At 42.3% G+C, this 60,651-nt stretch overlaps 2 protein-coding genes across 2 annotated transcripts; one reads left to right on the top strand and one right to left on the bottom strand.

Moving 5' to 3' along the window:
• Positions 1–12,932: 12,932 nt before the first annotated feature.
• On the top strand, positions 12,933–29,095 carry cdc42ep1a (CDC42 effector protein (Rho GTPase binding) 1a). The gene is made up of 4 exons (XM_012863164.3): positions 12,933–13,492; positions 18,758–18,853; positions 22,287–23,195; positions 27,423–29,095. Exons 3-4 carry the CDS (start codon positions 22,730–22,732, stop codon positions 28,079–28,081), a joined length of 1,125 nt encoding a protein of 374 aa, XP_012718618.2. The 5' UTR covers positions 12,933–13,492; positions 18,758–18,853; positions 22,287–22,729; the 3' UTR covers positions 28,082–29,095.
• On the bottom strand, positions 29,071–55,741 carry sh3bp1 (SH3-domain binding protein 1). Its single transcript, XM_021316779.2, has 18 exons — positions 55,254–55,741; positions 41,666–41,708; positions 40,635–40,739; positions 40,472–40,548; positions 40,143–40,254; positions 38,549–38,625; positions 38,381–38,468; positions 38,225–38,293; positions 38,059–38,149; positions 37,840–37,976; positions 36,333–36,444; positions 36,040–36,121; positions 35,876–35,956; positions 34,235–34,348; positions 32,889–32,986; positions 31,309–31,471; positions 30,573–30,958; positions 29,071–29,647 (listed from the first exon to the last, which is right to left on the bottom strand). The coding sequence occupies exons 1-18, from the start codon at positions 55,301–55,303 to the stop codon at positions 29,343–29,345; spliced, it is 2,190 nt and encodes a 729-aa protein (XP_021172454.2). The 5' UTR covers positions 55,304–55,741; the 3' UTR covers positions 29,071–29,342.
• Positions 55,742–60,651: the final 4,910 nt, after the last annotated feature.

The following is a 60,651-nucleotide window of genomic DNA, read 5'->3' as shown; positions in this document are numbered from 1 at the left end:
CTTCAGCGTCTTTTTCTCCCGCTCTTAATCTGGCTGCATGTCTGAAGCAGCTTTATAAAGCAGGAGACCTGAGGCAGGTTTATCAGACAGAACAAAAAGAAAACGCATCACAATGACCTCAGTAGGCAGCTTTTATAACCTGATATACCTGCTAATTAACAGACCTACAGTGAAACATGGGTAAACAGAAACAATGGCTAAAATATCCAAAGGCAAAGTTTACTGTCCTCCTCCAGGACCATTAAAAGGTGCTCAGAGTCCTGCAGCCTGAACATCCTGCAGAGGAAGAAACGGAGGTAAGTTCACTGCACCACAAAAGCTACAATACACAATAAACATTAATCATTTACATGTTAAAGATTGCTGGTTAAAGTGTTGCTTGTTATCCTGTTATCCCTTTAATAGTTTCTGTTCCTAGGAGAGGCTTCCACCAGAGGCAGCTGAGAAAAAAGCGGTATAAGCTCAATAACAGTGAAATACTTCAACCTGTTTATCGTTTATTTTGTTTGATGTAACATTAAAAACAAATCAGTGTTTCAGATGTGCTTCCATATTGGTAATGATGACCATCGTGCTTGTCAAAATAAAAGCATTTCCTGTTGTGTTCATTCAGAAATGTGACATGGTCGCTGATGTGCCTCACCATGCTGAAACGGATAAAATACCGTAGAGCCTGTTTACAGTTTAGACTCAATAAAGCTTTTAAATATAGACTTAATTTGTAATATCCATCCTGCATTGAGGAGAAAAAACCCTCCAAACCCTTAATGGAGCAGGACACCATGAGAAAAGGGACAATAAGAACACGGTCAATCTGAGCGATTGACTAAACCGTTAAAAAGGAAAATGAATAAGAACAAGCACTCATTTATAAAGAATATTTCATTGCAACGTGCACATTTATTAAACTACATAAAGGCAATGTTTCAGACGGACTGTAAGGCCTGCGTCTGATGATGGGCTGTTTTTTATTAGTCAGTAGAGACTTGAAGAAAATGACGCTAACATCTCTGTAGATCCTTCCTCGTTTCCCACGTAGCATCACTGCCTCTTCTTTCTAGTTTAACTTCTCAGACACTGATGCAACAGAGAGTCTGGAAATATTTCTACCTAACTCACCTGGAGTCACAATAAAAGAGGAGCGAAAACACCAGGATCTGCATCCTTTATCCATCTGGTAACTTTCACATCAGGTCAACAAGTCAACGGGTCCAGGAGGGAAACCTGGACCTTCTCTCCACATTCTGGAGCAGACTGAGGTGTTACCAGGCCTGACGGAACATCTGGTCCCTCCGGAGAGTCCTGGGTTGTCCCCCTACAGGTAAACGTCCAGAGGGAGGAGTCCTGGAGGCACCTGGATCAGATACAACAGCTTCTTTTTGAGCTTGTTTCATCCGCTTTAATCTGGGGGGCTGGGGCCCTTCAGCGCCAAGAAAAAAGGCCCAACAAGAACAGAACCAGTACCAGGGACTTTGTGTTAAAATGTAGTTCCTGATATCAGTATTCTAGATCAGGGGTTCCCAAACCTTTAGTCTGTAACCTCCAGAATAACAGTGCCTGAGATTAGCAATACAATTTTGGCGAGCGCATTTACAGAGTTGTAAAATTAGGAGAATAAAGTAATATTTTTGTAAGAACTCCATCGCCCTGCGTTAAAATGAGTTATGTGGAGCATCTTGTAAAGTGATATTTTGATATCGGTTTCACAAAAGAGGAAATGTTCCATCTTTTTGTCAAATCAGCATCAAACCCCCAAAAGGTGTCCCGTGACCCCCCCGGGGGTTCCCAACCCCAAATTGGGAACCTGGACTCTGGATCAACACGTACTGGTTGTGAGTCTGTAGTTAAGGGAACAAGGCAAAGTTGACTGTTTTTTCTCCTGGACCATGTTTAATAGCAACCTGTGGTTTAAAGTACGTCTTCTGTAAATCTGAGACGGGGGACCAACGCGACAGATGCCCCCCTTTTATCCTAAAGGGTGGTGTGTTTTCCAGCGTGTCTTTCCTGCAGCGTCCCACTGCTCTTTTTCTTTATGCATTTATGTCTCTGCCTGTCTTAGTGTGCTTTCCTGTTTGAGCTTTGCAGCAACATAAAGTATTTTCTTACAATAGCCCATTGTCCCGTCTCCCCTCCACGCTTCCTGCTGGGTCAGAATTCACGGAAATACGGACACAGTGCAAACAAACAGCATCGGCCACGGCTCTCCACCCACTGTGGGACCCCCCCACCCGGGGGGAACCTGGCTCCTGCTCAGGGGTGGGTGGTGGCGTTCCTGTCAGGAAGCTAATCAGCGGCACGTCCCTGCTGGACGAGCAGCATCCACGGAGCGCATGTGAAAGTGGACCGATGGACGTCAGGAGGCTGGAGGAGGCTGGAGGAGGCTGGAGGAGGGTGGAGGAGGCTGGTGGAGGGTGGAGGAGGGTGGAGGAGGCTGGAGGAGGGTGGAGGAGGCTGGAGGAGGGTGGAGGAGGGTGGAGGAGGGTGGAGGAGGGTGGAGGAGGCTGGAGGAGGGTGGAGGAGGCTGGAGGAGGCTGGAGCATCGAAGGGTTTCAGGTTGTGAAGTCAAACCAGCAGTGGTGGGGATTTCCAGCTGAGGTCTTATGGCTTATATCAGAATGCCTGACTTCACTCCCAGCATGGTGGTTCTCTGCGTTTCTGGTGGACCTTGCACATTTCTCATGCTTACGTGGGTCGCGACATCATCTGGTTTATAAATTTGCAGTTAAAGACGTTCAGGCTCCAGGTTTAGCTTAGAAAAACAAAATAATAGCTGCATTACGTAGTTTTAATTCTCATTAAATATGGATACTGATTATATTTCTGATAATGTCCATGTCAATCTCTCGGCGGCCATTGGGGTGTTTCTAAAATGCTGATTTCCTGAGAAACGTGAGAAAAGAGTCATTGCTTGGGTTAAAATGCTGATTTATGAGTAACGCTGGCATGAATAAATATAGGAGCAGATTTGTTATGGGTTTTACTAATTGTAGCAGCTGATTTTATTAAAAACAGTATTTTTGATGTGGGTTTCCCGCCTCTGTCAGGGTGGCAGTTATGGGACAGAAAGAGCAGAGACTAAAAGCTAAAATGAGCTTCTAATGTAAAACAGGACAACAAATTAACAGACACATTTTTAGTAATCTCACCATCCATCCATCCATCCATCCAGCCATCCATCATCCATCCATCCATTTATCCATCCATCCATACATCATCCATCCATCCATCCTTCCACACATCCTTCCATTCACACATCATTCAATTCATCCATCCATCCATCCATCCATACTTCCACACATCATCCATCCATCCATTTATCCATCCATCCATCCATCCATCCATCCTTCCACACATCATCCATCCAGCCATCCATCATCCATCCATCCATTTATCCATCCATCCATACATCATCCATCCATCCATCCTTCCACACATCCTTCCATTCACACATCCATCCATCCATCCATCCATCCATCCACACTTCCACACATCATCCATCCATCGATATATCCATCCATCCATACTTCCACACGTCATCCATCCATCCATCCATCCATACATCCTTCCATCGATCCATCCATCCATCCATCCATTCACACATCATTCAATCCATCCATCCATACTTCCACACATCATCCATCCATCCATCCATCCATCCATTCATCCATCCATCCATCCTTCTACACATTCTTCCATTCACACATCATTCAATCCATCCACCATCCATCCATCCATCCATCCATCTGTCCATCTTTCTATCTATTTTTCCAGTGAAGTCTTCAGGTGGGGAACTCTAGAAACAGAGGCAGACATCAGACGGACGGACGGACGGACGGACGGACGTACGGACGTACAGAAGGGTGGATGGATTTATGGATGGATGGATGGATGATTGATGGATGAATGGATGAATGGATGGATGGATGGATGGATGATGTGTGGAAGTATGGATGGATGGATTGAATGATGTGTGAATGGATGGATGGAAGGATGTATGTATGGATGGATGGATGATGTGTGGAAGTATGGATGGATGGATGATGTGTGGATGGATGGATGGATGGATGGATGAATTAATTGATGGATGGATGTGAGGATGGATGGATGGATTGATGGATGGATGGATGGATGGATGGATTGATGGATGGATGAATGGATGGATGGATGGATGGATGGATGGATGGATGGATAAATGGATGGATGGATAAATGGATGGATGGATGGATGGATGGATGGATGGGCAAACGTATATAAATCTATAATGGCTGCTGAATGAGGGAACCGGGCGTTTTGTCTCCTGAGGCAAACGGACCAGCGTCACTGAAGCAAAGTCAGCATCTGGGTCTGTTTACCTGTGTGAGAAACACATCGTCTGTCTCTGATGTGGAAATATTGCCTTTCCACATGTTTATTTTTCTGCAGATGAACAAACAGCTGAGGGAACATTTTCCTACACATGGTATTTATATAGATGTTAAATGGAGTGGAAGACAGTGATTATCAGACATGAATACCATCTAAACCTGCAGCCACTTCAGCGCACATGGACGAACACGAGCTCATGATGCTCAGACACGGCAGCAGGTAAAGCCCTGACCAGGAAGCAGCGTTTCTAGATTTGTTCCCTCTGAAACCGTCAGTCTGGCCTCCAGGATTCACCTGTAAGTCGTCTGGTTATATTCCAGCTCACCACTAAACAAGGATATTACATTCAATTAAAAGCAATTACGTTTTTTCATTGAGTTTATTAGAAGAAAGAACCAAAATCTTACTAAAATGCTAAAAAGTCCCAGCAAAAGTTTTCAGACCTTTAGTACGTTTGACATTTTTCACGACAACAACAAATCTTACTACATTTTATTTGGATGTAGCAATACAAGGGCAACTATAAATCTGTTGCGCTGGTAAAAAAAAAACAATAAAGCTGTCAAAACATTTTTGAAAATCTGAAAAGTGCGGTGTGCATCTGTATTTACCCCTTTCAGATACCCCTAAAGAAAATCCAGTAACATAACTAACCCATCAGAAGTCTCCTAGATAGTCCCTTAATAATTAGTAACTGGAGTCCACCACACAGGTGAAAAACTGGAAATGTGTGGCTCGCGTTTGTTATTGGTTGTGCAACTATTTGCCCTCAGAAGTCTCCTAATTAATAAATGTAGTCCAGCTGTGTGATTTAATCTGAGTTTCACTGCAGCTGTTCTGAACATTAGAGAACAACCGGTTCTTATGTCTGTTACAATAAAGAAAAGCAAACGAGGCGGGGGACATCTTGGAGGAGGCGGGGGTCAGTCAAACAAAAACCTGCTGGAGGAAGCGTTACAGTCAGACAAGACAAAGATTGAGCACTTTGGATATTTAGAAGATTTAAGGTGAAGTTTTCAAAGCCAGAAGAGGATGGTGCCTGCTGTGAAGCATGGTGGCACCAGTCATCATAATGTGGGACTATTGTGGGACTAATGTGGAACGCTGAAGTTTAAAGTGGTGAAAACGACCCTAAACACACATGACAACTGGTTTTGAAATTGTTTAAATCAGGCTAACATTCAGGAGTGGCCTCAACCCCCAATAGTGGATCACTGCCAGGAAACCAAGATTTTAAATTAACTTTACCGATTCTGCAAAGAAGAGAGTTCAAACGTCCAGCCAGAATTATGTCAGAAGCTCGTGGATTGCAGCAAAGAACGATGCGGTTTGGCTGCAACGTGCTCAGGGATCTAATCTAAATGTTTCACCTGCATCAAGAATGACTAGAGAAAATCTGTAGTAAATTTAGGCTCATGCATGCCTGTACTTGTCTTTAAAAGTCAATGCTAGCTACTCTTATATCATCATTCCATCTGAATGATATACCTAAAAAAAATTCCCAATTGCATTTAATTATCTGTCCTTTAAAAGTACAATATCTTATTTAAACATATCACATAATAATTACCAGACTTGGTTATATACAGTCATGTTCAATAAATTAGAGTATGCATTTCTGAGAGGATTGTTTGTCAGATTAAAAGTACCTTTAAAAAACAACCAGGTATTAAACAGTTTTCCTCAAGCCCCCATGTCTGCATGAAAATGTTTTTTTTGTTGGTCAAATCTTTAATGCTTTATTTTTATCAGCTGAAGATGGAAAAACTAATTATTAACAGGAATAAAAGCTCACAAACATCATCAGTCAATGGCAATTTATATAGTGTGCTTCCCTTAGTAAACTGAGTTGCTGAAATAAATTAACTTCTTAATAATATTCTGATTTATTGAATATTATCAATATTGGTTGCAGAATTGTGCTGTTTATGTGGCCGCTACAAATTACTGGATGAATATCTTTTAATTCCTACTGGTGGCTCATAAAAATCTATTTTAGTGTTATTTCTCAGGTTTTTTCACTCTTGCAAAGGGAGACCTGTCATTGCAACAGATGAATTGGACTTTATCGTGTAAACAACTCTGGTCTCTTCCAGACACACTTCCCACGGGAATTCACCAAGAACAGAAGCCACAGAAACACTGAGAGGCCTCCGTCCTCACACCTTAGAGGTAGGAAGCAGGTTTGGGTGCTAGCAATGGTCAGAAATGTGATTTTGACTAAAATGAAATTATATTTATTAGATTTTTTTTATCCCAGATTTTTTTCAGACGCTCACGAGGGAAAATATTTGGCTTCAGAAAAAGTTAGGCGGGTCCAGGAAGGGAGAATCTGCTGTTCCTCTTCCCGTCTTGGCCCCCACCTGACCCCTGCTCCCCTTTGTTCCCTCTCAAGATAGATAAAATTAGTCTTTCACCATGGGCACGACAACAAAACCGCGGTAGCGTTCACACAGAGGAACCTCTGGGCGGGTTAGAGAGAAGATCTCAGTGTGTGAACACTTAAACTTAAACAGAGCTGTGTGTCGGCTGCCAGCCTGTATTATACAGACTAAAGTAAAACATGACATAGTACCAGTGAAGTATTTCTCGGTTTCAAAAAGGTTGGCGACTCCTGCTTCAGCCCACAGTGGCAATACTTAATCATGATAATAATTATAACAACAAAAGGAAGATCATACTGAGATACAGCATCCCTGCATATTTCTTTCAGAGTAGTTTCAAGAAGACTCTTGGAAATATCACGAAAGTGGATCATGTGAAGGTTGGTGAGATTTTAAAATTTGTTCTGAAGAAGCACTAAAAAATAGTTTTACTCTGGAAACATTTCACAGTATTTTGGTATCTTTGGAGCTTTTATGTAATTTACTAGTATGAAATGGTTAATTTATTTTAGTAAAGAGAAATCAGAACAAGATCCAACCGTTTTAGAGACAGTTTTACCTGACAGCAAAAACAAAACTAACCATTATTAATTATCATGGATGATGTGTGTGAGAAATGTGCTATTTTTATTTATTAGTTGTTTTTTATCAGTTATTTGTTATTTATTTCTTATATTGTGTGTAAATTGTGGGACAGAGATTTTTTAAAACTTATGCACGGATCGATGGCACTTTTTTTAAAATTTCGTTGTTCTTGTGACAATGACAACAAAGTTTCATTCATTCATAAACAAAGGATTTTAGGAGGATGCTACTGTATAACATGACCATGTCAGCAGAACATGACTGTAGCTTAGCTGCAGTTAATCATTTTTCAAACTAATTTATTCTTTCTTACCTGGTTGAAAACAAGCTACGTTGCTCAACAAGAGCTCCCAGCTCGTCCATCTCATTTGGTCAAGCTACTTTCAAAATGACAGTGTCATCGGCATATAAGTGTATTTTAGCGGCATTAAGCCCATTTATTCTTACCTGAAAAAACTAAATCACTGCATACTGCGGGTCCTACTCACCTGGTGAACCTGGTTTTGCACACGTGTCCATCTTTGCCAGTAAACACCTGCTGGAAATCATCTAATCTGCAGCTCAACTGGGTATAAATCCCAGAAACTTGGGCTATGCATTGACTGTCCTCCGTCCTGTTCCCTCCTTCTACAAGTAATCTTGAGATAAGATTAATTACCTGTCTGAGCCTCTTTAACGTCTATTCTCCTCTCATATACAGCATTCCCATGGCTGCTGTGTTTATGCTTTTGTTTTAAGACACAGACCGGTAAATATGTCACATGCGATACACCGTGTGTTGAACTCCTACCAACCTCCTGGATCCTCTATCCCAGATCACTCACACACAAGAATATCTTATTACATGCATTCCTGCTGTGAACAAAATAAACACTTTAGGTCATTACTCTAAGAAAGGCTTTCCCAAACAAGCCTGCGATAAGCAAATGCCAAACTGGGATTGTTTGGGCGTTTGTGGGAGTGCGTGCGTGTGAATCAGACGGACACGATCATCCAAATGTGTGTTCTCACAGTAGTTCATCAGCCTGAGCATTAATCACAGTGAAGCGATGAAGGTTTTTGACACCAAATCACAAATCAGCAAACAAGAAAGGAATCCAGAGCCTCCATATGGCCCAACTGACCAGAACACGGGGAACAAAAGGTCAGATCCAAAGGTGGCAAGGTGTCAAAACTCACAAATCAGTGTGTCGCCGAGCTCCGAGTGAGAAATGATCCAGTCGTGAGAGAGTTGGGGAGAAAAAAACAAAACAGACGTAGACCAAGAGAAATGAAAAACAGAGTGAGAGAGAATGTGAAAAGCCCTAAATTTGTAATCTTTCCTCCCTTCAGGGAGCTGAACGGCCTCCAAAAGCTTTCCTGAACAAATAGCTGACATGCTTCAGGACACAAGTTGTTTATATTGGGTTGCTGTTCAGGAATGGGGGTGGGGGGGGGGGGGGGGGGGGTCAAGGAGATGGACAAAAGCATTTTAGAAAAAATAAATAAATAAAAAAAAGAGTCTAAAGTTCGCACCCTGTAAACAAAAAGGAGACAGTCAGATGTTCTTCCAGAAAACATCCACAGCGTTTAGCAAGACTTGGCAACTGGGCCTGATGTGCTGCTGCTGCTGAGACCTTCTGGCCTACTTCATGTCGTCAGTGAGGTTCTGTTTGAGTCCTTTCCTGATCCTACAGGTCCTGCACTGACCACGTCTGGCTTTCAGAGAGGGAAGTTGAAATAATAACAGTTAAGACCATCTTTATATCACAGAAAGATAATCGTTATACAGACCAAAGGCATGTTCACTTTACTGCTGAGATAAACTTGGATCAAAATAGCAATGTCCTGAGTTGTACATTTATATAAGCATGATTCTTAATGGACATGGGTTGGTAAATTTTATTTAGTTTTGGTCCCACCTGAGCCAGAAGGTTAGGAAATGTAGTCGGCAGCGATTCAGAGATGGAGTTGCGTGACGGATCTGCTGAAAGTGACTCTGGACTGACTCAGCTGCCCGAACCGGAGCCGAGTTTGGAGTGAAAGCAGAGCAGCGCTGCCAACACCTCCGGCTCTGGAGGGGGAAGGGGGGGGGGGGCAAAGGTGGCAACAGCAGACAACAGAGAGCAAAGGCAGTTCTGGTGTCAAACACAGAACCCGGTTTGTTTTGGTCGCTCTGGCCAGATTCATAGATGCACATTGAAGGAGCGCTGAGGAAACGTCCAGAGAAGGAAATATTTGATCCTTTTGCTTTTTTAATTCATTGGTATAAAACTGAGGACATATTCAGTGCTTCATACTAAATCAGCCGTGATGCATGTTAACTCCAGGCGCGTTTCTATCAGGTACTGTCAGAATTTAAGCCTAACCTTAAACAGAATGAGCTAATTTAAGCTGTCTAAACCAGGGGTCTGCAATGTTTACAGTCTAAAGAGCCGTTTTGCCTACGGTCCACTTGAATTAAACTCGTTCAGAGCCGCAAATGTTGTGTGGGTTTTGAAAAAAAGACAAGTTATAATTTGTGATAAAGATCTACTGTAGGAAATATGTTGTCATTGTTAAAGAAACGCCATTTTATGTCTATTTTGAGGTTTGAAAAAATAGGATGGATGGGATGTTGATATTTGTGGATGATGATGTAAAAAAAAAAATAGTTTCCAACATAATGAAAAAATATTGATTTAAAATTAAATATTACTGGCACTTTTAGCATCATTCTGTTGTGAAAATTAAAAGCAACTAGTACAAGAAAAAGTTGCTAAAACCTGTATTTATTATCATTACTACATTTAAATACCATAATGAAAATATAATTTGTAGCCAAAGTTATTAAGAGCCACTGTGGAAGGTCCAAAGAGCCACTTGCGGCTCCAGAGCCACAGGTTGCAGACCCCTGGTCTAAACAGAAATAAACTCAGTGACGATGAGTGGTTCACATAGACCAAAAACATGCTTAGTTATCCTCCGATGGCCTTTAATACTGTATATACAGGTTAGAGATGTGGATAAATCAGTTAAGGTTGCTCAGCTATCTGCCGCCAAACAGCATTATTCAGCTCCAGAGTTACCAGCTCTAAGGTTCTTCAGACGTTTTTTAAAGGGACGGAAACGACAGCTGGGAACATATCACTACATAGTTTTCAGTTTTATGACAGAAAATAAACCAAATCTTGCTCTAATGACTCAACAAAGTACATTTTTAGGAGCCACAGCAATCTATCAGAGATGCAGCAGCTTAGAATAGGCTTTTAAAAATATATTCATATCTAAAAGTGCTGGACAAGAGCTGATTTCTATTAGAATACAACAAATAACTCTCATTGTCGGAGGAAAGCGGTTCTGTTTTCCACTTGTCATTCCCAGGAAGCTGGTAGCTGCTGCAGCTCTCTCCCAGGCGGACCTTTGAGGATCAGGATGGGGATTCTGTTCCTGTTGATAAGAGCTTTTCCTGCAGGACGCTTCGGTGTAAAACCAATTCATCCGCACTTCAGATTGTTCTCGTTGGAATAAGTGGAACGGCAGCCGTTCTGTGAGCTGACAATATGTGTCTGCAGACAATAAAGTAATTTAAAGTCTGATAACAGGAGCTGCTTTTCAAAATAAAACCTGTGTTTACAGCAATTATCTGAAAACCGATTTCATTATGAGAAAGTTCCTTCAGCCCACCTGCAACAAACGGGACCTTGGAGGTCAATCGTTGGATCCAGACCAACCGATGTGGTTCTGTAGATCGTTTTGGATCTGTGCATCAAGCCGTACCTGAATGGGGCGTCTTATAGTTGCAGGCTGAAAAATCTGAGTAATTTGCTAATTGTCCTGTTGCTAAGTACCAGTAGCACCACAAACAGATTACAGGGCATGTCTCTTCGTTTTCTGCGCTCAGACATGAAAACTCATAAACAGACGTTGCACAGCACCGTGTGTACATCCGGTTAAATGAGGCAAAAACTGGCAGAAGTCTTAATAAATAAACTTTATCGGCACATTTTCATATGTTTCAGCTGCGGCAGCCATGTTGGATTTGGTACCATAGGGTGCTTGAAGACTTTGGGGATATTCTTGGTTAATTTGGAAAATCAAGTCTACTTGGGGGTTGCACAGTTAGTTGGCAGCCCTGTTGCCTTGCAGCAAGAAGGTTCTAGGTTCAAATCCTCTTTCTGCCCAGTCTGCTGTCTACCCATAAACAGGAAACATATTCTCAGAAATGGACAACGCGGGCCAGTGTGTTGTTGGTGTAGAAATCAAACGCACCAGTAGCTACTTTTTCCTACCAATTAAAGTCTTTTAATTAGATGCCAGAAGAAGTGTTGAAGGGACTTTCTTCAGCTGTCCGTTCCACACCTGTTGCTGCAGACTGACAGTCAGCTGGCTGCAAGAAGAAAATGTTCTTCTTGAAAGTCAAATCTGGCAGTAGATGTCTCATGTTTAGGAAATGTGGACAGTCTTGGTGAGGAAACTGACGGACTACCACCTGTCACTATCATTAAGGTAACACTGTGAGCAGCAGGCGGGCCACTCGACTAGACGGGATGACTGATTTAGCTACCAGCTAATATCAAGTCGTTGTGAATAAAATCTTAATCATGATAATAATTATTAGCGGCGCTTCAGCCAGGAGCACCAAACCAGAAATCTGAGTTTTAAAGAGGAAACGCCTCCTTCCCACTGCTGAGTGATGATTCAATTTTATTTATACAGTGCCAATTAACATCACATCATCATCAAGTCTCTCTCCAAAGTCAGACTCCATCAGATCCTCCAGGTTGGTGATAAAGTTTCCTCTCTAAGGAAACCCAGCAGGTTGCATCAAGTCTCTCCAAGCAGCATTCACTCCTCCTGAAAGAGCGTAGAGCCACAGTGGACAGTCGTCTGCATTGTTGATGGCTTTGCAGCAATCCCTCATACTGAGCATGCATGAAGCGACAGTGGAGAGGAAAACTCCCCTTTAACAGGGAGGAGAACCTCCAGCAGAACCAGAACCAGGCTCAGTGTGAACGCTCATCTGCCTCCACCCACTGGGGCTTAGAGAAGACAGAGCAGAGACACAGAAAGCTCAGAAGCTCACATTGACCCAGGAGTACTTTCTATGTTAGAGAAGACAGAGCAGAGACACAGAAAGCTCAGAAGCTCACATTGACCCAGGAGTACTTTCTATGTTAGAGAAGACAGAGCAGGAACACAGAAAGCTCAGAAGCTCACATTGACCCAGGAGTACTTTCTATGGTAGAGAAGACAGAGCAGAGACACAGAAAGCACAGAAGCTCACATTGACCCAGGAGTACTTTCTATGTTAGAGAAGACAGAGCAGAGACACAGAAAGCACAGAAGCTCACATTGACCCAGGAGTACTTTCTATGGTAGAGAAGACAGAGCAGAGACACAGAAAGCTCAGAAGCTCACATTGACCCAGGAGTACTTTCTATGGTAGAGAAGACAGAGCAGAGACACAGAAAGCTCAGAAGCTCACATTGACCCAGGAGTACTTTCTATGGTAGAGAAGACAGAGCAGAGACACAGAAAGCACAGAAGCTCACATCAGCATGATGTTCTCCTCCCCTGAGGTGGCACACCTATCTGGCACATTAGCGGTCTTTAATGGGAATAAATGTGGGTGTGTAACTTATTCATCGTGTTTTTTAATCATTATTTCTCAGGGATTTTAAGTTTCGCAGTTTTTATTGTTCATTTATGTTACTTGTTGAATTTCTCCACAAAGGCTCCACAGGGTGTCCTAATTTTTCCACGTGGCTGGATCAGATTTCATGACGGAGTTTTTCTCCTGCCAAAGTCAGCAGACATGCATCTGATGAAGTCTGCTGATGAGCTCTTGACAAAGTGACAAAAAGCGGTTTTTCACATTGAAAAGGAGGAACCGGCGGGTTGAAGGCTTTCCACCGAGCACATTATCAGCCCGGGCTGAACGTAAAAATGCCTTCTGCTCTTCCTGGGACGGACGTGTGGTGAAGCGGTGCTCGGCTCCTGGAGCGGCTCTCCCAGGGTTCTCCTCAGCCCGCCCCCTTCCTCCGCGCCGCGCCGCGCCGCGCCGCGCCGCAGACCCGGGCTCTCCAGCGGGACAGACGCACAGCTCCGGCGCCTCGCTCCGACCACCCGGACCTTTCAGCGGGACACACATCCAGCCTGGACCCCCTTTTTATTTGATTCGGGTCTTTCTGATCCAGGTGAGTGATTTAATTCATTTTTAATCCAGGTAAACTCAGATGAACTTTGCTGGTCATGCAGAGGCTTTGTCTGCCGTCAGCGTGACTCTTCCAGAGAGTTTCTGGTGCTGGAATAGGATTTAGTGTTTTTCTCCCCCCTCCATGTACTTTCATCGTTGCTGCCTGAATATCATTTAAAGAAGAGATTTCTGACACAAAGTGCTGATTTCACCGCTGTGGTATGTTGGGATTAATTATTAGACGCTCTCACCAGATTAGGTTTATGTTCAGATAAAGCAGTATTGTGTTAAAATGCTGATGGTCAACCTGTCCTGCTCTGGAGCATATTTATACCCGACAGAAGCAGCAGCAGCAATATGTCATCTTTATTTCCACATGATGCATTCAGCAGGACTCTGGTTGGGATTACCCTGCCTTGTAATTACCCAAATTATGTAACACCACCAATCAATTTCCTTCCAGCATGTCAGGGACATTGCTCTGACTCAGTGGAACACACCGCTGTTCCCCTGAAGCAATTTTAAATGTGTTAAATATGGAAACGAACTTGTTCTAGTGAGTTGGACCTTTGGGCGGTTCTGGGACGGCGGTCCTCTGACCCTGCTGGGACCACCGTGTGAGAAGGCACCGCCTGGAGCCCGGCAGTGAACAAACATGCCCAGATCAATGAAAACCCCAGACGGCTGTAGTGATGACTGCATAAAGTCCAATAATAAATCACGCAGGGATGGATCCAATTATGCTTCCTGGGGATCCATGTCCTGCGTGACTTTTTCTTGTTCAGCCGGCTCTGTAATTCCCCCGGTAATCTCCCCGGGCGGGCGTCCGTCCACCGGGTCTCACTGGAACACGCTCTGATAGCAGCAATAAGTCTCCTGTATCTCAAAGCAGATGGTTAGCACATGTATGTAACATGTTTCCTGCACCACAACCACAGGATTTACTGTAATGATACATCAAAACAGTTGATGACACACACAAGTGTGGGCATTTCCTGCTATTTTCCCTCTCAGCCTGAGATCCTGACGCTCCTCTGCGGGGGGGGTGGGGGTCCCTGCTGACCTTTAGGTGTCACTGACGCCGCCAACGTCAAAACGGTCATTCCTGAACCTGGCTGCTGTGTTTGCTTTCACACGGCGGGGCTCTGCGGGCCTGTTTTTTCTCTTTTTGGCCACACAATGTGATGTTTGGAAACCTTTGACATCACTGGCTGATGTCAGCAGATGGTCACAGTTCAGTCGTCTGTCAACAGCCTCCAACACCCTTGTTAACGGCCACACCGGGTTTTTAAGAGCTTCAAGCACACACTTTGGTCCTGAAGGAGTTTGAGGCACCAAAGCTGTCAATTAAAGGGCAATCATCATATTAGAAGGGCATAAAACCTACAAAAATAGAAAGTATGAAACACAAATGAATCCTAATTGGAATCTCCCTTGTTTTCAAAGCAGATATTTAATTTAAACCCTTTAAAAATTGCTTGTTGGTGCGAATTTATTAAATGTATGGCTTCTTACTGGCTCCACAGAAAATGGAGGGAGGGAATATTTTCGCTATAGAGATCATTATCTACAGGAAAAGTAAGTCGGATTGATATGTTGAGCAGGCAACAACCAGACCAGCGAAGTTGTTTGTCGTAATAAAGTTAGTTTGGTAAGAAGCTGCTTTCTTTTATGCCGTTTTTCTCTGACAGATATCAGATAAACGGTCTGGTGATGAGAAGATCAGGTTGAATCAGTAACTGCTTCCTTCAAATGATCTTCCTGCTTGTATTAGCCACAATAATTAGCCTCATGTTTTTCTTCATGTCTGAGTTTGACTGCAACTGAACTCTGCATGTAGATCAACATTTTAACTTCCCGTCCTTCCACCACATGTGTAGCGCTAGCCTAAATTCAGCTTTTAGGGCTAAATGACAGATTGTGGTTGAAATAACTGCAGCTCTACGAGCGACAGTATTCTCAGAATGAGGGTTGAACAGCTACATCAATGTAGTGCAGTAAAACCTGTATGAGTATAACATGGACTCGTTATGTGGAAAAAAGTGAGACTTACATAATCTGCATATGATCTTCTAAAAATAAAGACCCTTTATGTCTGGTTAGACAGGTTAGTTGCATTCTAATTGTTTTTTTTTTAAATACTTCTTGCATTTCTGGGTTCAGCTGCATCCAGGAGATTTTCAGAAAAACAGATGTCAGGATATCTGTGCAGCTCAGTTGTTTTTAGTTAACACATGGATTAAAAGACCTCTGAGATTTACTGGAACATTTAGATTTTAGTCGCCTTTTCTGGTCTGACGCTTTTTGCTGCAGGTTCAGCGGATGTTCTTCAGTGTTGGACAGATTAAAATTGTTTTGACCACAGAGGTTTAAAATGGTTGTATCTACATTTTAGCAGTAACCAATTAAAAGTAAATGTGATAGAAAAACAGGGTTCAAGTATTATTTGCCAGTTTAGACACGTTTAAGAAAATAATTTTAACAGAAAGTTTTGTTTAGGTGATCCTCAGAACGCATACAGGTGTGTGAACAGATCTCATGTGACTGAAGATGTGCAATGTTTGATTGATATTTGAAGCATAAAGTTATTTAATCCTCATTGGATAGGTGTTAAGTTTTCCACATTTTGGGACATTACATGTTTAGTTTTTTTGGGGGGCTTTTAAGTTGCAGGCAAATGTGGGAGAGGATAAAACCTTAAAAAGAGACATAGACGAGACCAGACGCCGCAACTTCTCTCAGCGACCAGCAGGGGGATTCTTTTATTCCAGACTTACAGTTATTTTACAGACTTACAAAGTCGTGCATAATTATGACGTGGAAGAGAAACAGTTTACTAGATAAATCTGCATAGTGTGCTTCTGTATGCAGCCTCCTTGGTCAATACAGTGTAGAGTCGTCTTCTGCTATGACTACAGCTGTAAGGGGTCGGTCTCCTACATCTTTCCAGATCTACGGACTATTTCTTTTGCCCATTCTTCTTTGCAAAACAGCTGAAGCTCAGTCAGATTGGATGGAGAACATCTGGGAACATCAGTTTTCAAGTCCTACCATAGATTATCTGTTGGATCTAGGTCTGGACTTTGACTAGGCCATTCTAACCCATGAATCATCCCATAATATCTTAGGCTGCAGGTTCAGGCTGGTTCTCCTGCTGGAAGGAGAACCTCCACCTCAGTCTCAGGTTCTCCTGCAGGATGGTTCTGGTTCTGCTCCATCAGCTCTGACCTGCTCCCCCTCAGCATGATGCTGCCTCCACCGTGTCTCACAGTGGGGATGATGTGTTCAGGGTGAGGTGCAGTGGTGGTATTCCTAAAACAGTGTTTTTCATGTGGGCCACCTTTTGAAGGTTGCACTGGATTTTATCAGGGGTGTTTGAGTAAAAGGCGCTGATTTATCGTTGTTCCTGGTGCCTTGTGCAAGTGCTGAAGAAAATGTTATGATTAGCATAAATTAGCTACTTTTTGTAGCATTGGCGTTTAAACTTTATCTAGTTTTTAAATATTTTGTGGCCTTTATTTGCAGTGGACAGACAGAAGAGTGGCACAGAGAGAGAGAGACCTGTAACAAAGGTCCAGAGGTTGAGATTGGACCTGGGTCAGCTGCGTCTGTGTTTGGGCCACTAGCTCTACCAGTACACCACGCGTTGCCCTAAACCTTCTCTCATTTGGAAAACCTTACATCTGTACCAGCAAACAGGCTTAAATCAGAGGCAACTGGACCTTTGCTGAGTATTTTTTAAAATAAAAAACAATCTGTAACACCTATGAAAGACTGAGCAAGAAGACGAGGGCAGAACGGATTCAACAGAAGCATAAAAGCAAAGAAGGAACATCAGGACTGCCAGCGCCAGCAGACACAGGAAACAGAGCAGTGCAGCCAGTTTGGATATTTTTTGGAGGCATGTGAGTGTTTTCTTGGCTGAGGAGGAAGTGTAGCGCTGTTTTTCTTGGAGTCAGACTGAGTGCATACGGTAAAAAATAGGAATGTAATTGAAAGTCAAGCGGTGGCCCTGAAAAGAGTGGCCTTATCATGTATGTTTATTCACCTGGTTAGTGAGTAACAGACATGAGAGGAGGTGGAGGGAGGCGAAGACCTGCATTAAATTATTAAATCTAATGTGAATTTTACTGAAAGCAAAACAGGGAAATGGAAAGTGAATAAAAAACGAGATAAAAGAAAAAACTAAGAGGAACTGAGCAGAAAACTAAGGATGGCAGAGGGGGAAAGCGTTCAGGCCAGAGAAGAGAAGGATCCCAGACATGGTTTCAATCAGAGCCGACGTTTGATGGTCGTAACGCAGAGCCAGACTCCACCGAATGATGCTCTGCTCAGGAATGTTCATACAAACCCAGACTGTGTTTACGCTGCTTTACTTCCAGCAAAACCATCTGAAGAACAAACGGCACAGACGACATGGCAACTTTGGACCGGGTCTCTGAAGTATCAGAGTGTAAATAAGGGAGAAACATCGGATCACAGCCTCGGTTCCTGGATCTTCACATGGTTGCAGTTCTTGATAAATATCTGTTTTAGTTTGGCTTTTGAAACAAAAGACCCACTGAAACGAAAATTAACTTTAAATTAAATTTATTTTCTACAGCACTTTACTCCATTAAAACTGAAGAAGTTCTGAGTTTTCCTGCTTGTTTTGTGGACTTTATTATTATTGCATTGTTTCTTTTCCCGGGTCCAAACAGACGGACAACAGCTCTGACCGTGAAAATCCAGACTTTATACTCAGAGTTTGAAAAGGTTTACATTTTGTTACACAGACTTATAATTGCGTATGGTAGATTTAATTCAGTACACGGTGGCGTATTTCATGGGGTGAACTAAACTGAATCTGAAGAAGGATGCACATAAACGGTTTTCTGAAGGTCTTTCATATCTTTGCTCCATCTTATCCGTCTAATATGCTGGTTTCTCTGAAAGTAAAGCGCCCACAGTATCGTTTTGCCTGCGCTGTGCTTAACACTGTCTTTGTGGCTTTATTCTTTATTTTTATAAAGAGAAATCCTTAATTTTTACAACTAGGAGCCAAAAAAACGAAACAAAAACATGTATTTCCTTCACGATTGAGTTGATTGTGGAAGTAAATTTTAACCCATTTGTAGGTCAGAAAATCCATGAAAAAAATGTCTGCATTAAGAGTTTCTATCTTAGAATCAGTGAGGAAAAAAGGAAGAACTTAGTTTGTGTCCGAAAGCTTTCTCTAAACGTAATAATTCCAGTTAATTTGGTTTAATTGTGTTTCCTCTGACAGGAGCGTGAAGCCGTGACCTGCAGGACCACGGCGGACGCCAACAGGCTCCGTCCAGAGGGATGATGGGAGAGACGGAGGATTAGGGGTTAATCCAGGGTATGTCCAGGTCCCTGCTGTCAAACCGTCCCCTTCTTATATCTAAAGACAAAGACGGACAAGCCTCCTCTGCGATTAAAGCATTAATATCAACCTTGTTTTTGTAATATTTCAGGGCATTTTAAGTATAAACCTCCACTCTTCTGTTTAATTCAGAATAGGGAGAGGAAGAGTGGATGTTGTTAATTAAAAACACGTAAAGTAAAGGGAGTTACTCCCGCTGTGCCACGGCTGACGGTCATTTAATAGGATTAAACAGAAATGTCTGCCCGTGTTCCCCATCAGTACGTTCCTTATCGGAAAAGTTGCCTGTTTGGTCCAGTTTATGGGAACCAGGGCTCATGTTGCCTCAGAGACCCGTCTGGAGACTCGTCCCCCCCGTCCCCCGTCCCAGTCTCTGCTCATGGACGGTATGCAGCACGTTTCCTCCCTGACGGCCTCTGGAAACGGCAGCCAGGAGGAGCGGCGCTGCGGTCAGCAGCAAATTAGAGCGGCTGCCTTGGACCTGATGCAACCCGGCGTGTCCCGACCCACGGCGGGTCATTAATGCAGCCAGACAAGGCTCTGCATGCGTGGGAGGCCTGTGGACTCTAAAGAGAAACAGAGGAGCATTTTTGGAGCTCTTTAAGCTATTAAAATATTTAAAATAGGATATCAGTTACTCCTCTGGAAAATAAAACTTGTGACCAAAAGCCAATTTGCCTGGATTTGTGACAGACTTCCAGAGGTACGGGAATCCAGAGAATTAGAAATAAGGCACACGCTGCAGGTTTTAACAAAAGCTGAACCAAGCTAATGTTTTCATAAAAGGATAAAGAGTAAAAATGATAAACTGGTCTCAGCAGTGCAGCAGGGGTATAACAGAGGAGGCCTCAGTCCCGGGTTTGAGTCCGGGTCCGTTGACCTCTCTCTCAACCCTGTTTCCTGTCTGCTTGCTGTCAAATAAAGGCCCATAAAAATATACAAACCTTAATTATCTACAGAAAATGAATAGGATAGTGTCTTGTAAGCTAACTCTACGGCATGATGCCAAACATGCCTTAAAAACTAAGTTTTGAGTGCAGAAAAGATTAAGAATCAGTTTAATCACCAAGTTGCTTCATACAACGAAGAATGAAGACATTTTAATAATAATAATAATAATAATACATTTTATTATTATTATTATTATTATTATTATTATTATTATTATTATTATATTATTATTATTAAAATAATTTTAAGTGCAATTAACACTTTAATCCTTAAACGTTAGCTATGTAGCTTTTTGGTCTGTCTTTGTTTACGTGGAAAATGTCGAGCCTGAAGGATGTAGAAACTTTACTCAAATAGCTGCAAAATGGATTTTTATGAGAAGACATCCTAAAATAATATCTCTAGCTGTAGTAGAGAGAAATAAAAACAACACAGCAACGATTGAATCTTAGATAATTTTTCCTGTTTACATACAAGCACGCATTAGCACTGCAGTGCAGAAAAAAACCTGTGGATGTTAGAAAAGAAAAAAAATATATGAAAGGGTAAATGTTAAATGCGTTTTCTGTAAAAGAACAACAAAGGATGAAAGGATAATTTTCTGGAGTTTGTGATCGACATCGAGATGTCTGGGAGACATAAAGCAGAAAAAAGGGAAACAAACCAAAAGCGGAACTGAGATAATTATAGTTAATGTTTTCAATAATGAAAATTAAGCGTTACAAGAATTATAAACTTTAGTCATCTAAGGAAGCAAAATAGACACCATAGTGAAAACGTCTGCAATGAATTCCGTTAAATGCAGAAGTTAGTGGGTCTGCTTCACAGTGTTACACATTTTGCGCCTTTGTTGCTTTGTTTAGCAACTAATCAGAATTCTTTGGGGACTATTTTTAAAAAAAAAATCAACAAGTAAGAAATCTAGCAACTTTTTCTGGTGTTGTTGGAGAGAGAGGCAGTGGAAGCTCTAAATGATCTGCAGGTTCTCGAGTTCCTCGCGATCCCAAACACTCACAGACGACCCAGTCCTCACACAGAACCGTGTTCCTCCCAGCTGCAGGAGAGCAGGAAAAGAATCAGGCATACATGAAGCTGCTGCTGGATGAGCTCCTTCCAGAATGAAGCAGAATGTAAATCTAATATTATATTTGTCTGAAACGAAACACTAAATCTGTTGTCCTGTTTTGGTCCATTTATATTGCTGACATATTGCAAAAAAAAGAAGAAAAAGTTGCTCGTTTTGAGTATTTGTAACCATAACCTCTAATTACATGAGGAAATGGGATCAATCTTGTCGTCTTAGTGACTCTGAAGGATAATTAACGTCTCTGGAATACCAGCAGTCTTTGTACACACCTTAATTAGCTTCTTTTTATTTACAGTGCCGAGTTCACCAAACCAGCACATCATTATAAAAGTTCAAACGGATTCAATAAAATAAAAATAAAACATTTTTAAAGTAAAATAGTCTACATTAAAAGCATTCATTTTTCTTAAAAACAGCCTTTGGTTGGCATTCCTACCAGCGATAGCTTCAAAAGTTAGCTTATTGTCCAGAATGGCGTTCAGATGCTTGTACTGGCTGATAATCTCTACCAATGAACCAGAAACTAGTGTTGATGCAATCATTGGTTGATTTATCGAAAATCAATCATCTTTTTTTTTTGTCTTTGAAGTGTTTAGCTCCAAGTAGAGTCGTTGCATCATTGGATGAATCAGTTGCAAATTTAGTCATCTGTAAAGTTAATAATAAACCTCGACCCTCGTTAGTGTAGAGCATAAACAGCAGGGGTGCTAACACCCAGCCCTGAGGAGTGCCAGCTGAGTTGACCGAAACTGTTCAGATTTTTTACTACATTACAACCAATTTAGTACATTCATCTAAACCTTAATATTAAAAAAGATCTTTTGGGTTTTTTATTCCATCAACATTGTGCTGTTTGGGGGTTTATGCGTCGGTAATCTGAGGTTAGAGCCGTGCAGCAGCAGCAGTAATCATCTTATCAGGAAAGCTTCATCATTTCTTCCTATCTGCCTGTTTCTAAACCAATCTGCATGTGTTGACTGAGGCGTCGTCGGCCACTTTAAACGTCTAAAAGTCCGTCTGGTGAAATGTGACCTTTGTGCAGCCAACATGCCAGACACAACAGGAAAAACGCGGGCAGAAAGTCCTCCCATTTTGTGGATGAGAAGCAGATTCTGGTTTGCTCCACAGAGGAGGGACTGCGGTCTAAATTTAGCCGGTTCCACACCAGCGGACACTTGGAACGTGGAATCCTGGAAACCTCTGGGACAGATTTATGGAGAAAAACAGACGACTTTGCAACGACTCGCTGTAGGAAGGCGAGGAACGCTTACGCAGCGTAAACGGGTGAAAATGTTGCATGTTTGCATTGATGTAAGACCAAACCCGCCCTGAACCTTTAGGTTTAACACATTCCCTGTTTTCCCTCCATAGATGGCTCCATAGTGCGACCACAGCGCCCTTCATCTGGACACGGAGCCGTTTCTGAGCTGCTCTGGACAAAACCTAAAGCCTGGAGCGATCCGTGGAGCCTGGCCGTTCTCTATTAGGACCGACCGCACCGCGTTCTCCTCGCTTTCTGCCTCTTTCATTTGCTCAGCGATGCAAAACCTCAAGCCACAAAGTGTGGGACAGATTCTGGGTTGTACATAATAAACAGAGATCATAATCCAGCCAGCAGTTTGCTCCTGCAGACCTGGACCGGTCTTCTGATCTTGGAAAAAAAAAGAAAACAACCTTTGCAAGTTTTTCTTTCCAGGCCCAAAGTTTGGATCCCTGCAGAAGCCAAACTTGTTTTTCCCTTTTACCTTCAGTTGGGATTATAGACAAACCTCAGAGACGTTTGGTGAATAAAAGTCAGTCCCGGCCTTGTGATCATGAATCTTCAGGAGAAGCTGACCGGCCTCAAAGGTCTGGTCTCCCACTCCCACAGCAGGCGCCGTCACAAAGGGGACCTCACGGTGGACATGATCAGCCCCCCTCTGGGAGACTTCCGCCACACCATGCACGTTGGACGCGGCGGCGACGTCTTCGGGGACACCTCCTTCCTGAGCAACCACGGCGGGACGGCCAACGGGAACAACGGCGAGACGGACTCCGTCTCCTCGCCCGACAACAAGATCGGCGCCTTCTTCTCCAGGACGCTGCGGCACATCAGGCGGGGCTCCGACAACCGGCCCCGAGAGGGAGCGAAGGACCTGTCCCCGCCGCCTCCGGCCGTCTCTCCCATCATCAAGAACGCCGTCTCCCTCCCCCGGCTGGACGTGGACATGTCCAACGGGAGTCCCACCACCAAGGTGCTCTTCCCCAGTTCCACGCCAGACGAGCGGCAGAGCTCTTACGGTGAGTAGGAACCATTTCTTCCTCACGCTGCCTGGGACGCTCTCACTAACAGCTGATCCAACCGTCCTGTGTAAAGTATCCCCCCCCCCCCCCCCTGCAAACTCCTGCTTCATGCCTAAACGTTTCAGATCATAAAACCTTTGGAACGTGAGAAAGTCCGGATAGAAACCGTGCAGCTGCAGACGTTTGCTGCTCCTCTCTCAGACATGCTGGTGAAATCATGACGATCTTTGCAGGACAAAGAGAGGAACGATAAAAACAAACGACTCTGTCTCTGTTATCGGTGCAAACGCTGCTCATTCACAGGGACATCTGGGACACATCTGTCTCCGGATGACTGAGCAGACCCCACGGCTGACGCTCGCGTCCAGCCAGCGCCGGTTAACTCACCCGACCTTTGCCCTTTGGCTTAGTTTGGTGCTGCAGTTTAATTTGAAGGGAAAACATCTAAAGTGGAGCCATGGGACAATTTTAGGATTTAGTGCCGCTCCTTCTCTAATCCCAAAATAGCCGAGCAGAAACAGATGATGTCATGAGGACTTTCCAGTCGGCATCGACGAGGCGTTCAGGAATCATTGAAGCGTTTGCAGAGTCATAAATCTGTTCAAATAAAACGTTAAGCAGATTTCAAAACGAGGTGCGAACATAATGTGCTCAGTCTAAAGATCGTAAAACTAATATTAACATAAAAAGAACCAAAAGGAAATGCAGGATGTAGTTTTCAAATTATGATTTTATTCATTAAAAGAATGAATCTCTCAGAACCAACCTGGCCCGATGTGGAAAAGTAATCACCCCCTAAACCTTCGTATGTTTGTGAAGGTTGAGGCGGGTTAGACTCGTTAGCATCACTCGTTAGCATGACTAACGAGTGATGCTAACGAGTGATGCTAACGAGTCTTTAGCATCACTGTGCAGGAACTCTACTTTACTAAATTGATTTATTTGAGACAGTTTTTTGTCTTTTTTTTAGGTATGATGTTCTGGTTCTGACATGCTGTACGTTTTACTCTGGATGTAACAACCTGCACACCTTCCACAAAAGTCAATTTCTGCCTCTTCAGTCAGAATATTTCCCCATAAGTCTCAGGAATCATCAAGATGTTTTTTTTTTTTTTTGGTAAATGTGAGGCGGGTCTTTGTGTTCTTGTGGGTCAGCAGTGGTTCTGGTGTTGGATTTCTCCCATGGAGGCCATCTTTGCCCCAGTCTCTTTTTCTTATCGCTGAATCCTGACCTCAGCTGAGACAGTGAGACCTGCAGAGCTGTAGATGCTCTGGGTTCTTCTGGGACCTCCTGGAGTGATTCTGGTGGGTCGGCCTCTCCTGGGAAGGTTCTCCATGTTCCATGTTCTCTCCATGTGTGGATCCTGGTTCTCTCTGAGGTTCTCTGGAGTCCTACAGCTTTAGAAATGGACCTGCAGCCCTTTCCACACTGTAAAAAGGGAACTAAAAGTAAGTCAAATCTTCTTGAAATGAATGTATTTTCCCTTGATTTAAGCAGGTAAATAAGACTATTTGCCAATGGAATGAGATATTTGCACTTAAAATAGGATCATTTCATCTTATTTCAAATGCAGGATGTCTAATTGTCTTATTTTAGGGGTAAAAATACTCACTCCATTGGCAAATAGTCTTATTTACCTGCTTAAATCAAGGAAAAATACATTAATTTCAAGAAAATATGACTTACTTTTAGTTCTCTTTTTGCAGTGCAGACCGGTGGATGTCACTGAGTCTGTTTCTCATCTGTTCTTGAGTTAAACCGGGCCGTGCCGTCTTGACTTTTCAGGTCTGGTAGTAATAAGTGGGCGGCTTGTGAAACTGAAACAGGAAATATGATTCAATTCAATTCAATTCAATTTTATTTATATAGCGCCAAATCATGAAACATGTCATCTCAAGGCACTTTACAAAGTCAAGTTCAATCATATTATACAGATTGGGTCAGATTATACAGATTGGTCAAAAATTTCCTATATAAGGAAACCAGTTGATTGCATCAAAGTCCCGACAAGCAGCATTCACTCCTGGGGAACTGTAGAGCCACAGGAAGAGTCATCTGCATTGTACATGGCTTTGCTGCAATCCCTCATACTGAGCAAGCATGACAGTGGGAAGAAAAACCACCCATTAACGGGAAAAAAAAACCTCCGGCAGAACCGGGCTCAGTATGAACGGTCATCTGCCTCGACCGACTGGGGTTACAGAAGACAGAACAGAGACACAACAAGAGAAACAAAAAAGCACAGAAGCACACATTGATCTAGTAATCTGTTCTACATTAGATGGTATCAATCACAGTTAATTCATGATTTAATTTGGGAGCTTTTATATTTTCCCACAAGGTTGGTTTGAAAGGTTTCATTCCCTTAATAAATAAAATCATAATTTAATGCTTTGGGATTTACTCTGGTTATCATTTTCTGATACCAGATTTAGTTTTATGATCTGAAACAAAAAAGTTAAACCAAAAATAACTCCAAGAGAGCAAATAAATTTTCTAAAACATTTTCATTGCCTTGTAAAAGTCTCCCCTCTCCCTTTAGCTGTTTCATGTTTTTTATACCACCTCTAGCTTACTTTCTGTGGATCTCCTACATTAAAGTTTCTGGTTTCAAACAGGCAACGTGTGAAACAGTTCAATGGGGTGTGAATACTTATGTGAAGCAAAATAACTTCATTTTAGAGGACTTGGAAAGCAGATCTTGTCAGCCCTGGAAAGACTCAAGCTGGTGGTTTCCTCCTGCTTTGGGCTTTTTGCTAAGCGAAGCAGATCCTGCCTCATGATGCCACACATCTGCAGCCTGAAACGTTTCAGCCAGAAGTCCGAAGGCCGCTGCAGATCCTCCCTTTGTGCTGAGCTCCACCAGCTCCTTATCTTCACAGAATTAATTTAATCACAAACAGCGGCTCCACATGCGGCCGCTATCTGGAAGCCATTAGGGGGTCAGCGTTGGTCCGGGGGCCCACAAGCTTCCCCCGCATGTTTACCTGGCCTTTAGTTGTTGTTGGTGTCAGCTGAAGCAGATTTACAGAGCAGCAACTCCTCCATCAAACCCAGTTTTCAACACTTATTACTTCTGCAGTTTCTGCTCACAATGTGTGAATCTGTGAAATCTGTGTTTGTTGGAAAGAGCCAGAAACCTCATGGCGTTGGGCCCCGTAAGGGCCGGCATTCAGCAGCGTGTTGGTGTGTGAGGAACCTGGACCGGTTCTGGTTCTGGCAGACAGCGAGGCGCAGCATGGCGGGTCGGTTGCAGGGTTTTGCTGCCCCCTGCTGGACGTGCGCGTTGATGTCATGCTGTGACGCCATGAGGATGAACGTTTAAACCAGGGGTGTCAAACTCATTTTGGTTTAGGGGCCGCATTCAGCTTAATCTGATCTCAGGAGGGCCACACGAGTAAACTCATTGCAAGATTAAATAGAACTAATAAAAGTGGACTTGTTGTTGATTTTTATGTTAAATTAATTTTACTTTTACACAATATATTATGAATAACCTCAGTGTTTTTAAGAAAAGTATGTGCAATATCAACAATACTTTTACTCAGTTAAACATTTACTTGTGCATTATGCATAAGAACTGATCACAGTGATTATACAATGTTGAAAAACATTTATTCACATTTTTTGGAACTTAAAAACACTGTCCTGCATGACAAAATACATCAAACAGTTAAAAATTAAGAAATGATTTAAATTTTTCCACACCTGAAGCTTAATCTGCTGATTAAAACACAGCGCCCCTCGTGGACAATATAGGAACTGCAGATTTTCAATTAAACGAAGTACATGTTTTTTTTCAATGATTGTTTTATCATTCTCTTCCTTTTATCTCCTCTTTCTTTCACTTTTTCTTTTCTTCTTCTTGTTCTTCCTTTCCTCTCCTACTTTTCCATTGTAGTGTCCATATCATTTGAGATATTCCTTGCATGAATCATAATAAAACTATTCACATTCATAAATCAAGCGGAGCACTATGGCAAAAGCAGAACTGCTCCACTTGTGAAAGTCAAATCTGATGAGCTCTTTTTGGCATTAAGACAACAATTCTTATTGCCACATTGCCAGACAGGACACTGGGGGATAATTTTTTATTTTTAAATTTTTTAATGATAATGCATTTAGCCACTGGGCCGGACTAAACTGGCCCGTATGTTTGACAGCCCTGGTTTAGAGGCTGATTTATGTTCTGCTGGATCTGATGGTCTTTGTCTGTCCTTCAGGTCTGGAGTCTGGGTTTGTGACGCTGCCCCGTCTGTCTCGGTCAGAGCGCCAGCAGCCGTCCGTCTCCTCCCCCCCCTCCTCCACCTCCTGCTCCCACGGCGTCCACCGCGGCTCCCTGACCGACCCGTCCGATGCCATCCTGTCCTCCTGCTCCGCCTCTGTCGGGACCTGCGGACCCAAACGGACCGGCCCCACGGCGTACTCCGACTCCCTCACCTCTCTGGACACCTTCACCTTTGACCTGGGCCCATCCCTCCTGAGCGAGGTGTTCAGCCTGATCGACGGGCGCCCAGAGGAGCACGCCCCCACGTGGGGAGGAGAGGAGGTGGAGTCGGCATGCAGGCCTGCCAGCGACGGGTCAGAAATGGGTTCTGCTACCATCTCCTACGTGGACTCCCTGCTGAGGGAGGACTGCGGGGCCGAAGCCGAGTGCGAGGAGGAGCGTGCGAGGAGGGGATTCTCGGGGAAAGCACCGGACGTGTTGCTGGGTTCTCCTGAGCGGGTCCGCATACGGATGGAGAGCGAGCGGTTCCAGAGTGCTACCGATGTTCTGGCACGCCACTACGGCCTCGCAAAGGGACAGAACAAGATGGAGGCTGGAGGTCCGGAGAAGAAGATCTACAGCTTCATGGACGACGAGGATGAAATCAAAGTCTGACAGGGAGGAAATCCGACGGTTAAATGTCTTTAATTTTGTGAATCATTCCTTTGTAATCCAAATCAAGCTTCTTAACGGCTGGCAGGGTCAAACAGAGACACAGATCCAGGGTTCCCAATCATCAGTTCTCCATTTCTATAAACCCCCCCGCTCCAAGAACGGCGGAGTATATCCGCCGAAGAGAAACGGACAGAAACCAGGAGGAGGCGTGGAAATCAGAGGCGTGGCGCAGAAAGCAGCTGCCGTCACCTTCAGGGGTAAAATAATACTTTATGTGGAAGTTAGAGAGCCTGCCGTCCGCTCGGTTCCCCTCACGCTTCCTCTTCTGCAACAGGGACACGCTGCGAGCTGCAGAGCCCAAGAGAGGAAGTCTGAGCAAGATGTGAACCGAACCGCTGCAGACTTTTCACTCAGGACCAAAGTGGAACCGGAGTTATTAACAAACTCCATCAGGAATCTGAACCTGATCTGATTTACGCTGCAGGGACGGAGGCCCCTGCAGTCACAATGCAAACAGACTTTAACCCGTTTTATGGAGATTTTATGCAGAACGGACTTCTGAGGGGAAATTGGTCACCCTTGATTTTATTTAGGGCTGGCAGAGGAAACGAGGGCTGAAAATAAATGCATGCCGCACTTTTCAGTTTCCTCTATTAATGCTTGAAGGCCATTCGTGGGTTTCCTTCCCCTTCATAACTAACCTGTGTTGGTTAGTTAACAGGAACTTTAATAAAAGACAGTTTGAGGCCATGAAGCGCACCATGAAGCTGCAGACGTCTTACAGAAACACCGTGTGCACCTTCCTTTATTTCATTATGAAGTCCCGTAATGCCTTCTGCTGAAGAATATATGTTTGTATACATACCTGTACGTGAAGATATGGCCTGATATGTATTGATATGTACTTTACAGTATGAGCACCTGCAGTGCATAGTGCAATTCACGCCCGTATGCAGAATCAGTTATAAAAACAAAATATTATATGAATGGACAATAAAGACATTTTTAATTAGATTTGCATTCATTTACATTATTTTTCTTTTAAGTTGGCGAACACAGAAAGACGAAGGCGGACGGTTGCATCGGCACTACGAGGGTTCACATGTGGTCTATAGTGACTCTGACCATCAGGACGGGAAAAAATAAAGAACATTTCAATAAATAAACTAGTGAGGGATATAACCCTGTAAAAAAAAAAATGTAATTAGCTCAGAACTGGGCGACGTGAGGACCGGGCAGCAGGGAGAGCAGGAGGGACGGCTCACTGCGCCAACGAGGGAAGCTGTTTGGGCTGCGAGGGCGGAGGAAGAGGAGGAGGGCAGCTGGGGGCTCTGACGCCGGCCTTCTTCGGCGGAGGCTTCCTGACGTTGGCCGGTGGAGCTCGAGGCGCAGGCCTGGGTACGGCGGCGGTGTTGGCGGCGGTGTTGGCGGCGGTGTTGGCGGCGGCGGCGGTAACGGGGGCGGTGACTGGAAGGGACGGGGCGTGGGGTCTGGGGGGTTTGGAGAACTGGACCGCCATCGGCTCCTTGGGTTGGTTGGTTTTGTTTATGTTGAAGGTTCTCTTTGCTGTGCAGGAACAAAACAAGGAAGCAAAAGGTTTGGACCTTTTAGTTAAAGCCAAACATGAGGAAACCAGAGGTCATAACTAAACGAGGTCAAACTACAGCCAGGAAACATTCAGAATCCAATCCACTTTATTTATATAGCACGGTTTAAACAAAGTGCTGCACAGAGAGATAAAATAAATAAAAATAAGTAAAAGCGCTGCCCCCTCGGAATAAAAATATGCATGTATATACATAAAATCAACGCTCTACATGGTGTCAAAAGCCAAAGAAAAGAGGTGTGTTTTAAGAAGGTGATCAGATTTCAGCGTAACGTCATTATAAAGCCAAGAATTTAATATTTTAACAGTTAACAGCACCTGAGGAAGAGGATGCTGTGCCTGGATGTGTTTTAGTCTGTAATTGTGTTTAATTAAAGAACCGATGGTTGATGGAAGGATAATCAGAAATAACGAGACATGCTTGCTCGTTATCCCCAGTTTAAATTTCAAGGGTCAAATCTTAGTTCCAGGTAGATGCTACCTGTGTGAGTTGGCTCACCCAGAACAGCTGATTTATGTTTTTATTGTTAGAAACCTCTTTTTTCTTTTTAATCACAGATTCTGATCAGTTGTAAGAGACGTTTCTAAAAAGGTTTCTCTTTCTACTCGGTGGCCCTGATCTGCTGACATTTTGGTCACTGGTGTTATGAGACTTCCTGTTTCCTGTCTACATCCTGGTTGTTAAAACTAGAAGTCCCCCCCCCCCCCCCCCCCCCGCCCACACCTTCTCACGCTGCCTTAACGAACCACTACCCCAGCTAGACTCGTTAGTAACCATTCAGGAGTGAAATGGATCCGAAGTGGAGAACCTACGACATCTTTAGGTTTTTATTTATCTGTATCTCAGCTGCAGAATAAAACTGTAACATTTTTAGCCTCTCTTACGTTTATAAGGTGACCCGATCGTCAGCACAGCCTTGGGAGAATCCGGCGGCGCCTCCAAAATGGGCTCCAGCTGGGCCTGCTCCAGGCTCTGCCTCTGGGCCGGGTTCCTCATCTGGACAGCCGGGTTTGGTGCCGGCGCCGTGGTTCTGGGAGGAGGAGGTTGGATCTGGTTCGGTGCGGAGCCGGATCCGGATCCAGAGCCGGATCCGGATCCGGAGGACGGACTGGGAGCCGGAACCGTGCCGGACTCGGACGTGGACGTGCCGGAGGCTGCGCTGTGATGGGCCGGCGCCTCAGGAGCAGGACCGCCCCATGTGGTGGCGCTGCGGCTGCCCACAGAACCGGACTTGACCCGGAAGAGTCCAACGCTGTCCTGAGAGGCTGTGCTGATGGAAGAAAAACACTCTCAGGGTGGAACCAACATCCACGTCACGCTGAGGAACGTCTTATTCAGTCTGGACTGCTGAACTAAAGCAGGATGTGATGCAAAGTTTAGTCAAACTCCCTGAACAGATCAATCAAGCCCGTTTGTGGGTCCGATTGGGTCAGATGGTTGAAACCTGAACACTGTGGAGCATTTCAGCCGGACATTGACCCCCAACATGATTCAGAACTGGTTTAAACTAGAGCGACGTGGAGCTTGGTGGCCCTGCCTGCATCCGTTAAGGTCGCACAGAATGTTAATGGGGTGTATGTATATATCTGAGCCTGCTGTGAGGACTTAGAGGACCGGTACCTGTTAGTTTTGGAGACAGGGAGGTGATGAGAGGAGCAGGAGGACGTGGATGAAGAGGAGGACACGGTTCTGCTGAGTCGGTCCTTCTCTGAGAAGAACGACGGGGCAGCAGCAGCTGGAACATCTGGGACCTCAGGAAGCTCAGGGATCTCAAAGCCTACGGCTGAAAACAAAAGGATTCATGAGTTTTATGTGTTCTCTGGGTCACGGAAGCAGCAAACGGGCTTTAAATACGAGGCAAGCGGACCGTCGCTCAGTTAGACTGGACACGTTTCCACATGTGGCTTTTCTAATTACATTTTAATGTTTTTTAGTTTTTATTTCATGTGATGGATCTGCACAAAATAGTCTTAGTTAGCAAAGTGAAATGAGAAAAAAAAAAGAGCATTTTATAGCACATGTGTTCACCCTCATTGCTATGAGGCAGCCAAACGTTGCAGTGCAGCAAAAGTCCCGTAATCAGAGAGATTAAGTTCACCTGAGTGCGACCCAGGAGTCACATGACCTGCCAGGTTAAACACACCTGTGCTGAAGACGCCATGAAGACCACGGAGCTCCAGACCAATCAGAGACAAAGTTGATCCAAAGACACCAGCAGCTGCTAAAGGCTCTATAAATAATGACGTTTCTTAAACTCATCTCTTCTCCTCGGCCTTTGACACCACCTGAGATGCTGACTTTTAAATTGTTTAATTTGTTTTATTACTAATTTTACATCATATTTCTTTCCATTCCACTTAGTTTGATTATTTTAGTATACTTCTGGTTTTTAATCTTGCTTTAATGGCATCGTATGGCTGCTGTTCAGTTGACTTTGGTTGTGTGGGTGTTTAAAGCGTTCTATAAATAAAGATGCTATTGTATGGACATTATGGGGGTTTTGCACGCCGACGTTTTCAGTTATTTTTGTCCTGTTTGTTGTTTGCTTCACAAACATTGTCGACATGTTCTGTAGATGAAATGCTGCAAACTCTCCAACATTGAATTTTAACTCTGAGGCTCCTACAGATTAAAAAACGCCACTGGAGATGTGTTACAACACCATGAAACTCCTCTGGGTTTTTCTGAAAGAAAAGAAAAGCTCTGAGCCCTACATGCACGCTGAGGGAAGGCTGCATGCCAGCTCACGCTGTGGTTAACCTTTGTCCTGCTGTATTAGCTGTGGTTTGAGTTTGTAGGGCAAGCTTTGCACCGGCGTTCTGAGAGGATGCAGCAGCAGCAGCAGGAGCGGCACGCACAGTTTTACATTTCTCTCCTTTAAATCGCATCTAAATGCAACAGAAAATAAACCGATTCTCTTAACACACTTTTAAATAAATGTGCAGTAGATGAAATCGCAGGAAGTTATGAGAAAATATTTAAATCACCACGATGTCCGGAGCTCAGCTGCATTCGTTTCTGGCTGGAATACATTTGAAAAGAAGCGCAGGACGGTAACGAGGAAATAACGTTTGCTGCGCTGCAAACCAAGTCGCTGGAATATTTGTTCAGATTTCCATCATTTTACGCATTAAAACTAAAAATCACGTGTTGATCTGGTCCTTAAGTATAAAAAAAACAGTGATCATAGGTGGCGTTACCTTCTGGAAATAGGCTGGAGCTGTACTGTATCAGAGGCTCAATGACTGTCACCACTTGGACGGAAGATGCTGAAGCCATGTCGAAGAGCGCCGCTTCCCTGAACGACACGAGGAGATAAACTTCAGCCGCAGAATAAAGTCAGAAAGTCATAAAGTCATAAAGTAATCTAAAGCTGACAATGTGGTGTAAATGCAGAGCACACAGAAATCTGGAAAGGATGAAACAGAAATTAATCACATTGGTTTTCAAAGCAGACACGTTCAGCATTTGTTCAATATTTTGTCGCTCGTTTCAGGAAGTGAAACATTTATATATTATAGAGATTCTTCGCACAGAGGGAAACATTTCAAGCGTTTATTTCCTGGGATTCTGACGATTCTGGTTCAGAAAATTTTAAACAGAAATGTCAGAGTTCTGAAAAGTTCTGTTCATTTCTGAGCGATCAGTACCGGGCCTGGGCTCCGTCTGCATGAGTTCCTGCATCACTGCATCATGGAGGAGACCAGCCTGTGGTTCTGCTCAGATGTTCTGGAGACCCGGGTTACTCTCATAGCTGCCTTCAGGTCACCTGTTGGTTCTGGTGTCTCTCATCTACCTCTGGAAAATACTCCATAGATTCTCTACGGGGTTCTGGTCCGGCCCGTTTGCTGGCCAATCAAGCTCAGTACCACACGGGTCAGTGGACCAGCTTTTGGTACCTTTGGCAGTGTGGGCCGGTACCGAGTCCAGCTGGGAAATAAAATCCACGTCTCCATAAAGCAGAAGGAAGCCGTAAAGGGTCCTGACAGACGGCTGCTGACTGAAACCCGGTGGACCAGAACCAGCAGATGACACGGCGTCACAAATCATCGCAGAATGTAGAACCTTCACTCTGGCCCGGTTCTGTTCCTCCTCAGCCCGGGTGAGCTGCCATGAACTGGACTGATTTAGAGTTTGAGTTGAGTGTCAGGCAGCGCCGGAGGAAAAATGTGTAAAACTGGTCGGAACCGTTTGAATTAGTTTTGTGACTCAGTCGTTTGCCTCTGCGGCTGATTCCAGGTACATCTGATCTGGCCACAGCGCGCTCTTAAATCCCGGCGCAGGGTGCCGGTTCACTAGGTCCTCAGGCTGCAGACACATTATTGGTCTGATATTTGGGCTGCAGACACGGCGAGCAGCCAATTTTTGCTTTCTTGCCTTTTTAGACACCTGGAAATGAGCGTGACTATGATGAGCAGCACGCCTGAACACAGCTGGAAAACAACGATGTGAGCAATGAGGTGAACGAATGTGAGGCCGGCGTCCTTCAGACGGTGAAGCGCTGTTTTCCTGCAGCAGCGAACATGAGCATGGGTTCATTACGCACCCTTCAGCTCGCGGCCACAGCAGGTTGGGCCCCAGCACGATGGCGATGTTACTGGGCGTCATCTTGTTTATGGCCTGCTGCTCAGACAGCAGCGACAGGAACTGGACCAGGTACCTGGACGAGCAGAGAGAGGGACGGTGAACAGACGGGGATAAAGAGACGCTGTGCATGGGAAGAAATCATGGAGACGGTTCATTTTCAGGCTTTAAACCTCAGAGCTTTAGCCCAGCGCTAACATGCTAATGCTTAAAAAGGTAAATGTATAAATCTTCGACTATTTTGGAACATATCCCTCTCGACTTTCTAACGTGCCTCGTCCACTCTAAGACGGACATTTTTGGACGCATATGGAAGTCCTTCTTGGACTATACTGAAGGACACGTGTCCATCATCCTGTCTCGAGCATTTATAAATGCTGAGATGTGAACTATATAATGATGAAGTATGTATGCCCCCCATCTTATCCTTTCTTTTGTCTCCTTTGGACTCACCTGCTGAGCTTTTGTTCTGTGTTATGTTGTTGTTATTAAACAAAAAATGAATAAAGATATCTATAAAAAAAAAAAGGAAAATGTTTATGACATTTCGTTCCAACTAAACATTTGGTCACCGTGTTGCATTTTTGTTGCCTGTATGTCTCCTAGATACTATAATTCTGCTGAGGCTGGGTTTCAGCTTCCTTCTTGAAATATTCCCCACTTCTCTTCTCTTTACAGTAGTTTGCAGTGAGACTTACTGATATAATATGCGTGAAACTCCCATCTTTTTTTAACTAAATACGTAGAAATAGACAGTTTGCACCATTTTTCTCTTAGTAACACCACTGGACTCTCTCTGGACAGTCGCTGTGGTAGTTTTGGGTTGCAGTGGAAACAAAACACAAAATTCAGACAAAGATGTTTTTTATGCTGAATTCCTCCTGAAAATCACTTTTCAGCTGATCTGCTGAGGAGTTACAACCAGTAAATATCTTACCCACATTTCTACAATGACGAAACACAAATTAAATTTACAGGTAAAAGCTGCTCAAAGCCGGGCTAACAGAAAAGCAAAGTTACACGAATAGCATCTAAGGAAACCCAGCAGGCTGCAGCTTCACTCCTCCTGGATGAACCTGGAGCCACAGTAGCTGGCATTAAGTCGATGGCTTTGCAGCAATCCCTCATACTGAGCATGCATGTAGTGACAGTGGAGAGGAAAACTCCCCTTAAACAGGAAGAATCCTCCAGCAGAACCAGAACCAGGCAATATGCATGCATGTGAGCATGTCTGTTGGTAATAAAACATTAGCTGGATGCTGCTTGATTAGTTTCTGGCAATTCAGGGAGGATGTACCTGAGATGTTCCCTCCATTAACCAACACCCTTCACTGTCAATATTATACAAAATAATGCAATAAAATGCCACCTTGCTGTGGTGTAAAGGCTTATTAAATAGCATTTGCATTTTATAGATTTTGTAGCATCCTTGTCCAACCCTGACCGGCGCTATTAGCTGGAAAACTAATTACTTCTTCATCAAACTTCCTCTCGGCTGCCATTTAAACATGAAACGGTAAAAACAGGCGTTGCCAAAGTTAGCCACGCGCCTTCATATGGCCAGTGGAAAAAGATTGCAGCGATGGAGCCAGTGAGCACGCACCTGAGGTTGTTGTAGTTTTCAGGCGGCAGTTTCTGCAGCAATTCCCTGAACTTCTCCAGCTTGACTGTCAGGTCTTTTTCTCTGTGAAGGTCAGGAAGCAAACTCAAAAAAACTGAACACCACATCAAATGTAGGAGCCGATGCGGCTGTCATACGATACCCACCCTGCAGCTTCAAACCAATCACTGTACAGTTCAAAGGTCATTAAGGGCTCAGGCAGTTCCCGAAGGTAACACTTCAACGCTCCTGTCAACAAAACCAGAGAAAGTTTCTTTATTTTCTAGTAGCTTGAACATGGATTATTATTTTTCTCTCTATCGGCTAAAATAGCACGTTATAAATTAGAGGGAACTGCAACAACAGGGTAGTTGGAGTAAATGCAGGAGGAAGTGAGTGTGAGCTGTGAAGGTGGCGATGGTGGGACGGACTAGGAAGAGAGGAGAAGACGCTGCCATACCTGCGACGGCGTGAGGATCCATGCTGAACTCGCTGTGGTCCACCGTCCCATGGTTCAGGCACGTCTTCAGCCTCTTCACCACCGAGGCGGCGGCTGCAAGACGAAACAGACCCTGGGCAGAGACGGGCGAAGCGACGGCGTAAACGAGAGGTTAGCTGTTGACTTAGAGAGAATTAAACCTGTTCACATTTCACCACGTCTAAATCACACACTGATGTTTTTCTCTGGAGGTGAACTGGAGCTGATCCACTGATAATAAACTGAACTCTGAGAAGTGTGGCATGCATTTCTCCTCAGGCGTTACGTCTCTCTGACGTTCCAGCTGCCGGTCTTCAGGACGCGTCTCCATCCGCCAGCTCAGGCTCAGTCAGACTGGATGGAAAAAGGTTTAGCAAGCCACAGATTCTCAACTGGATTTGGGCTTTAACTAGGCCATTCTAACGCACGAATACGCTCTGATCTTGATAAGCAGTCTCAGCCCAGTCCTACACGTTTAAATCAAAGCGCTCTTTAGGTGGTTCTTTGCTGTCACTTGATTCAGGTCTGTTGAAGCAGAGACGCGTCTAAAAGTTGTGGGACCCCAACTCTCCAAAAGCAGTTTGAGACCTTTGATCTGATCCATCCCATAATGTCTCAGGCTGCATCTTCAGGCTGGTTCTCCTGCTGGAAGGAGAACCTCCACCTCAGTCTCAGGTTCTCCTGCAGGATGGTCCTGATTTATCTCCATCAGCTCTGACCTGCTTCCCTGTGCCTGATGAAGAAACTCATCCCCACAGCATGTAGTGTGTGTTCAGACTGAAGGTGATGGGAGTTTTTCTGCAACACTTTTACATTTTTTTTTTAAGTTTAAACCAAAAGGTTCAGTTCTGGTCTTCACTGACCAAAAGACTTTCTCTCACACTGCAAAAACGGAACTTAAAATAAATAAAATGTTCTTAAAATGAATGCATTTGTCCTTGATCTGAGCAGGTAAATAAGGTAATTTGCCAATGGAATAAGATTTTTGCACTTAAAATAGGAACAACTCATCTCCATCATCTTATTGCAAGTGTATTATATCTAATTATCTTATATTAGGGGTCAAAATACTCATTCCATTGGCAGATAATCTTATTTACCTGCTCAAATCAAGGACAAATACATTCATTTTAAGAACATTTTACTTATTTTTAGATCTGTTTTTGCAGTGCATGCCACATGTTTGCTGTTTCTTCCACAAGACCAGTTCTCAATCTCCTGCCTCCCAACTGAGCGGTGGATCTCTGCAGCTCCTCCAGAGCCACCATGGCACTTCTTCTCTAATTAGCTCCCCTGCGTTTTACGAAGGGGTTTCAGAGTAAACTGGGTTGGGTCGTATTGTAGAAATCAAACACCATTTTACTCCCGTTTCACTTTGACTTTTTCATTCTCATAAAATCTCATGAAATCCTTTCAGGTCTTTCGTTGCCGTTTGACAAAATGTTTGAAAGAGTTCAGAACCCGTTGTGTACGCAGTGCTGCCACCCACCTCCTCCCTCATGCCGGTTCTCAGCAGCATGTGAATGCACTCCTGGACGGGTGCAGCGATCTCTCTGCCGCTCTGGCTCAGGTGTGACAGAAGGGCTTCCCCGTAGACCTTGGTGCTGGAGAGGCTCAGCGCTGAATCTGCAGAGTCCAGTCAGGGAGTCAGAACACGCGCCATGATTTCACCTCTGCAGCGGACAGACGAGACCTGCAGGAAGTTCACCTTTCTGGCTGTGATTCTCCTTCAGCTCGTTGATGTTTTTGTCCAGGAACTCGTATGAATTCTTGTGATAATCCGCTTGCAGTTCAAGGAGCTGCGGTTAATTAAAGGAGAAATGAGTCGGTGGCCAAACGAGTCTGCGTGAAGTCATGATTACTGAGCTACTCACACGGATGAAGTAGTTCGCATAGTCGTCTTCTTTGGTTGCAAAATGGTACAGGTCCGCAGAGTACTGGTCCTACAGGCAGAAGACAGGCAGGATCATATTAATTTCACAAGGCGATCGTTAAATCTGGCGCTTTGGTGCAAAAGTTAACGCCGCTACCTTCACACTCTCCAACTTCCTCCACGCTTCTTCCACTTCCTCCCTGAGTCCGTCCTGTTTAGCCTGGGGCCCGGTGCTGGTCTGACTCCTGAGGAGACACCAGCAGACCTGCAGACACCGCAGGTACTACCACACCTGCACGTTTTTAGACGAGGCGGCGGGACTCACCTGGTCCGTGCAATGTTCCAGTCTGTAGTGAGCTTCGCAAACTGCTTCTTGTTCTTCAGGATTTCAGGCAAGTCTTCCTGGAGGGAAAGATAATTCAGCTTAAAATCCAACTCCGCTGCAGAATTATTGTACGTAGGTAAGAGTTGTGTATGATCGTGTCTTTGTTTTTTTTAAATTGAAGTAGTGAAGTTTGTAAATTCTGTTTTGTATCGAAGTCCAACCAGGAACAGGAGTTGAAAATTAGCATCATCTACAAACTTTTTCTCACCATGTTTGCATTGTCCCTGTTAAATAAAGATGAAAGTAAGAAAGTTCCTACCTCCTCAATTTATCCATGTTTTCATTTTTACGTTACAACCACAAACCTCATTTCATTGGTATTTAAAGTTTATGTGATGGACCAGCCAAGACGTGCAGTTAAAATCTAAAAAGCGTGCCATTATGTTTGCATTCAGATCCCTTAACTTAATGCTTTATAGAACCACTGCAGGTCTTTCAGTGTTTGCCTCCACCATGTTTGAGAGTCTTCACACTGAGATGTTCACACATTCTTTCTTCTTTAGAAAACAGCTCAAACTTAGTCAGATTGGATGGAGAAGGTCTGTGAACATCAATATTCAAGTCTCGCCACATATTGTCTATTGGATTTAGATCTAGACTTTGACTAGGCCATTCTAACCCATGAATCTGTGCTGATCTAAAACCATCAAATACTATCTATGCGTATTCAGGCTGGTTCTCCTGCTGGAAGGAGAACCTCCACCTCAGTCTCAGGTTCTCCTGCAGGTTCTAACAGGTTCTCCTGCTGGATGGTCCTGATGTATCTCCATCAGCTCTGACCTGCCTCCCTCAGCATGATGCTGCCTCCACCGTGCTTCACTGCAGGCATTGTGTGTTTGGGGAGATTTTCTGTGCTTTGTTGCTTGGTCTTCATTGTGCTGTCTGGTCTCTAATGATCTCTAACAAACCTCTGAGACCTTCAAAAAACTCCTGAATTCAGATTAAATTACATGTGAACCTTTTTGCCAATTAAGGGACTTCTGAAGGGGACTGATTGCAGCAGATTTTATTTATGAGTATCAGAGTAAAAGGGATTGAAAATGGACGCAGCAACTGTAAAAATGTTTAATTTGAAAATCATAACCATGTATTATTTTCCTTCCACTTCCACTATAGTAAAAGTTGTGGTTATGTGATAAAATGCATACTTTTCTAAATTCATGGGGATTGAGTGAATGAGGACAGATAACATAAAACAAAGCCACGGTAGGAAAGAAGAACAGATAAAGTTGTGCAAACTACTGGAAAATGCAATGAAACCACAAAAATATGTCAATATTTTTATGTTTTTGACGAGGTACAAAACTAACAGACACTTATTGAATTAACAAAATAAAGAGGAACCCAACAACTGATTGAACCTACTGATTACACTGAGGGACATTTCATATTTTCATGGTCTTTTATCTCTAAGGGGACTATCGCTGAAAAAGAAAAGCACTGATGATGAACTCCAGATACTGATCAGAAAGTCTCATCTAACAGCTGTGAGCTGAATTTCTGGTTAACGGCACGCAACAGGAGCTTTTTTCACCTCGCTAAGCTTATTGAGCGGCTCCAGTACTTCCTTCTCCACGGTCATCTCAAAGTCTGCCAGCATGCTGGCCAGCATCTTCTCCATGAAGCAGCACATCTCCAGAACTCTCCTGAAACACGCAAGCAGACCTTCTCACTTCAGAAAGACAGCGGCTGGTTAAACGGCTGAAGGTTTGCTGAGACATTGTGTTAAACGACAACCTGTAATTTAATTTACTACGACATTAACCCAAAAATAAAGCCCACACCCTCATACTTTTTCAGCCAGTGCCTAAACCCACAGAACACACATCTGACTTTCTGCAGTCCAACGATCAAACCCGTCACCTGATAGAGGACTGCGCATCAAAGTCCTTCAGGCTTTCTGCCATGCTGATAGACAGCAGCATCAGTGGGAGTTTTTTCTGCAGGGGCAGAAGCACACATTACTTTAGTTTTAAAAAAAAAAAAAAAAAACATGAAACCTTTTTGCATGAAAAATAGTGACCACCATTCTTTTTTCTGCCTCCAGTCCCAGAGGACTCGTCATGCAGGCCTGCAGCTTCTTATGGAGGACCTGCGCCGCCTTCTTGGCTGGCTCCACCCGCTGCTCCACCTGCAGCCAACCAGAGACACCGTGCATAAGAGCAGGAAGACTAAAGAGACTAAAGTTTACAGAGAAATGGTTAAAACAAGACAATTACCCATTTTAGACCCATAAAACTTACAAATATTGATACCTGAATAAGTAAATTTCTGCTTTCCCTCATTTTTCTAAGCAGATTTGAAGTCAACCTTCTGGCAACAAAAAGGCCTTTTTTTGGCCACGCCTCCGATAAAAAAAAAAGAGGAAGTGAGAACCATATATGGACGAAGACATCTGGCTCTGCAGTGTCTGATGATAAATATAAAATGTTGTACACAGAAGAGTGCGGTTAAATTATTTAACTGTGAAGCATTTACTCAGCCAACAACAGGATTCATGCACTGAATTTTCCAACACAGATTAGAATAGAATTCAACTTTATTGTCATTGCACTGTCACAAGTACAAAGCAACAAAATGTGTTCTCTGCATCTTAACCCATCCCCTTGGGGAGCAGTGGGCTGCCATGTGCGACGCCTGGGGAGCAATCTGGGGTTAAGGTCTTGCTCAGGGACCCAGAGTGCAGGCAGTGGGGATCGAACCGGGTACTTGCCTCCTTCTCTGAGTGCAAGCGGCAAGTGGTGCATTAAAGATAAGCAATTATAATAAAATAAAACAACTGCATGAGTGAATCAAAGGTGCATACTTCCCTAAAGGATATTAACACTTAAATTATTAAGAATTAAGAAAACTAAAGTTTATTATGTTGTAATTAATCATATGTTGCTCTTAATTAGAAATAACCTTGTGCCTTCAAACAATGTTGCTGCTTTTAGTCTCGTGACGACCTTTATTATTATTATTATTATTATTATTACAACCAGTAATCCAGAAGGTACGAAACCTTGAGCTGTTTTACGGTAAAAATCAAAGAAAGTCCAAACGTTTTTCTCTCACCTGAACCAGGTCCTCGTGTAGAAGGTCGGTGGCATCTTGTGACCTACAAGGAATTAAAGGTTACAGAATATATTAGAAAAAATATACAAAACTAGTATCAGTATGTTTGATTTATTATTAGCGTTGGAGAACTACAGAAAAGACCCAAAGAGATCACAGAAGCCAATAATAATAATAATAATAATAATAATAATAATAATAATAATAAGAACCACCAATGGATAAAACCATCATTTCATGAAATAATTTGCTTGAAATAAACTGATAGGATCAGAGGAAATCTTTTCATAATATAAAATGAGCTTGAAATGCAGTTTTCTGTCAGAGGTCTTTGGATTACAATGATTTGGTGTTAGTGAAGAAAATCAGCCAATTAGAAATTATTGTCTGCAGTTACCAGGCAGAGTTTGATTTGAACAGTAGCATGAACCCTGATTGGTGGATCAATCAGGGGGTGTTTTATTCACCGTTTTTTGCTGGCTTGATGACGATTATTGTAGGAAATGAAGCTGTTGCTTCCTGGAGACTGTAAATCAGGAGGATAAGGATGCAGAGCGCTCTTATTTTTCCTCTTTACTAAACGATTTAGACATAATGTGTCAGCTTCCAGTCACGGTGCTGAGGTGAACAGATTTATCAAACAAGCGCTAACTCCCCGCATCAGAGCTGTTCTAACCTGTTAGAGCCCTTAAACGTAAGAAGAAAAGGGAGGAAACACCAAAAAGTAACTGAAAACCAAACCAGAAAAACAAAACGAGTGAGAAATATTTGAGAAAGACGCAAACGACGAACACATGGCTATGAAGGGACTTCAAGCTAGCATGGGAGCGGTCCATAAAGAGATTCATACAGAACCAAAGAACTGGTGCTACGCTCCGCGTGGGAGAAATAAGAGCTACGTAACGAGCGATCATAGTGAGCTGAACCAGGACTAAGAACCAGAACTATTCACACAGACTACATAGCCCTGTGTCCTCATTGAGGGTAATAGGACGGTGGGTTTCGTTTGCTACAAATACACTGCCTGACTAAAAAAAAAGGGTCACACACCAACATTTTGGACCGCCTTTAGCTTTGATTCTGGCACGCATTCGTTGAGCTGTTGTTTGGATAAGCTTCTGCAATGTCAGAAAATGTATTTCCACCCAGTGTTGTGTTAATTTTTCACCAAGATCTTGTTGCATAGATGATGGTGGAGTCTGCAAAGCCTCCTCCAGCAGATCCCACAGATTCTCAATTGGGTGAAGGTCTGGACTCTGGGTGAAAATTACGTCTCTTCTTTGAGCGCATACTGTTGCTGAGCCCGTACCTGACCAGCTGCAGCAACCCCAGACCATAGCGCTGCCCCCACAAGCTGGTACAGACGGCGCTAGGCATGATGGGTGCATCCCTTCACCTGCTTCTCTTCTCACCCTGATGCACCCATCACTCTGGAACAGAGTAAATCTGGACTCATCAGACCTGATGACCCCCTTCCTTTGCTCCAGAGTCCAGTCTTTATGCTCCCTAGCAAGTTGGAACCTTTTTTCCCAGTTAGTAACACTGATGAGTGGTTTTCTTAAGGCTACACAGCTGTTCAGTCCCTTGAGTTTACTTCACATTGTGCATGTAGAAATGCTCTTACTTTCGCTAATTCACTAATAATCACTAAATTTAAACAACAAATCAAGCAGGAAGATTCGAGCTTCGACCCTCCTTCACCCCCCGTCTCCTCCTTCACGCTCTCAAGGGTCGCCTGACTCCTCCCCCCCACGGCGTCCTCCACCAGTGTCTGGATCCTGGGGGAAGACTTCACTAATCCTAATCCTAAAATGAACATCCAAGCTCAGACAGTTGCAGTTTTCACATCTTCTGCTGGGGTACGAGCACCAAAATAACTTTTCTAATTTATATCAATAAATCTCTCTAATTGCCTCTTTTTTTAAGTGCTAGTCTCTCCGGATGGATTTAAACATAGCCTGGAGTTCTACCGTTGTTTTTCTTTGATTTTAACAAACGTTTCAGCGATCACCAATCACAATCACTCAGGGTTTTTTTTTCCAGCCACATTTTTTCCTCGTTGACAATGGGTCTCCACTATCCTTCCAGTTTTTAATAATATGTTGGACAGTTCTTAACCCATTTTTGGTTGTTTCTGCATTCTATTATATGTTTTCTCTGCCTGATGCAGGCCAATGATGTGACCCTTCTGAAACAGACTGACATCTTTTCCGTGACCACGGATTGGTCGTTCCACATGTAACATGATCGCCCACGCAGGAATTATCCAATGGGAGGCTCGTACCTATTTGCTCAGTTAAATCCAGGTGGCGATTTTCTTTTTTTGGCCAGGCAGTGTAGACCGTTGGTCTGGGAGCGTTAAACGCTTTGGCTGTGTACTGAGCTGATGACTGAGCCTGTAGTCAGTTTGCACTGGAGAGACCCTCCATTCACTGGGGACCTCCAATCAGGACCACCTGGTGGGACATCTTTGGAAGCTGTTCTTTCATTACCCTTATTTACATGTTTACTAGCTACAAACTCTTTGTTTTTAATTTTTATCCATGTTCAAATGTTCAGATCATAACTGCACCCCAGTCTGGATTCCTAAAATCCAACAAAAAATTACCTGCGAGCTGCTATATGTTAAGAAAATGATTAAAAGGATTGGTTTAATTGACGTATGGAGGGACTGGCACCCATCAGCTGAGGAGTTTTTCTCTCACCCCCATGTTTTCTACTCTCGAATTGACTACAGACAGACGCAGACTCGTCAGTGGCAGGATAGGTGTTAAGGAGGTGTCAGACCACTTTGGAGGATATTTGAAATAACATTTAGATGTTAGACTCAGTACTGCCCTGCTAAACAATAATACATTGGGGGAAATTATTAAAGAAAAGAGGCAATATGTGGAATTTAATAGTAGCACGGTGTTGTCTAAATATTCTATGGGATGCTGCAAAATCAATACTGCAAGGAAAAATTTAAATATGGGCATCACAGAAGAAAAAGGAAAAAACAGAAACAACTGAATGAGCTGATAAGTCGGCTACACACTGAGACAGATATCAGCCATTAAAGCAGAAGTAAATACGAAACTCAACAAAAAGGTGGAACTTAAACTCAAATATGCCAAAAAAGTTATTATTAACATAGAGCAAAATAAATATTGGCTTTGTGACGTAAGAGAAACAACAGCTGTACAAATCGATCCATGAAATTAAGCATCCGGTCACCAACCAGATGTGCTTTTCACCACAATACATTTGAAACTAATTTTATATATATATATATATATATATATATATATATATATATATATATATATATATATATATATATATATATATATATATATATATATATATAATGTCACACCTTAGTGACATTATGAGCAGAAGTAACATGAAATATTTACCATTTAATTTTCATGCTTAAACACCCTTTTGATTCATTATGGCGGGAGTTCTGATACCTGCTCTTTTGGCTTTAATACGATTATAAGGTGTCTGAAATCCATATACAACTCACCAGCACCCTGGATTACAATAAACGGAAATTAAAGACAATCTCTCATGGATGTCCATGATGACCAGAAAATTAAGTTATTGTTTAAGGTAATATACGAGAATATAAGAGATGTCACAGACATCCTGGTGCCACCGGTCTACCTAACCTCCTGTCTTCCTCCACCAATATGGCTGCTAATCAGGACATGGACTAAACGTAGAGCAACGTCAGACACTCCTTTAATAACTCACCTCCACGGGACACGTGTAAATCCTTCAACTTTAAATGGAAGACAAAAATCAGGATGTTGATGTTAATATTACCAAAACTTTAAACAAGATATATAGAGCAAATTACGGTACTATCAAAAACTAAATAAAAAATAATAATTTGGACAGATGGGCCCCGTTGACACTTAATTTATGCAACCGCATAGATATTAAAAAGAGCCTCAACACTATATATGCAAGTCATTTAAGAGACCTTATAGAAGTCCTGCTGGACATCTGGTTCAAAGAGATCCATAATCCTCATTTAGAGCAGAAAGCATGTTTATTAAGGTGGATCGTCTAAGATGGGGACTTGGGACCAACACAGCTCGACTTTAGATTTGAGGAACTGACCAGAAATCAGATAATTCGGTGCTGCACATTAATCCAGCCCTTCTAGTCAGAGGTAGTCAAGGAAATAAGGTAAATTCTAGGTTATAAAATTGAATATAACTTTCAAACTGCATTTTTGTGTAATCTACCAACAGATGTCAGTACCTTCAGCAAGTACAGATCCTGAGAGCTATCACGAATCCTTATTGTCACTATGTGTTACCACAGGGAATTTTCCTTTGAGACAAACACCAGAGAAGGATATACACGAATACGTGACACACAGACAAAGGGGGTTCTTTGGTTTCATTTTTTAAACATTAAAGCGTGTGCCTTTCAGTCCAAAAAGTTTGATAACGTGAACGACAGCAATTATGGCGACGCTACATAAACCAATCCCTCGCCGCTCCTTCAATGATGTGTTCATGCCTGCAGATATTTTTGTGCAGTACTCTTAAGGCTTCATTCACACAAATGTTCAATTCGATATTCCCTGATAAATACGAGTCTGACAACTGGGAAAAAGTAATAAAATGAAAATGGTTTTGCTTCTTTCGACTCTCAGCAATGTTCAAAGTCTATGGCAAGGGCAGCAGAGCTACAATGAACGGCTAACGGCTAACCGCTGACCTAGCTGCTAAGCTAACCGCTAAGCTAACCGAATAGATAAACACTAGAAGTGCGCAGCCAGCAAGCAGAAACTAACACCGCCTGCTCTCTGTGAATACATAATGCATTGATTACTTTCAGGATGGAAGAACCATTTTACCCAGAATAACAAAAGGTGTTTCTGAAAGTGAAATAGAAATATTAACTTCTCCTTCAGACTTTATGGTAAAAAGGCCCAAAAGTACTAGTTAAAATGGTTATTATATGGACGTGAGACTGTGGAGTGAAACAATGCAGTTTCCATTCTTCATTTCTTCTCTGTCCTGTGGCTTTGGTTAAATGTTAAATTAGGTGGACGATCTAACAGAAAGTCACACTGGAAACCACCTTTAAATTACTTCCTGACCCCAAATTAACCATGCTTTTATGAAGCCCTCCGCAAGACACCTTCTCCATTCCCAATGTAGACTGGACAGACTCACTTTGAAGGGTTTCATACCTGGGGCAGGGGGATTTAACCCAGCAACCCATCACCCAATCTCTCCTTGTCTTTCACCATGGAAGCTTGTAACTAGCTGCTATCTAGAACCATAATATTATCTGCTTCCTGTCTGTTTTTTCTGCGATACTTCCCTTCCCTCCTCCCTCAGTGTTCCATCTGTTCTATATAGTTACACTTACAAGTTATGTTTGCCCTTGTAATATCATAAAACACTAAACTTAAAAATAAAATTAGAAAAGAAGACTTTGATAGTACATGCTGACTTTTTTATAGCTCTGGACTTGGGCATTTTGGTTAGCAGGGAATTGTCCTACAGACTTAGGTACGTTCCGGTCCAGTAGGTTCTGGTAATAAAATAAAAATGTGGACTGGAAAGGATCAGAGGCTCTTAGCTGTTTGTTTAAAGCTTTAATAAAAACACACAAGGTGGTGTTAAACCAATGATCACAATGACCATTTAGTCACAAAATGGACGGATTCCTGACAGATTCACCCAATTAAACGCAGTGGGTTCAGTTTCAGCACCTGTGTCAAGAAAATAAATCATATTGGTACTTTTTTTTTTAGCTGCAGTCATTTTATGAGGATGTGTCTCGTTTAGTTCCTATTTGAAAGTCTCGTCTGTCACATTGACTCTCCTGTTGACCGCTCATCTCTGGGCGGTGGCAGTGATGATCTGATAGGAGGCTTGTGCAACGTTTGTTGAAACTGAAGAAAGTCTGGGTAGCAAGATGCAGTCAGTCTGAGCAGCTGAGCTGTCAGTTCACCACAGACCTGCTGCAAACCAACCATGGTACTAAGTTAAGACTGTTGTTTTAATAGTTGTATGAGTGGGTGGAGGTGTGTGTAGTCTATGACAGGCTTGGCTGGTCGCTGCTGATTAGCTCTACAGGTGGTCCCACTTCCCAGTACTGAAACCAACGACGGGTCATTTAGCAGGTAAACGTCATCCACCTCTCTGTGTCCCTTTTCCTTTCAACACATGGTTCTCAAGCTTGTGGTTGGCAGGCTGCCTTTAGTGTCTGAAACTTTAGTATCAGTTATTTGTAAGGTTACTAAGAACAGATTATTTTTGTCATAGAGCTAGCGAGCAGCAAAGGCCAAAAACATTAGTAATTAAAGCCAACAATGTTCATGTCTGTAACGACTAAAATAAACATCTTCTCCTCATCCAGGTCAACGCTAACCCTGCATCGCTGTAGGTTGGGAGGTTTCTTCCTGTTAGAGGAGAGTTTTCCTCTCCACTGTCGCTGCATGCATGGTCGGTATGAGGGATTGCTGCAAATTCAACCACACAATGCCAGCAACTGTGTCCCCACGCTCATCCAGGAGGGGTGAATGTTGCAAGTCAAAGACTGGATGCAACCTGCTGGGTTTCCCAGAGAGAAAACTGTCTGGAGTATTTGATAAAATTGGGTTTGGAAAGAGCCCTGAAATGACTTGCTGGGAATTGCCTCTATAAAAATAAACTGAATACGGTAAACCTGTACCATTTGTCCTCAGGCCTAAATGACATCAAGGTTTGTTAATTAGCTTTCAATGTTTTAGTATTTCACAGTTATCTTTTAATGACGTATGTCCGGTTTCATATGTAGCTACCAGCAACACCCCCACACCATCCTAGTGTCTCCTTAAGCTCCACTGAACGTTAACATCACTGCTGAAAGTCAAGAGTAAACCACTGCAGCGTCTCTGTTCTGAACTTTTACATCTAAATGCAGATGCTTTTAAGGAAAGGAAAGTTTTTACCATCTAAGGAAGGCAAACCTGACTGCTTGGCTGCAACTGCAGTTTAGTTCAACAAAGGCTCAAGGGCTAAAATAGAAGAACATTTTCCGGCTATTCTCAGAAATGTGTCACTTACGTAGCACCTCATACTCTGTGCTCGACCGTCTCTGAAGGAAGTAAAGAACCATGCAGAGGTCATGAGAAATGTCTCTGACGTCTTGTGAGTGTTAGATTGGGTGTTGCATGTTAAAGGAAGTCCTACCCAGTTCCTGAAGGGGCCAGACAAGCTGCAGCCACTCCAAGGTGGGTTTTCTTTCCTCCAGTGAACACCGCGGGGGTTTTACAGCTAAGCAGAGAAACCCCCAACATGTCTGTAGTTCTTTTATTTGTAATCTCTGTCAGCCTGGCAGGTCGGGTTAGACTATACATTCAAACAAAATGAGAGGAACAACAAACAAATGTTTTGGTCTGATCAGAGATGTGTTAGCAGGTGCAGCAAGCATTTCCTGATCAAAGGTCACAGCATCAGTGCAGAGTGATAACTGGGTGAGGCGACGCTGCTGCAACAGGAGCAAACGTTGCTCTGCCGCAGAGGCGTGCAGCTTGGGTTTATTATTAAACCAGAATGCATGAGGGGAGGATGCAGCGAGCCTGCAAATATGCCCCAGTAGTCCTGCAGCAGGCAGGTCTGCATGTCAGCACCAGAAATACGGTAGGTGTAAAGTTTGGTCACCCACATGTTTTGCAAAAGTGAGTCAGTCAGTGGTTAAGGTCCTGTTTGGGCCGTAGAAGTCGCTTATTGTTGTTTTCAGAATTAGAAATGTGAAAAATTCAAAACATAAACCATCATTTGGAAGTCGCTTTTCATCCATCTGTTAAGAAAGAAAGAAAGAAAGAAAGAAAGAAAGAAAGAAAGAAAGAAAGAAAGAAAGAAAGAAAGAAAGAAAGAAAGAAAGAAAGAAAGAAAGAAAAAGTTCACCCAGTGGGTGGATAATAATGACGTAACCTTAGACTAGAAATACGTAATGATGACGTTCTGAACTAGCAGATTTAAATTAAATATAAATAAAAAAGTAAAGCTTGCACAGAATGAGGTAAAGAATGCAGAATCTCTCTACTGTGATATCCTGAAATATTAGCCTCTGTAACAACCATGCAACTTAAACCTCTTCTATTAAGCTGAAATAACTTTTTTGTTTTTTGTTTGTTTTAATGTGGTTTATCACATTACCACCACAAACGTTTGTGTTGCTTAAATGTGTAGCAGGTTCATGGGGTTCCAAATATTTTCTAATTAAAAAAAAACCCTGAAAAGGGTTGTGTGCATTCAGCCCCCTTTACTCTGTAATCCCTAAATGAAAAGTTGTGGTTCAGGTTAAAGCAGAGTTCCCACAGCTCAACTGGGACAATCTACATATCTGTCCTTTATGGAAAACTGGCAAAAAGAAGCATATTGCTAAAGAAAACCATAAAAGCTCTCCTCTATAGCTGTACACAATTTATGGAACATAGCAAGATGCTCAGATGAGACTAAAATTGGAGATTTTAGGCAGCGCATGGAGGAAAAATGGCACTGCACCTCACCCCAAACACACACTGGTGGCAGCATCATGCTGCGGGGACATTTTTCTTCAGCAGGAACAAAGAAGATTGCCACAGTTGATCACTCTACACTGACTGGGTAAGTTGTATTGCATCACTTCCTGTTTTTGCTCATGCACTTGGACCTGTGCATTTCAGACTGTCTTGATTTGATCTAAATTCTCTTTTCAGTGCCATCGCTCTGTTTTTCTAACATATTCCTGCCTTAAAACTCCAAATTTTCTTAAATCACTTTATGTTTGGGAACCCTTCATGTTTCACACGATTTTCTCGCTATGACGAAGGGTTGATAGCTCAGCATTAGCTTTAGCACTTTGCTGTGGCGTCTCTCTCTGCCCCCCCCCCCCCCCCCTCCCTCGTGCTGTCTATGTCTGATGTTTAGCTATTCCTTTGCCTCCTTTAGTAATAACGGTACGTGTAATAAATTAGGTATTTTTTTAGCTTTGGAGGTGAGGGTGTCAAAATTGGAGTCCCAGATCCATGCTCTTAAAAGACCAGAAGCTAACCTGTAGCAACCAAGGGTAGTTTCATGTAGCAGCCCTTCAGCACATCCCGAGGAGCTGGGACCTCAGGGTGACAGTAGGTAGAAAGCAATATGTCTAGATGGTGTCCTGAAAACGACGTGGGCTACATTGATAACTGGCAAACTTTCTGGGGAAAACCTGGTCTGATCCGGAGAGACAGCATCCATCCCACTTTGGATGGTGCAGCTCTTCTTTCTAGGAATCTGGACGGATTTATTAGTTGCTGACAACCCAGGGTCCAGACATGGCCGGATTATCCATAAGGGCCAGTGCCCGTTTTATGAAAAAATATATTTTTCATAAATTGTTATATTATTTACTTGAAATTGTTGAAATACCATGCATTATTCGTTTTGTGAACACTGATGTCACAATAATAATAAATGATAAAGATTTTTTTTATTTCAACATTTTGAAATTAGATATTTGAATATTGCTCACTGCTCATATGCCTACATGTAGTTGTGTAAGTTAGTAAATAGTAAATTACATACAGAAATCCCCTTGATTATGTCTGATGTTTTTGACCGGAGGACAGCACGAGTAGGGGGCGGGGGGGGGCTTTAAGGTATAGTGCCCAGGGGCACCACATTGTCTTAATACGGGCCTGGTCCAGACCAGGAAGCAGATCCGTAGTTTAACACACCTCTCTGCAGCTTCTGTACTGTTACCCACCCATTATCCTATTGAGACGGTGTCTTTCCCACGGCAAAAACAGATCAAAAACTGATCTAAAAGGAACAAATCATAAAAATCTAATAAAAATCCATACGGATCACTTTGAACCAAAAAATAAAAGAATTAAATGTGGTCTATTAAATATAAGGTCTCTCCCTCCAAAGACTTTGTTAGTTAATGAATTGATTTCTGATAAACAGATTGATTTGTTTTGTCTCACAGAAACCTGGCTACAAGAGGACTACGTTAGTATAAATAAGTCAACTCCCTCCAGTTATTCAAATTTCCACATTCCCAGATCTGTGGGAAGAGGAGGAGGAGTGGCAACTATCTTTCAGTCTGATTTATTAATTAGTCCCAGGCCAATTAATAACTAAAATTTTTTTGAACATTTAACCCTCAGTTTCCCTCATCCAAACTGCAAAGCAGTAAAACTTCTTCTGTTTGTTTTGTTACGCCCTTACTCTCAGTTTTTAGATCTGTTCTCAGAATTCTTATCTAACATAGTGGTAAATACTCACAAGGTTATTGTAGTGGGTTTTTTTTAACATTCACACTGATACTGAAAGTGATAACCTTAATGTAGCCTTTAATGCTGGTTTATACACAAACATGGCCACTTTCGTCCTCAGACTTTGTCCCTTGTGCTGACATTTAGCATTATTTTTTGCGAAGAAGAAACAGTATTTCCTCATAAACCTGTACTGTCTAGACCATTGAACATTTAAGTTTCGTTTAACTGAGTATTCCACCTCTGAAAAAATATTTTACTATAGTAGATCATGATCAGACGATCTGTAACAACTTTTAAATAATCTGTTTAATTTTTAACTCTCCCAATATCACAGAAAAACACAGTAGAGGGCACTAATTTAATTTCTTCTCTTTCAAAAATTGATACTCTGGTTGATGGTTACTTCCTCAATGCGTTTTGCATTAGACAATGTAGCCCTTTTCAAAAAGAAGGAAATCATTTATAGGAGGCTTGTTCCCTGGTTTCATAAATAAAATTGGTTCTATTAATTAGAAAATTAGCATCCTCCCAAACATGATTACCTCATCCTCAGTAAGTGAGGCAGCGTAGGAGGAATCTTTAGAACCTGCACAGTGTCTGAACTGTTTAGAAGCAGTAGAGCTTTCTGAGCTATCTAAAGTTTTAGCTTCATCTAAACCTTCTACCTGTATGTTAGACCCAATCCCAACCAAGTTGTTTAAGGAAGTATTCCCTCTGATCAGTGGTCCTATTTTAGACATGATTAATCTATCCTTAGTAAATGGATATGTACCACAGGCTTTTAAAGTAGCTGTTATTAAACCTTTACTTAAGAAACCATCTCTTGATCAAGATGAGTTAGTAAATTACAGACCTATATCTAATCTTCTTTTCTTATCTAAAATTGTTGAGAAAGTAGTTGCTAATCAACTTTGTGAACATTTACAAAGTAATTACCTACTTGAGGAGTTTCAGTCAGGCTTCAGAGCTCATCATAGCACTGAAGCAGCTCTGGTGAAGGTCACTAATGATATTCTCATGGCCTCAGATAATGGACTTGTGTCTATACTTGTCCTGTTAGATCTCAGTGCTGCATTTGATACAGTTGATCACAATATTCTCCTACAAAGACTTGAGCATACTGTAGGGATTAAAGGAAAAGCATTAGGCTGGTTTAAATCTTATCTGTCGGACAGATTCCAGTTTGTCCATGTTAATAATCAATCTTCCTCAAACTCTAGGGTCACCTGTGGAGTACCACAGGGTTCAGTCCTTGGACCAATTCTCTTTACTATATATATATATATATATATATATATATATATATATATATATATATATATATATATATATATATATATATATATATATATATATGCTTCCGATTGGCAAAATTATCAGACAGCATGGGATTAATTTCCACTGTTATGCTGATGACAGCTATATTTATCCATAAATCCTGATGAATCCAATCAGTTACTTCGACTGCAGTCATGTCTTGATGACATCAAAAGCTGGATGACTTTAAATTTCCTGCATTTAAATTCTGACAAGACAGAAGTTGTAATCTTTGGACCAGAGTCTTCAAAAAATAAAGTTCTTAACCAAACCCCTAATCTGGGTGGCATTAATTTGGCCTCTGGTAATAAAGTAAAATATCTTGGTGGTCATTTAAATCCCATATTAAACAGGTTTCCAGAGTTTCCTTTTTTCACCTCCGGAATATCGCCAAAATTAGAAACATTCTGTCCAGGAGTGATGCTGAAAAACTAGTCCATGCATTTGTTCCTTCAAGGCTGGACTATTGTAATTCTTTACTATCAGGAAGTCCACAAAATACAGTTCAAAGCCTTCAGCTGATCCAAAATGCTGCGGCAAGAGTTCTGATGAAAATCAACCAGAGGTATCATATTTCTCCAATTTTAGCTTCCCTTCATTGGCTTCCTGTTAAATCAAGAATATAATTTAAGATTCTTCTTCTAACGTATAAAGCCCTTAATAATCAAGCTCCACCATATATCAGAGCTCTGATTACCCCGTATGTTCCTAACAGAGCACTTCGCTCTCAGACTGCAGGTCTGCTGGTGGTTCCTTGAGTCTCTAAAAGTAGAATGGGAGGCAGATCCTTTAGCTATCAGGCTCCTCTCCTGTGGAACCAACTCCCAGTTTTGGTCCGTGAGGCAGACACCCTGTCTACTTTTAAGACTAATCTTAAAACTTTCCTTTTTGACAAAGCTTCTAGTCAGAGTGGCTCATGTTACCCTGAGCTACCTCTATAGTTATGCTGCTATAGGCTTAGACATTTTTAGTGTCTCTGCTGTGTCTTCTCCAAGCCCCAGCGGGTGGAGGCAGATGAGCGTTCACATTGAGCCTGGTTCTGGTTCTGCTGGAGGTTCTCCTCCCTGTTAAAAGGGGAGTTTTCCTCTCCACTGTCGCTTCATGCATGCTCAGTATGAGGGATTGCTGCCAAGTCTTTGACACATACCAGCAACTGTCCGCTGTGGCTCCATATTCATCCAGGAAGAGTAGACGTGAGTCAATGACTCAAATTCAACCGCGGTTGAAGGAAACTGGGTTTCCTTAGAAAACCTTTAACCCACCTCTCTGGATGATTTGATAGAATTGACTTTGCAAAGTGCCTTAAAATTTCATGTGTTGTGACTTGGTGCAACATAAATGAACTGAATTGAAGATGGACGGAGCTAAATCCAGGACAATCCTGGAAGAAAACCTATAAGAGGCTGCAGAAGACCTGAGACTGGGGTGGAGGTTCACCTTCCAGTAGAAAACCCACCCTGAACATGCAGCCAGAGGTACTATGATACAATATTATGTTATAATGGCCTAGTCAAAGTATAGGCCTAAGTTGAGTATCTGTGATATGACTCAGAAACTGCTGTCCACAAAGGTTCTATATCTGATCTGACTGAATCTGAGGTATTTTGCACAGAACAACGAACAAAATGAGTCACTGTGTAGATATTAAAAGGTGGCAGCGACAAACCCAGAAAGACCTGCAGAAAAAGGTGGTTATACAAACTATTCACTCACTACGATGTCACACTTTTAAATTTAATTATTTCAATCCTCCTAATTATTATAATTTTCCTTTCACTTCCAGATTCTGAACTACTTTCTGTTGGTCTGTCACATAAAATCCCCATGAAGTAAACCGAGGTTTGCAAGATAAGAGTAAACGAGACCGGGTAATTTCTGCAACTACATTCACTGTATTCAGATAAAACAACTCCGACCTGGCATTCTAGGGTTGAGCTCAGACCCAGAAAGCGATTTAATTTGCGTAAACCTGACAGATATTGGCACCGGCTGAGTGTTCGAATACGAGTCCTGAAGTCTTACTTTGCTGCCGATCCAAACTGCTTCAGGATGCTCAGAGACTGCCGCAGCATGCTGGCAGTGGAGTCCAACCAGTTCCTCTACCAGACCTCCAGTTCCCTTCAGATGATCCTGATCCAAAATGAGGGTCTTCACAAGGCCCAGAGCTGGGTTACTTCACCAGGAGCAGAAGACGCAGATGAGCCGGGTCCTCTGTGGTGCGTGTTTCTGCGGCTCTTTGGGCCTCAGTTTTCGTTCTTGTTTTAGTAAAGGAGGAAGTTGCACAGATGATACGTCAGCAGCGAAAGGGAACAATGGTTTCCCCCCCATTTTTCTAGGTCTTACTCTCACATCATAACTTGGCACTGAAACACCCGCTGCCACGCGTGGTCACAGGGGTGAGTAGTGTGGGCAGCTGAGTGGAAGGAAAAACGTTGTCACCCCACAGAGCCTGTGGAGGGGCTTCGGTCCGGCTGTAGTCTCTATGCTCCTCCACACGTCTAACAGTGTGCTGCAGTTAAAAGGATGTGAAAAGTCTGAAAGAGGAACCTGTCACAGTTGTTTGGGGCATTTCTGTCCCCCACTTTAAAAAAATATGTTGGGATTTTGCTGCAGAAAAACTTTCTACAATTTACATTTTGACTGAAATACTTTGGGCGATTTTAATGAACTGGCGATTACATTTTTTTAAGCCAGTATATTTGTGTTTGTTCTAGTTTAAGTGCAGCATCTGAGCAACAAGAGGCTCCGCTTGATCAGTTTCATTTCTTGTTACATCTTGACCTTTTTCAGGAACCTATCAAGGTATGTTTAGCAGCCGAAAAACAACCACAAGCAGAACGGGAAATTTGTCATTTGAAACGAAATGTTTTCTTAATCCAGTAGATCCAATAGAGATCAGCTCTGCACCAAATTTTCCACTTTGTTAGACTATATTTGGTTATATTCTCATCTCTATTGTGGCAAATCTGATGCTTAGTCCCTGTGGAGGGATTAAAAGTTTATCAAGAGATTTAAAAGTAGGTGGTGCAGCCTCTGATGGACCCCCAGTTCCTGGCAGATGCTGCCCACTAGTGGTGGAACTGACTAAATGCACCCAAACAACAAATAATTCAGGTATGAAAAATAATTCTCAGCTTTTGCAGCTTTTTTGTTGTTGCTAACTTTACTGTTTCCGTATTTAGGGTGGTGATCTGCATTGACCCATATTGCTATAAAGAGTGACAAGATGAAATGTAATTAATTGCAAAGAGAATTAGAAATTATTTGAACATTATTTCAATAATCTTAGCACAAGGAAGCTGTCATCATTGTTCTGAGTGAATTATAAAACGGAGATTAGCTTTAAATGCTTCCTTTTCCTAACATGATCAGCTACAATGAAACATCTCGTCATTTTTATCCAAGAAAAACATGAAGGGTTGATTTTCCTCACCGCTCAGAATGGGAGTGAAGTTATTTTCTGGTCGATAATCAGGCTAGGAGATCAACACAGCCATCATGTGAAATTATATTACAATGGTAGTGCAATACATTTGATGCCTTTTTTAATCCACGAGTGTTAATCAATTAAACAGAGAGAAGACGAGGAGGAGGATGTTGAACCAGAGACCCTGCCTGCAGATAGCAGCTTCAGTCTTCAACTGAAACTTCTTTTTTTTCTGGAAAAATTAAATCTGAACCTGACAAAGGGTGTGATTGGAGAATTTTTTTCTTGATTTTGGCTGACACGGTTAATCGCCAAATATTTGTATTTGTATTTATTTTTATTTAATCAGGACAGTGCACATTAATGAACAATCATACTCTTGTACAGATTGTAAATGAGCCAGATTATAGCATAGATGCTAATTTACATCTGTCGTCCTGAGGCAGGAACAATAAAAAGACAACAACACAAGATAAAATACAATATCAGTCAAAATACTAGACACACGTTCAAACAATGACATTACAAAAAATAAAATTAGTGAGTGCATGACTGAGAACTTTTAAGAAACTGTTTAAGGTGCTTTTTAAATGTGCAGTAAGTGGGACATTCCCTGATGTTTGTTGGGAGGCTGTTCCAGAAGTGACCCCCTCTGACGGATAGAACAGTTTGTCCAAAGGTTGTTCTTCTGTGGGGGATCTCTAGGTCTCCTCTGGAAGAGGCTCTAGTGCAGATACGTCTGCCAGGTCTAATGTAGGTAGAAAGTGGAGGTGGGGCTAATCCATTTAGAACTTTGTAAATTAAAGAACTATTTTTAAAATGGATAAAATTTTCAAACTTGAGCATATTATATTTTTCCAAAATGTTACACTGATGAAATGACAGGGGCTTTTGATCAAAGATTTTTAAGGATTTTTTGAATAATATTTCTATTGGTTTTAAAGTTGTACCTCCAGTGAGTGAGTAGGTTGTGATGCAGTAGTCTATGTGTGAAAATATCATCGAGTGTAAGAACATTTTAGCAGAACTGATTGTCATCGATGATCTGATTTGCTTAAAGTTACGTATATTATATTTAATTTTGTTTGCAGTGATTTTGATGATGTATTAGAGGGTACATTATCTCAATTTAATTTTTCATTATGAACAATGCAATGGTTAGAATCCCATCTGGAACATGATCACATCTGAAACTCATGAAAATCATTTAGGGGTAACAGTGTTCAGTATTGGGGCAGATATATAGTTTTTATATAAACAATTTACCAATCAGCCTTCCTCCCACTGTAAAATGTCAATTGTATGCTGATGATGCAGTTGTGTATGTTTGTGCAAAAAATAAACACAAAGCAGCTCCAGAACCATCATTGACAATGAGAAAAGTATTTTATTGGTTGGGAAATTCTCAATTACATCTTAATGCATTAAAAACATTTTTTCTTAAAAAAAAAAAAAAAAAATATATAGGTGTTGATCAAGACATTCAAGTTCAAGTGGTACATGAATTTAAATATTTAGGTGTTATTGATTTAAAACTTGGTTTTAAGAAGCATATAAAGAAAACTAAATGTAAACAAATTCAATCTAAACCTCAGACATATCAGATAATTTGACAGCTAAAGTAGATTTTATTTATGTCAGATATTATGTACTGCATGATAAGCTGGACGTCCGCCTGCAGAACCACTTTTCATTCTGTTGAATCAGTGTATAAACAAGCACTAAACCATTGAATAAAAAAAAAAAAAAAAAAAATTATCATGACCGTAGCATCTTAAATAAAACTATCTATTGAGTTGGGAGAATTTGATTTAGTTTGCAGACTCCATTCTGGTATTTAAATTTTTAAAAAGGACTGTCTCCTCCATGACAAGAATTTATTAAGATAACAGAAAATCAAAGCAGATTAAAAGGTACCTCTTCCCCTTCAGGAGAACCTTTACACAGACAGTATTCTATCCAGTCTTGTCAGAAATCTACGGGTCCAAGCCCAGCTGCTAAAAACCAATCCAGAACCGCCCCTCCAACATTTGGACTTGACACAATAGTCCAGAGGTTAAAGCGAAAATATTCAGTTTGACTGAAAACAATTTCTAGTCAGCCCATATATTCCAGGGCCGTGGACATCATGCCACATCAGTTACCTCATTTGCTTATTGTGCAAAGTCAACTTTAACCAAATCTGGTACTTTTAAAATATCCGTTGACCATTCCTGTATCTCTCCACCTTTTCATTACATCATCTACTTCACACCTGTACATTAACTCCACTGTCACATTCAATATAAACAACCTCAGCTGTTTCTAGTGCGACTTGCTTCTATAATGTCGCTTCACATCGCTCTCTACTCTGTGTAAAAATAAAAGAACTTCTTCATAAAAAGTTCTGAGAATCTCCTTTCTCTGGCCTCACCCAGTTAGAACCCGTTCTCCAGTCCATGTTGTAGCTGTGGTTTAATTTTTTCTTACATGGTTTCCTTAATAATTTGTATGCAACTAAATCCTCATTTTATTTAAGGAGTGTCCAGGTGTGCAGCGGCTCATCAGGTGAAGCTGCTGCTTATTGACTGACAGCCGCTCTGACTGCAGCTCCGCCTTGTTTGCTTCAGAAAAGTGCAGGTGGAATATTTTATTTGATTCTTTAACTTTTTCCAAATCGCACCCTTTTGAGAGAGAGAAAAAAAAAAAAAAGCATGTCATGCTAAATTAGCTGAGCTAACGCATAACTCTGAGTTTTAAATAAAACATAATACCGAATCATGAGGAGATCCCTGGTTGTTTTTTTTATTTAAGTTACTGGAAGGAGGGAATAAACACTGACAGGTGACATGGCCACAGATGGAAATAACTCATTAATTAAATGCAGGAGCAGCAACAGACACACGTACCAAGGAAGTTTGTCAGCTTTTTAATCCGCTGAACTTTCTGACCTGCTGGTTCGCATAAATCCAAAAGAAAACCTATGACCACCGCTACTTTCATCTGCAGCCAGTTTGAGATGTTCTTCCAAAAGTTATAATTATTGAACACCAACAAACCTCAGACTGCCAATGTCCGCTTTGCAAAGACCCGCCCTACTCTCTGATTGGCTAATGTCCAGGCTCTGCCAGGTTTCATTGGTTGGGTATAGCTTCTGTTTAAAACCTTGAATAAAAAAAGTCTAGACAGAACTTTTTGCACTCGTTTTCCAATTGACGGAAATCCGTCGCAGCGATAGAGAACTTTAACCCACGTGTTAGAATCCAAATAAGCCGACTTCACTTTCAGAAACAGGCCCAAAAAAAAAAAAAAACGCAATCAGCGACTCATGAAATTTACAAGCGACTTTAGAAAGAAGCTCAAAGTCGCATATAATAAGCGGATTTGGAAACAGTGAGTGCAGGTCTGTTATGCTACAGTCTCTAGCATTCTTGGAACTACGGAAAGTGCCAAGAATTAAAAAAAAAAAAAAAAAAAAAAAAAAAAAAAAAAAACAGTCCAGAGCGCTGCGGGGAAAAAAAACATCAGGAAACTGTGTTTTGACACGCGATTAATGTGCCACAAAAATGTCAGCGTTATAACTAAGAGGTTCAGTTTTTGTTTCTTGTCTTGACTGCATCATCATCATCATCACCTGCCAGAGGTGTGAATAATTCTGTAGCCGTTTATATATTTGTTTCAGTTTAACACTATTTTGTATAATGAACAAATGATGATCATGACTTCAGGTTAACTGGTTTTAGACTTAACATTTATCTGTGTCCACAAAAGCTGTCTATGGTATTGATTGGAGTTGACGTTTTAGCACGGCCGCCATGTTGGATGGGTCTCTTGCGTGACCCTAGTGCCTTCACTTGTACTGAAACTAAAATAAATCAGACCCGATTTTGACAGTCAGGGGTTAGGGTTAGGGTTAGGAAACTGATCATTTCTTTTCAGGATAAAATGTTTCCATCAGAGCTGCAGCCTCAGTCTCTACAGATGCAGTTTTAAATAAATAGACCTAATTAATAA

The sequence above is a fragment of the Fundulus heteroclitus genome, unplaced genomic scaffold (genome assembly GCF_011125445.2).
Source record: "Fundulus heteroclitus isolate FHET01 unplaced genomic scaffold, MU-UCD_Fhet_4.1 scaffold_47, whole genome shotgun sequence".
In the NCBI taxonomy this organism is placed as follows: domain Eukaryota; kingdom Metazoa; phylum Chordata; class Actinopteri; order Cyprinodontiformes; family Fundulidae; genus Fundulus; species Fundulus heteroclitus.
The sequence above is the reverse complement of the archived record's forward strand: the minus strand, read 5'-3'. Positions and strand labels throughout refer to the sequence as shown.

Excerpts from the sequence above, each read along its gene's own strand:
- sh3bp1 (XM_021316779.2), bottom strand. The coding sequence starts at position 55,303 with ATGCTGCGGCAGTCTCTGAGCATCCTGAAGCAGTTTGGATCGGCAGCA. Across the intron at positions 40,255-40,471 it reads GATGCGCAGTCCTCTATCAG|GAGAGTTCTGGAGATGTGCT; the intron begins GTGACGGGTTTG and ends TGCGTGTTTCAG. Across the intron at positions 38,469-38,548 it reads TGGAACATTGCACGGACCAG|GAGTCAGACCAGCACCGGGC; the intron begins GTGAGTCCCGCC and ends GTGTCTCCTCAG.
- cdc42ep1a (XM_012863164.3), top strand. The coding sequence starts at position 22,730 with ATGAATCTTCAGGAGAAGCTGACCGGCCTCAAAGGTCTGGTCTCCCAC. Across the intron at positions 23,196-27,422 it reads CGAGCGGCAGAGCTCTTACG|GTCTGGAGTCTGGGTTTGTG; the intron begins GTGAGTAGGAAC and ends TCTGTCCTTCAG.